The sequence below is a fragment of the Nicotiana sylvestris genome, chromosome 12 (genome assembly GCF_000393655.2).
Source record: "Nicotiana sylvestris chromosome 12, ASM39365v2, whole genome shotgun sequence".
Lineage (NCBI taxonomy): Eukaryota > Viridiplantae > Streptophyta > Magnoliopsida > Solanales > Solanaceae > Nicotiana > Nicotiana sylvestris.
The window spans coordinates 69,951,718-70,023,806 of record NC_091068.1 but is presented as its reverse complement, the minus strand read 5'-3'; the positions used below and the strand labels follow the sequence as shown (position 1 = coordinate 70,023,806).

Sequence of the window (72,089 nt, the reverse complement as noted above, 5' to 3'; positions counted from 1 at the left end):
GAGTCCCCCTCGCACTACTCTGGTGCAGTGGGACACAGTACGGAGGACTATTGGACCCTTAAAATGGCAGTTGAAGATTTGATTGAAGCTGAAAGAATCATTTTTCTGGATGAAGAAGCTCCTAATATGATGAACAATTTGTTGCCTGCCCATAACAACGGGCCAATAGTCGGAATGATTTGTGAAGGTGAGGAATTTTACCCAGCACTGAAAGCCATTGCAGCCATTGTCGAGACAGAAGAAAAGCCAAAAAATGGTCGCCAAGCATGAAAGTTCCCCATCTGATGGGAGTCTCGGTAGCTAGTCTTTCTATCCTTTCTGTGTTTGGATTATCTCAAGGTGTGATCCGGATGTTTTACCTTATTGTCTTACTTTCCGATGTAAACCCTTCTATCTTAAAAAATTGAAAAAAAAAATCAATCAAAAATCAAACGAAATTAATATTTCATTTTCTAGGAATGTCTCTTTTCTTAATCTTGTCATTTTTCTCATTCTCTTCTGGTTCTGTTAAATGCAGATTTCAATAGCATGACATGCTTGTGGACTTCATGCCCAGATCCTGAAACGCTGTCAGACCTCGAAATAATGAATCAAGAATTAGATTACAATGAAGATAAGTTAAGGAAACAAAACAAGGAGTCGGAATAGCTGAAGGGAATTGGTTCCAGATTAGAAAGGTCCATACATTGCAACAAGAGTACTGCCAAAAGAGTGCATTGTATTTGGGACACGTCGAAAGGAATGTCCTTGAAACAGTTGTCAATGCAAATGCAGCCAAAAGGTACTATGTTGGATCCTCTATATAATATTAATGTTCTCCGGTTGGGATGAAAAAGGCTTTTATTCTCTCTACCCAAACACTATCAACCCTTTGAGCCGGTTACCGTTCTTTGACTACCCTCTTTGGAACTTGAAAGTGTCATTGAAAAAAAATGAAAAAAAGAAAAAAAAAAGAATTGGAAAAATGAAAAAAATGAACTAGAAGAAAAAAAAAGAAGAAGGAAGAAAAAACAAAGAAAATGAAATTAAAAGAGAGGAAAAGGAAAGGAAAAAGAAAGAGAAAAACAAAACAGAAGAAAAAACAAAAAAAGATAAAAAAAACATTTCCCTGAACTACGTTCGACTTGATTCCGAAAGGATACGTAGGCAGCCTCTCTCTAGAGTTCAGTCACACCAAAACAAAAATTCAAATTCCCCCAAAAGTGAAACCGGGGCAGATGTTGTAATGGTTCGGCGATGATCCCGCCTGAATGGTTCCAAAGTTGTAATTTAGTGCAAAACCTTTCAAGTCCTTCTGATCAATCGGTGAGAATGTTCAAGGATCGGAGAATGCAACTACTTGGATATGATGCAATCAAAATGAGAGAAATAAAAAATGAGAGAGTCTTATTAGTGAAAACCCACGCGGGCACCGTAAGGCGATGGTAAGCAGAGAAATTGAAAATGAGAGTCTTGTTAGTGAAAACTCGCAAAGAGTACTATAAGGCGATGGTGAGAAGAGAAATGAGAGAGGTCAGCTCATGAAAACCCGCAAAGGGCGCCCCTGATCGAAAAGAGGATCCTCGCAACCATCAGCATCAATAGAGTCCTCGCGAGGTTCCTCGGTTTCAAGGCAAAGTTGTGATGAATTTATGAGAGTTGGACAGTTTACACAGATCAGGCATCCAATCCAAAAGGCATGTCATGTTCATTGAAGTCCGCATGCACTCCAAATAAGTCATTCTTTCTTCTCCCCAAAAGGGATACCTCTCGTTTAAATTCATTGTACATTCCATTGTTTGCTTTTCTTTAAATCCCTTTCGGTCTAACTCTATTCCGAAACTAAGACAAAGAAAGGATGGTAAGACTGATTTACAAGGTTCTCATTTGATACAAGCTAATATGCAAAAAGGCACCCAACCTTGTTAGGGGCATTAAGTCGACCTCGACTGGCCATGGCGGCCGATGCTTCGAATTCAAAACTCTCGGAAGGAGAAAATCAAAATGAAGTGCCTATAAAGGCAAATGAAGTTGAAAAGGTTGAGTCTCACGTGGCTAACTGTCTCGGCAAAGATTTGAGAAGCCAAGGATCCCAAATGCTCTGAAACTAAAGTTGGAAGAAAGAAGCCAGAAATGAAAGGCCTATAAAGGCGAAATAAAGTTGGAAAAAGGTTAAGTCCCACACGACTAGCCATTGCAGCAAGTTTGAGGAGCCAAAAAGTTTCCTAATGCTCCAAAGCTAAAAATTGAAAAAAAGAGAGAGCTAGAACTGAAAGGACTACAAAGGCGAAATAAAGTCGAAAAGGTTAAGTTCCACATGACCAACTGTCATGGCAAAGTATGGAAATGGTAGAGGTTCTCCAGGGTCAGAAATGAAATCGGTCCTCAGGGAACAAACAGTTTCAGTTGAAATCTTCATCAAAGAAGTCGCGCCGAGATCAAGTGACTGAAACGCTCAAGGCCACAAAACCAACCACTGTTTCAAACTAACAAATTGTTCTTTGTTTGAAAAAAAAATATGTGCAATCCAAAGCAACCTTGCAAGAAGCAGGTGCAACCAAAAAGAAATGGCGCAAGGGATAAAAACAGCTTCGCAATAACAACTCCAAAATGGAAGTTTTCTCCAAAAAAAATTCCCGCCTTTACTCATTTTCTTTAAAAAAAATGAAATGCAAATAAAGAAGAAGAAAATTTAAAATCATGGTAGCATAGGGTCCCACTCCCTAGCTGATGCCAGCATAACCTGGTAATCTCTTCCAACATAGGGTACCACTCCCCTAGTCGCTTCCAGTATAGCCTGGTAGTCTTTTCCAAGCTAGGGTTCCACTCCCTAATTGAACCCCGGCATAACCCGAGGACCTTTTTCTTTTCCGGCATAATCTGATGACTTTCCCGGCATAACCCGTGGACCTCCCCGGCATAACCCAAGAACCATTTTCTTTTTCCGGCATAACACGATGACTTTCCCGGCATAACCCGTGGACCTCCCCAGCATAACCCGAGGACCTTTTTTTTTCGGCATAACCCGACGAACTTTTTCGGCATAACCCGTGGACCTCCCCGGCATAACCCGAGGACCTTTTTCTTTTCCGGCATAACCCGATGAACTTTCCCGGGATAACCCGTGGACCGCCCCGGCATAACCCAAGGACTTTGTTTTTTCTTTTCAGGCATAACCCAATGAACTTTCCCGGCATAACCCGTGGACCTCCCCGGCATAACCCAAGAACCTTTTTTTCCAGCATAACCCGATAAACTTTCCCGGCATAACTGAGGACTTTTTTTTCTTTTCCGGCGTAACCCGATGAACTTTCCCAGCATAACCCGTGGAGCTCCCCGGCATAACCCGAGGACCTTTTTTATTCTTTTCCGGCATAACCCAATGAACTTTCCCGGCATAACCCGTGGACCTCCCCGGCACAACCCGAGGACCTTTTTCTTTTCCGGCATAACCCGTCGACCTCCCCGTCATAACTTGAGTACTTTTCTTCTTTTCTGGCATACCCCGATAAACTTTCCCTGCATAACCCGTGGACCTCCCCGGCATAACCCGGGGACTTTTTTCTTTTCCGGCATAACCCGATGAACTTTCCCGGCATAACCCGAGGACCTTTTTCTTTTCCGACATAACCCGTCGACCTCCCCGGCGTAACTTGAGTACTTTTCTTCTTTTCTGGCATACCCCAATAAACTTTCTTGGCATAACCCGTGGACCTCCCTAGCATAACCCGCGGACTTTTTTATTTTCCGGCATAACCCGATGAACTTTCCAGGCATAACCCGTGGACCTCCCCGGCATAACCCGAAGACTTTTTTCTTTTCCGGCATAACCTGATGAACTTTCCCGGCATAACCTGTGGACCTCCCCCGGCATAACCCGAGGACTTTTTTCTTTTCCGGCATAACCCAATAACCTTTCCCGGCATAACCCGTGGACCTCCCCAGCATAACCCGAGGACTTATTTATTTTCCAGCATAACCCGATGAACTTTCCCGGCATAACCCGTGGACGTCCCCAGCATAACCCGAGGACCTTTTACTTTTCTGGCATAACCCGATGAACTTTCCCGGCATAACCCGTGGACCTCCCCAGCCTAATCCGAGGACTTTTCTCTTTTCCGGCATAACCCGATGACTTTCCCCGGCATAACCTGAGGACCATTTTTCTTTTCCGGCATAACCCGATGACCTTTCCCGGCATAACCCGTGGACCTCCCCGGCATAACCCGAAGACCTTTTTCTTTTCCGGCATAACCCGATGACCTTTCTCGGCATAACCCGTGGACCTCCCCGGTATAACCCGAGGACCTTTTTTCTTTTCCGGCATAACCCGATGACCTTTTTTGGCATAACCCATGAACCTCCCCGGCATAACCAGAGGACCTTTCCCGGCATAACCCGTGGACCTCCCCCTAGCATAACCCGTGGTCCTCCCCGGCATAACCCGAGGACTTTTTCTTTTTTGGCATAACCCGATGACTTTTCCGACATAACCCGTGTACCTCCCCGGCATAACCCGAGGACCTTTTTATTTTTCGGCATAACTCGATGACCTTTCCCGGCATAACCCGTGGACCTCCCCGGCATAACCCGAGGACCTTTCTTTTTCGGCATAACTCGATGACCTCCCCGACATAACCCGTGGACCTCCCCGGCATAACCCGAGGACCTTTGCTTCTCTGGCATAACCCGATGACTTTCCCAACATAACCCATGGACCTACCCGGCATAACTCGAGGACCTTTTCTTTTCCGAAATAACTCGGTCATCTTTCCAGCATAACCTGGCAATCTTTCCAATTTTGGGCCCTAATCCCTAGTTAATTTCATTATAGATATAGGGCTCCACTCCCTAATCTCTTTTCCCAAGGATATACAATCCTGATTTTATTGCTTTCAATAAAGAAGTAGTTTTGAATTTTGTTACAATAACTCACGAAATTTTCCTAGTGAAAACTAGGGTAGAAAAAGTTCGTGCGTTTGTTTGTTTTGGTGTCTGAGTAGGTTTTACCTCGAGGCATAGGGTGTGAGACGACCAAAAGAAGTAGTCTCAATCCAAAATAGAATAAAAAGAAGAAAAGAAAAAGAAGTGAACTCAAAGTGTAGAAGCGGAGAAAAGATGTGGACTGCTCAAGACATAATTGAAGTCACAAGCTTTGCTTGTCCCGCCTTGAACTGAGAAGTTGGAAGAAGATTGAACCAACACCTGCAGCTAACAAGTATCAAGATTCAGATCAGAGTCCGCATGAAGAACCAACCAAGACTGAAGATCAAGCTTCAGAAGACTCATAGAAAGGAATCTTGTAACTCGTAGCTGATAGGGTTAGTTAGTTTTTTCTTTTTTGATTTTGATGTAATAACAGGACTGCTGACTGGAACTTCAACGAAACGGCACCTTAATCGGCTCTCCACCTCGGCATACTCCATCACCTTATTCATTTCTGAACTACATGTGGCCTGATTCCTTTATAGCCAAGGATATGTAGGCAACTCAGATACCAGGGCTTGGTCACATTGTCCTTTCTTTTAGCTTTCAGTTTTCCTAAATAAGGATCGGGTCAAAAAACATGTCTAGTCATTCTTTGTCTAGAAACTCTTCATGTTTCTAGTCAAATAGGGGCAGCTGTAGACATGTGATTTTTTACCCTCCCCAAGATTTTTCATATGTTAGCACGTAAATATTTAAACTAGGCCTAATATAGCTATTTCAACTAATTTTGACTCTTTTACTTTATTTTAATACAAGAAAAATCAAAATTACAAAAATTATTCCATTAATGTTTTGTAGTTATTTTTAATTTTGAAAAATACCAAAAAAATAGTTTATTTTAACGGTCAGTCTTATTTTAACATTTGTTTTAATTAAGTAGGACTAATTAATAAATGAGATCGTATTTTAATCTCATTCGCGAGGAAAGAATAAAACTTGGGCTCGAGCAACCCATCTTTAGGCCTAATTTTTGGACCTAGTCAATAATTACCATGCCCATAATTCCTAGGCCAATACCCCTAACCTAATCCCTACCCTCTATAAAAGCCAACCTAAAACGCCTACAACCACACACTCTATTTAACACTGATCCACCATTTCTGAAAATGGCAATACACATTGACAACTAAAAAACCTTACAGATCTGCCGTTCTTCAGAAAAATACACAACAAAATCATAATAGAAAAATGAGAGCCGAAGACCTCTAGAAAAAGATTCACAGTTTCCTAATCAAAGAAGAACCCCCTCCCCCGTCGAATTCTGGGCTTCTCTTTCACAATTCAAGAGCTAGCTTCATCTTCTAAAAGAGAAAACAAAAAAGAAAGCAGCCATCATCTCCCAACATTTAGACCTAGCGGAACGACACTAGCAGAAAATGCAGCAAAAGATCTAGCAAACCGCAGTAGCTCCGGCTTGTCCATCCCATTCTGGAAATCGGTTTTGAATCCATGTAAATTTATCTTCGCTAGGTCACTGGTTTTCCCGACGTTTCGCTGGAGTTGCGCCATCTCCGACCAGCTATTTCACTATAAAACATAGCAGCTTCAGTTTCTTTAACCGCTGTTGGTCTCTTAAGTTGAGCCCAGCCCGTCAAGGTCGTCGAGGTCTCCGACAAGTTGTTTATTTGAATTTCCGTTACCGAGCTTCGTTTTTTTAAAAGAACTTCTGAGTTCGTAGAGGTCCGTTTTCTCGTTCATTCTTTCTTGTTCTCTGTTAGCTTGTTAAAATAATATCAAATGCTTTCAACTCAGTAAATGCCTCCAAATGTGCGTTGTTTGCTTCTGTTACATGTAAAGCCATATAGAGTTCCATTTCAATTTCAATTATTTTCATATCAAATATGTCTTAGCTGTTTTCTTTAATTATTTGTGGTGCCAGTTTCCTTCCTTAGCTTTTCTTGTAGATATTTTTTGTCTTGGACATTTTTATTGTATCATATTCATTTGGCCTCAATAATTCTTTGAGATATGTATAGTTTTGGGAATAGGCAAATGGAAGTATAATAAGGAAGGCTTATTTAAACCGTATGTTTGGTCTCTAAACTTAATTAGTCTAACTTGAGGCTACAATTGTTTTGAGACAAAATAGATCTTGTTGATCATCGTATTTACTCCCTAATAAAATATTATGCATAAATCATGTCCTAACACCTTCCCTCGCAGACTTCAAAAGGAAAGTCGAAATTTCCTCAATTTGGGACTTAAAATAAATCGGTGACTTGGGACACCATAATAAATATTTCAAGTGTTGACTCTAAAATAAATTAAATAGTTCCATTTCAAATAATGTCACTTAAATTGGAAAAACTCCCTTATATTGCCCTCGGGTGTGTAAAAGGAGGTATGACACCAATGAGTATGTTACTGCTTACACTTGTGCAATGAAGGGCAACGACCTGAAGGATGACGAGATCGAGTCCGTCTTGCTAAAGAAGTTTGGGGAAACACTCTCGAAAGGGGTCATGATGTGGTATCACAACCTAGCTCCTAACTTCATAGACTAATTTTCCATGCTAGCAGATTCTTTCAAAAAGGCACATGCCGGTGCCATCAAAGTAGCAACAAGGAAGTCTGACATCTTCAAGATCAAGCAGAGGGAGAACGAGATGTTGCGAGAGTTCGTATCTTGCTTTCAAATGGAGAGAATGGAACTACCACCAGTCTCCGAAGATTGGGAAGTACAAGCCTTCACTCAAGGTCTGAATGAGTGAAGCTCGGTGGCTTCGAAGCAGCTGAAATAGAATCTGGTCGAATATCCCACCATGACCTGGTCGGACATTCACAATTGATATCAATCAAAAATCATGGTCGAGGATGACCAATTAGGAGCCCCCTCAGGCACGGTATACCCAATTAGGCTTCTAGCATAGGAGCCAAAACCAAACAAGGAAAGGTACCTACCACACACCGACGACAGGAGAAATGCCCCGAGGCATAACATACCCCATAATGATCGAAGGATGGAATGAGGCCAGAATCCTCGTGGACTCGTCAATAGAGCCGGATTCGATAGGCACACAGGGGCAATGGAGGCACCCCACTTTTCGGAATACAACTTCAATGTCGATGTATGAGACATCGTGTTTGCCATCAGTAAAATTAGAGACGCCAGGTGGGCCAGGCCTGTGCAATCAGATCCTTCACAAAGAAATCATAACTTAGTGTGTTAATTCCACAACACGCACGGCCACAGGACCGAGGATTGCGACCAACTCTGAGAAGAAGTAGCAAAACTACTCAGTAAAGGTCACCTCCGAGAGTTCCTCAACGTCCGGGCCAAAAATCAGTTCCGGGAAAGAGAGGAGGCCAAGAAGAACGAAGTGAATAAGCCACAACATGTCATCCACATGATCTTGGGAGGCATCGATGCCCCACAAGATCCCACGATGAGAAGAACAAAAATATCCATCACCAGAGAAAAGCAAATTCGGGGATATATACCCGAGGATAATCTCACATTCAGTGACGAGGACATCGATACTTTGTCTCAGCCTCACAACGATGCACTGGTAATCTCTTTTCTTGTAAATACATTTCAGATTAAACGTGTACTTGTGGATCCAGGTAGCTTAGCCAATATTATTAGGTTGGGGATGGTAGAGCAGCTCGGACCGCTTAACCAAATCATACCTGCCTCTCGAGTGCTCAATGGATTCAACATGGCGAGCGAAACAATATATGGGGAAATCACCCTCCCAGTCAACGTGGCTGGCACAACCCAAAATGCCAAATTCCATGTCATCGAGCGAGACATGAGGTACAACACCCTGTTCGAAAGTCCATGGATACACTGTATGAGAGCAGTACCATGCACCATCCATCAAATGATGAAATTCCTGACAAAGGATGGGATTAAGACCATCTAAGGGAAACAACATGCGGCGAGAGAAATGTTTACGGTGCACGATGTGGCCCCGACATCGGTACCTCCACCTTCAAAGGAGCTGAAGGATAAGAAAACAGTAAAATAACGATAACAAGCTACACTCTCGGATTTCCCCGACTAAACAAAGTAGGGGACTGTACCGCATCCTCATCACAAGCGACTGAAACATATCAGGGCTCGAAACATCGCCGGCGCATTCTGCACTAAGGTAGAACTGTCTCTTTTCTATTTCAATTACATTCTACACTGACCTGACTGTAGGTATCCGATCGAAACGGCCAAAGCACTCTCCAACTTGAAGTCCTTAGGTTTCAAAAGCTCGTGTTGCACTCTTTTCCTTCGACTGGGTTTTTACCCCAAAAAGGGTTTTACCGGCAAGGTTTTTAACGAGGCAACATCCGTATGCTACCTATGGGAGACTCAACAAGTATTCAAGGATTCTTTTGTAATCAACCTCGAATACTGGGGTGCATCCCCCGAAAGGTCACCTACTCGAAGAAGCCAAGATACGCCAAAAGGGGCTCGATAGGAACATAATGTACCAGGCCAAACGGTCGAATAAACTGTGCTCGTATAGAACAACTGGGCCCTTAACAGCAAAGACATTTATACACGTACCAAGTAATCAAAGAATACTTCCCAAAAGCATTTTGTGTTTCAAGATAACTTGGTATTTTTTGCAAAAACGGCTCCTCTATTAAAAACGTCCCGAACACTTAGGGAGTGGCGTCAGCAACTTAAAACAATGCGACCCCCGAGTCAAACTCCTAACTCGTAAGCCCTCAATAAGGCAACATCAAGATCACAAAACAGCTTCAAAGCCAAAAACGTCCCAAACACTCGGGGACTGGCGTCGATAACTCAAGGTCACATGACCTCCGGGTCAGAAACTCCAAAATCACATGCCCTTAATGAGTCAATATCAAGCTCATAAGTAATGTCTCCCGAGCTAAGAAACCCTCGATGACTCGGGGACTGCCGTTAATCGCCATCTCCATCAACTTACTTAAACCTGAGGCCGTAAGGCCACATGCGGGCAACCTCGATCTCGTAAGACCTATATAAGGCAACAACAATATCTGTAATACCTCAAGCAAGGCATGAACCATACTTGTACCAAGTATCTAAAACTGTAAGACCTGAAAGGCATATAAAACTTGTAAGACCATACTAAAAGCATAAACCTGATCTCAAAGTTTAGGCTATATATCGAACTTGTAAGACTCCTAAAGAGGCATACCCTCGATATAGATGCCGAAACTACTTCACTCGATACTTAAAGGCTCTAGCTAAACACAAATGACTATGGTCACAAGGCTGTATCAGCCAAACTAACGTGACTCAGGGACGCCCGACCGTCGATATAAATCACAGGCCTTCAATTACTTTGAATATACTTAGGAACAACCGGTTAAACAGGCTGCCCTCAACATAGGATAAAGAGCTTTGACCATGTCAGCTCCTAAACACTCGCTTAGAGATACTTAGCCTTCGAGTCAAACCTCTCGAGGTGCTTGATCATCGCCATATAATGACTCGCAATCGAGGTTTTTTATTAAACCGTCGAAGAGTAATGCAAACACTATTTGAAAAAATCCTTATCGAGGGAAAAATAAAGCCAACATAAAAGGTCGTATCAACCCAAGGCATAAGAGTCATTGCCACCAGCCCACATAAAAGGTTGCATCAACCTAAGGCATAAGAGCCACTGTCGCCAGCCCACATAAAAGGTCGCATCAACCAAATGCGTAAGAGCCTAAGGGCTAGCTCTAAATTCAAAAACTTGAGAGTCGAATGAGCTCGAGTCGAAACTCGATTCAGAGGCTAAACCCAAAATAGTTAACTAAATATGCCTAAGAGCAAAAGTGTAAGAGCCACTGTCGTCGGCCCGCATAAAAGTCGCATCGACCCAACACATAAGAGCCTAAGAGCGAAAGGAAATCTACGTACCCCTTGGGGACTATGGCCCGTCGGCCTCATCCTCGCTATCATCGGTGTTGGACAGAAGTGACTTAGTGCCACGTTGGTCCGCCCTCACCCGCTTCACCTCTTCCGAGAAGTCAAAGATCCTAGCATGGATCTCCTTGAAGGTTTCCCTTTGAGACTTGCACCGAGCGTATTCCTTGCTCCTGCCCTCATGGTCAAGAGTCCTTCTCAACTTTGCTTGAGCATCGGCAGAGTCCTTCATATAGATCGCCACTTTCTGGTCAGCCTTAGTTCAGCTCATTACAGCTTCAGCCCGGTCATCCACAACCTCGGCCTTTATCTTCAAAAGCTCAGACTCGAGCTTTGTAATCATATCTGTTCAAACCAAGATATTATCATGAGCTAAGCGAAGTTGAACCTCAAGGGCAGAAGCTTTAGCTAGAGCACCCTTCTCCGCCGAAGCCTGAGCGTGCGCCTGAGCCTTTAACTCATCATACACGTGCCTGACTTGGCCAACATCATTCCGAAGGCACTCTAGATCCTCTGTCTTTTTCTGCAACTGAAATAAATGAAACATGAGCCTCAGGATCTAGAAGAAGGAATACGCACTCTCTCGGAACAAAAATTACATGTCCCTTCATGTAGCTCTCATAATTCAAGCTCCGACTCACCTCATACCGTAAGTGTGCCAACTCGACCTCCCTTTCGTCGCAAAGGAGACTAAGGGATTTCTCCCCATCTAAAGCCTTCCACAGTATGGCCTCACGGCAAAGCAGCTCGGACTTAAGCTTGTCAAAGGCCTACAAAAGGAAACTCAATAAGAAAGGAAAGGCCCGAAACTCAAAAGGCATGTGCCAAAACTCACCATGGAGTGAAGCCGATGAGCTTCCTTGAAGGTCGAGCGCACATCTGCAAGTATGGCTCCCTCAACCACAGAAGAGACAACCCCAAATGTATACGGTCTCTCGGTGTATACAATCCCGGGTTTTGAGTATCCCTCGAAGTACCTTCAACAAAAAAAGAAGACAGCAGCGGAGGAGAAACTGCCTTTCCAAAAGCAGAAATCGCAAGTGAAGTAGGCTCAGTTAATACATCATCTCCGAGCCCCCAGTCTGGGTTCATCTTGCTTTGAGCACTGTCGCCCTTCAAAAGCATTTCTTGCTTGTTGTTATCATTCTTTAGCCCGGAAGCTGGCAATCTTTCTCCCTGTCCTAAAGTGCACGACCTCTCTTTGAGGGACTCTCCAATGCCTACGACGATAGAGTTAGTACGCAGAAAGAAAAAGCGCCCTTCCGAGAGAAAAAGGGGGGGAGCAGATCATATAGCACGTACCGTGGTGTTTTGCCTCCCACCTATCCTTAGATAAATCTCGCCACTTACACTTATTGTAAGTCGAGTGGGTCGCCAACTTCCGAACCTAATACGGCAGATTAGGAACCTCGTCCGGCATCTATGAAATTGCTGCAGAAAAAGAAAAGAAGGTGCATTCACGAAGCCAGCCTTCACCATAAACAAAACTAAGAAGGCATGAGTGTACCACTTAAGTGTAAAATTCTATTCCTCAGCAAATGGTAGAAACTCCACTGGAATAATATCGACAGTCCGTATCTGGATGAATCGGCATATCCACCCCCGATCTCCGTCTCTTTCGTCGTCAACAACGAAAGGCATAGTGAATCGGCATCACAGGGTCAGCAGGCCTCAATGATGGAAAGGCTGATACAGGCAGATAAGGTGACTAGGAGTGAATTCAAGACCTTCGTCTTCCGCAAAGAACATCATCATCAATACTATCCGCCAAAATGACGGGTGAATCTGTGCCAAGGTAACCTGGTACTTTCAACAAACGTCGAGCACAACCCCATCAATGGGACCCAGCATAAAAGGGTACATGTACACGTTCAAAAATCCCTCGGCATGGGCCATGATGCTCTCCTCCGGGTAAGGTACCCGCAATGCTACATTTTCTCCCCATCCATAGTCCTTCCTCACCAACTCAAGGTGCTCCACTCCTTTTAAAGAAATGAACTTCGAAGCATATTCCCGATAACCTCGAACATTGGGGGCCTCTTCTGATAGGAGATTCCCTCCAGAAGCAAAGTGCCTGGAGATTGAGCTCCCTTCCCCTTGCCAAGTGGATTCGGGCATAGCGGCCATGGCTATGGTAAAACGAAGAAAGGGGAAATGAAGACTTAGGCGAAAGCTTTGAGTTAAAGGAAAATTGGCACGAGAAAGGAGAACTCTATGAAATAAGATAACTAATTAGAAAAGCGGTATCTCCAAAAAGGTGAAGACAACCCTATATTTGGGATAAGTGACGACCACCTGCCTGCTTCAAAGGCCGATTAAAAATATCGGCTAAGAATTTTGTTGCTTCGGAAATATATGCCGGCGAAATCACCTCGGTCACCTCGTAACCATATCATACACTCGACGTCGTCATACGACGTTTAGGGGTTGAAGGCCCCAGATCAACTAAGTTATGAGATGGTACCCGATCTCGAGGACCTCTATCAAAAAGAAGTTTGGCTCCAGGAAGCCATTGGCATCATTGCAAGTCCCGAGATGGTATCCGATCTCGAGCACCTCCATCAATAAGAAGTTAGGATCCAGGAAGCCATTGGCATCATTGCAAGTCTTGAGATAGTACCTGATATCGAGGACCTCTATCAAAAAGAATTTAGGCTCCAGTAAGCCATTGGCATCATTGAATGTCCCGGGATGGTACCCGATCTCGAGGACCTCCATCAAAAATAAGTTAGGCTCCGGGAAGCCATTGGCATCATTGCAAGTCCCAAGATGGTACCCGATCTCGAGGACCTCCATCAAAAAGAAGTTAGGCTCCAGGAAGCCATTGGCATCATCACAAGTCCCGAAATGGTACCCGATCTCGAGGACCTCCATCAAAAAGAAGTTAGGCTCCGGGAAGCCACCAGCATCATTGCAAGCCCCGAGATGGTACCCGATCTCGAGAGCTTCTCTCAAGGAGAAAACAAGCACTAAAACTCTACTCATATGGGCTTGTCCTCTAGGTACCATCTAGACACGAGTAAACCCTCATCCGGGATCAATCTACAATGCATTCAGGCTATCCACACTAAGTTCAAAACAAGTATCCAGGGCCCGAGTTTGGGCAAACCCCCACTCGGGGACTGTTCTCGAAAGCCTAAAGGCAGTCTCTATTCTCGGGCTTCGAGAAAATCCCCCCTCAAAGATTATCGCAGGGTCTAAAGGCTAAGTCTCGGTCTGAGGGTTCGGAGCTCTACCCTCATTCAACTCGAAGTCAGGGTCTCGACGACCTAAGTTTATCAGTCCAATCCGGGCTTGGTCCAAGGAATGGCAAAGGGTTATGTTGGGAGCCATGTTAATCAATCAAAAGTCAAAAGAAATACTCACACCCGATCTTGATATTTGCACCAATCGGTAGAGTCATGCACTCAGATTATTCACAAGCATAGATAAAGGGAAATATAGCATACATTGGAGACAAATTGAAGAAACATCTTTATATTCATAAACACTTGATTACAAAATCCCACGAGGGGTCATTACATAAGATTACAAAAGCCCACTAGGGGTCCTTACACATAAAAAAAGAAATAAAAGTATACATATAGTAAAAGCCAAAAGCCTAATCTATTCTCGTGGGTGCATCCTCGATGTTAGTATCTTTGAGCACCGCCTCCTTGGGGGTCTTATCTCGGTCATCCAAAATGGTATCTCCAAGGGAGAAGATAAAGAAGAGGAAAGTAAGAAGATGGAGAAGAGGAAAGCGAAGAAGCAGAAAAGGATGAAAAAAGCCATATCCTGCCAAAGAGCAAAGGCTTTTACCAGGCCATGAAGATCACGGCCCGGTAAAAGACTTGGCGAGCGTCGGCCTTACTTGCACAGCTACTTTGAGTCCACTTCTTGGGACATTGTTCCGTGCAAGTTACCGGCCAGAGGTTCCACTTCACCCCACGAAAAGCAAAAGGGATGAAGTGCCACACCAGGCCGGGGTAGGAAGGTGAGCAGTGGTGTATAGTCCGAACACTCTCATGAGCAGTGGTGTAGAGTCCAAATATCTTCCCAAGTCAGAATAAATCGGCCCCCTGTCTCATCATCTCGAGCCAACAATGACAGCAAGAACAACAACAACAACGACGACAAGTCAGAGTAATCTCGCTCGCCAAGGGAAAGTCCAGGAAAAAAGGCCATGGCAAGGCTGAAGAGAACGCCGTCATTTAACCTTAAGGCCGCTGGCCTTAATCATAAGGGATAATGACGGATGAGGATGAGGAGAAGAGAAGGGTGAAAGGCTAATCTGAGAACACTTGAATAAAGAATTATTTCCAGAAAGCTCCCATTTATAGAGAAAGGGCAGAGTAACCGGCAGGCACAATCAATACGTTTTAAAAAATACAACCGACGGCGCCATCAATGTCCTTGAAAGACGTATCGGCATGCCCAATCAATGCATTTTTTGAACTGAATCGGCGGAGATATTATCTCTTAGAAGGACGAGAACCGGTAGTACATTGAAAGGCGCTGAAAAGATGAGTCAGCGGGATGCCTCAGCTGTCACAAAGGCTTATGTCATAAGTATGACGTCATCAGTAAAACATTATCGCGGGAAATTCAGAAAGATGGTTATCAAGGTCGTTTCTAAGAAATTCTACTCTAAGAAACGCGGGGACTATATGTATGCGGTAAAATCAGAGGGTCCAATTTTCCATCATTACGACGTCTCGAAGGCTCAAAACCACGGTTGAGTTTCATCCCTCAATGGCCATCGACGCTCGACCTTAGAGTAGTACGGACCAACGGTTACGGGGAGAAAGTGGGGAGTTCTCAAGGCGGACAACTAGAGCTGACAAAGTCTAGTGAGCTAAGTTATCATGGCATCAACTAGCTGTCTCATCCCCATATCTTTGTAATAAATGCATTTGTACTATGTTGGAATTTTTTCTCATATATAAAGGGGAACCTTATCATTTTGTAAACATCTGTTGCTTAATACTAAATACACAAGAACATTATCTCTATTATCTAACATACTCTCTTGATTTCAATACTTCATTTATTGCTTATATTTATTGTGTTCTATTTATTGTTCATTATTTATTGCTTATTATTGGCCATAAATTGCCGCCATTGATTTATCGTAACTGTTAGTTGCCCCTCGACAACTCCCAACCGAGCTTCAGACTCGACCCCGAGGCCCTTGAATAGGCAAGCTCGAGGCCCTGATTATTAATCATTCGGTTTGGTTATCACCCTGCTCTCAAGCTCTTATCTCGTTTCTAAGTCTTTCACATAGCCTCAACTGCTTAACAACTAGCATAAAAATAGATCACGTATTTTTAGAACCACTAAACCAAATTTAATTGTTATTACTATTTTCACAGTAAATAGTTTTCTTGAGATTGCTTCATTTTTGTAGGCTTCAGTTGATTGTTTTCAAATAAAAAATGGAAAAGTTGCTTGTTGATTTCCCGCTAAAAGAAGAATTCCTCAAATTGAAAAATTACAATTCACAAGACAAAGCTTGCTTTTTCTCCATATCTGAAACATGGGTATTCAAATATTTATTACGCAAGCAAAAAGATTAAATCAAGGTTGGTATGAAGCTCTGTAATCCATAAGCTTTTGACGAATAGTTCTCCTTTGTAAATGAAGGATTTTGAAGATTCAGCTATATAGAATCGAAGAAAATAGATGACTGAAGAGTTAGAGAAATTTTTTGTGTGTCTTCATTCAATTGTTTGTATATGTATATATATACAATTGAGTATTGAATAGTAAATAAAGAAAAAGAAAATACTTTTTATACTTGTCCTATTTGAATTGTCTAATTGTAATAGCAAAATTCTATCCTAACCAACAATATTCCCTCACGTGATTTTCTGGTGATGTAAAAAGCTTCTACTAATTAAATAAATCAAGGGTCCATATTTGATCCATCAGGAAAAGATATGTGGTTGTGATTAAATATCCAAAGCTCCTTTAAATAAAAGAACACCCGACATATATCCTAGGTTATATCGAAATAACCCTAGTTTGGTCAGTCTTCCTTCTCCTTTCCTCTTCTTCCTCGTTTAGACCTCATGCCTCCATTGATGTCCAAATTGAGCTGGGGTTTTAAATTTCTACCATCCCCCTCAAGTTGAAGGGGAGTGTAGTGACCCCCAACTTGCTTAGAATCCCTTTATGAGAAACCACAGAAAAGGCTTTGTGAATAAGTCGGCCAACTGATCTTTGGATGGCACAAAAAAAAGAGTAATTAGGTCAGAAAGAAATTGTTGACGCACTATGAAAAAGAGTGACAGTCCAGCTCGACGTGCTTTGTGCGTTCATGGAAGACAGGGTTATGGGCAATATGAATGGATGTTTTACTATCTGAGTGAAGGGGAATTGGAAGAGTAATAGGAGTGGAGAGGTCATCAAAAAGATGTACAAGCCAGGTTAGCTCGGCAGTGACTCTCCTCATAGAGCGATATTCGGCTTCGGCAGTCGGCATCACAAAAAGCAAGGAGAGAAAAATTTGGTATAGAGGATAACTGAATCCCCTGTCCATGATTAGCACTCAGATATTTAAGAACCTTTAAAGCCGCAAAGAAATGTGACAAGCAAGGGCGTTGCATGTATTGACTCAAAATGAGAACATCGAAGGAGAGATCTGGGCATGTGTTGGTAAGATAATTCAGCTTGCCAACCAAGTGCCGATAAAGAGTGAGATTGTCCATGAGAGGACCATCATCTGCTTGAAGCTTAGAACATGGATCCAGAGGGGAAGTTGCACAAGGCAAATGAGAGACATCAAATTCGTTGAGCATATCCAAGGTAAATTTGCGTTGACTGATAATAAAACCATTACTTTCTCGCAAAATTTCTAGTCCAAGAAAATAATGTATGTCTCCTTAGTCCTTTACCTTGAACTCAGAATTGAGGAATTCTTTGATATTTTGAATTTCTTGTATATCATCCCCTGTTAATAATATATCATCGATATAAACTACTAAAATAGATATGAGACGTCCTGTTTTCTTGGAAAACAGAGAATAATCATTCAATGATGATGAATATCCTTTGAAACTTAATGCCCCTGCAAGCCGGGCATACCACTGCCGTGAAGCTTGCTTCAATCCATATAAAGACTTTTTCAACAGACAAACATGAGTAGGACTAGAAGGGGCGAGTCCCGTTGGAAATTTCATGTACACTTCCTCTTGTAAATCTCCATTTAAAAATACATTATTCACATCTAATTGAGACACATCCCAACCCCTTTTTGATGAAACAACAAGAAGACATCTTATAGTTGTCATTTTGACTACTGGAGAAAATGTTTTACTGTAGTCTATGCCCTCTCTTTGGATATCCCCCCTTACTACAAGTCTTGCTTTTACTCTTTCAATGGTCCCATCAGACAAGTGATTTACCTTATAAACCCATTTAGAAGGCAATGGCTTCTTACATTTAAGCAACTCAACCACTTCCCAAGTTTGACTGTCTTGCAACGCTTGAATTTCTAATTCCATGGCTTTTCTCCAACCTGGATGTTGAGAAGCCTGTTCATAACTATTAGGTTCATTTAAAGTAGATAGGGACTGAACGAGATGTTGATTATTGATAGTTAGAGATGAAAAGGAGTAGGCACTAGGCCTAGTAGATAAGAAAAACATGCCCTGTCCAAATTAGCAAACATGATAATGTTACACACATAGTTCTTAAGATACACTGGATGTTGTGTGATTCTATCAGACCTCCTTAATGAAAATTCATGTCTAGGTGCAGAGATAGGAGATTTGGTTGGGTATATGTGAGGACTAGTGTAAGGAACATGAGAAACAGGCTGATGAGAAGTGGGTGTGATGTATGAATCAGAAGAGTTAGGTTGAAAAGAAGGTGATGGTGTAGAGGTTGGATTGTGAAGATCCATATCTACTGTAGATGATAATTCTGCATGTATAGGTTGAGAGGAGTTAGAATCTAAAGAAAAGGGGGAATCTAAAAAATAGGATTGTGGGTAGGTTTAGCTTTGGCAAAAGGAAAATGTGACTAGAAAAATTTAACATCTCTAGAAAAAATCCTCTTAGGCTTCCAAAATTCCTCAAATAATCATATTTAGGCTTTTGTTTGAAAAGGACTTCAAATGGAGTCTTACCATTTAGTACTCTGGAAGGCAATCTATTTATGATGTGTATTGCAGTCAGAATAGACTCTCCCCAATATGATATAGGTAGTTTAGACTAGAACATTAATCCCCTTACAACCTGTAGAAGATGCATGTGCTTCCTCTCAGCAATTCCATTTTGTTGATGAGTACCAACACAAGTTAACTGATGTATTATCCCTTTTGATGCAAGAAAATCTGCTTTTTGTGTCCATTTTCCCAATTCCAAAGCATTGTGAGATCTTATAATCTTAACCTTCACATTGAATTGTCTCTGCATCATAGATAGGAAGCTCTTAAGAATAGGAAAACCATTGCTTTTAGCACTTAACAAGAATGTCCAGGTTCCTCTACTGTAGTCATCAACAATAGTGAGGAAATATTTGAAACCATTATAAGTGCTAGATTTATTAGGTCCCCAAGTATCAATATGTATAAGATCAAAAACATGCTTGGATTTTATGTTGCTGATGGAAAAATGATTCCTAGTCTGTGTAGCTTTAGGACATATATCACAAATAACATCAGAATTTGAAGCACAATGAAAGAAATGTAAATGTTTCATTGCTGAAATTGGAACATGACCCAACCTTTCATGCCAAAGCTTTACATCAGGTATCACATTAACATGAACTAACTTGGAACATAAAACAAACCTAAAACTGGAATTTCTTCCTTTTGGAAATGAAATTACATCACTACTAAGCATACTTCTAGACTTGAAATTAGTGGGTTCTGGCAGGTAGAGACCTTCTCTAACTTCACCAAAAACTTGAGGACTCCTCATTGAAAGCCCTGCAACAGACACCCACTAGATGTACGTAGAAGATCATACTTGAATTGCACACAGAACTTATGAATAGATAACAGGTTATATTCAAAATCTAGCACATGAAGAACATTAGTCAAAACATAACCTGGCAAAATGGAAATACTCCCTATATGAGTAACACTTACCTTGAAAGAGCTAGGTAAATTAATATTCAAAGGTACATGGAGTGGAATTAGAAACAAGAAAGAATTGGGGTCAAAACATATATGTTCTGATGCTCCAGAATCAATTATCCAAGAATCTGATTTCAAACTTGTAAACACTAATCCTGAGTATTTCAGAATAGTACCAGCCACAACATTTGTATTAATTCCTGAACTTCCAGTTTGTGCTAATTTTGTCTGTTTGTATATCTCCATCATCTCTGCAATTTGTTCCTTGCTGAAATATTGTCAAAGACTGCTACTGTTGGTTTCATTGTTCCGCCCTATTGCATTATCTTCCTCATGTGTTGTTGCCACATTTGCCTTGACATGGTTTTGATAGGCCTTTGGGTTAGTGAATTCAAAATCATCTGGGAACTCAATCAGTCTGCAGCAGTCCTCTTGTGTATGTCCTATTTTCCCACAATAGGTACAAAATAGATTAGGATTATATTTCTTCTTCCCTCTGAATTTGTGTTGTGGCCTTGGAACCTTTTGAGATGAGTTGCTGAATTTTTGAGCAGTCACTGGTCCTCTAGGGGCCTGATTTCTGAACCTTTGATTATTCCTTCCTTGTCCTGCTACCATGAAAGCTGCAAATTCAGCAAAAATCTGTCCATTTGGTTGTTTTCGTTGTCCAGCCACCATGAAAGATGCAGAATCTGAACTGAAATGTGCATTTGCATATATTTCCCTTTGGTTCTCATCCTGCAAAAGTAGTGACTATGCAATGTCCATGCTAGGTAAAGGACTCATCATAAGAATGTTTCTTCTAGCTTGTGCATATACATCATTCATTCCCAACAAAAATTGAATCAACCTTTGATCTTCCAAAGACTTAGTCAGCTTAGCTTTTCCCTCACACAGACACACATATGAACAAGTTATGATTATACTTAGTGCATCTAATTCATCCCACAGTCTCTTAAGTTTGGTGAAATATCCAACAATATCACTATTACCTTGTGTTAAACTTGACAACTCTTTTTTGCAGGTGAAAAAGTTTAGCACTATTTGATTTGCCAAATCTTTCTAACTGTCCTAGAGTTCCTTAGCTGTTTTTGAGTATATGACACTGTCAGCAATCTCTTTTGACAGTGCATTTAGAATCCAAGATGTAACCATATTGTTGACACAGCTCCACTGCTCATATTCAGCTGAGTTCAGATCTGGAGCCTTGCAAGTCTCATTGATGAATCCAAGTTTCTTCTTGGCTGATATGGATAGAAGAATGGATCTCTTAGATCCTGGATAACCTCTTCCATCAAACACAGTGTTGACTAGGGTCATCCCAGGTGAATCTGAGTTGTTAAGATGATATGGGTGATTAATGCCATATCTTGCTGCCTTAGGAGTGTTCCCAATATCTGCAGCTATGGTTTCATCAGTTGTAGGCATCTTCCTTCACTTGGAGTTGTAGGATAGAATTTGGTGATTGATGATTATTGTTGGATCGAGTTTAATGCTCTGATACCATGAAGGATTTTGAAGATTCAGCTATGCAGAATCGAAGAAAATAGATGACTGAAGAGTTTGAGAAATTTTCTGTGTCTTCATTCAATTATTTGTACATATGTATATATATACAATTGAGTATTGAATAGTATATAAAGAAAAAGAAAATACTATTTACACTTGTCCTATTTGTATTTGTCTAATTGTAACAGCAAAATTCTATTCTAACCAACAATATTTCCTCACGTGATTTTCTGGTGAGGTAAGAAGCTTATACTAGTTAAATAAATTAAGGGTCCAGATTTGATCCATCAGGAAAAGATATGTGATTGTGATTAAATATCCAAAGCTCCTTTAAATAAAAGAACACCCGACATATATCCTAGGTTATATCGAAATATCCCTAGTTTTGTCGGTCTTCCTTCTCCATTCCTCTTCTTCCTCGTTCAGACATCACACCTCCATTGATGTCCAAATTGAGCTGGGGGTTTGAATTTCTAAAAGTAAAATGACAAGTTTCCGCTCTAAGATTAGATCCCCAGGAAAGGAAAATAACCAAAAAAAAAAATTATCCAGCAGCTTTTGAATAAATAAAAAAGCAAAAAAGTAACAAAAAATGGCTATAAAATTGTATTAAACAAAAGAGTACATTAGAAAGGGCAAGATAGTGAAATTGTAATTCTTTTATATTAATTATAATAGGTATAAGAATTGTTACAAAAAATTAAAATAACTAAGGTAAGCATAATATCATAAACTATATGGGAGATTAGAATAATGAAATAAAACGTGGGGTAAACTCTAAAATATCCATAAAAATTATTTAGTCAGGATTTTGTCAACACCTAAGAAGTATTGGGGAGAGGTGATCAAGCAGGACATGGCGTGACTTCAGATTTCCGAGGACATGGCCCTTGATAGGTGTGGAGGTCGATCATTAGGGTGATAGGTTAGGAGGTAGCTGAGTATTTTTCTACTTCGTTCTGGATGGGAGGCTGGTCTGATAAGGTTTTGTCCTAGCTTGCTAGCGATTATTGTAGTGTCCACACTATTCTTCCATTTTTTCATAGTACGGGGCCTTATTCATTGGTTTTTGTTATTATTTTTCATCTATTTTCTGGTTCTTATGATGTTGCTATTATTCCTATAATTCTGTTGACGGTACTGATATATTATCTTTTTTCATTGTCTTGAGCGAGGGTATTTCGAAAACAGTCTCTCTACTCTCAGGGGTAAAGGTAAGGTCTATGTACATTCTACCCTCACCAAGCTCACTCGTGAGAACTCACTAGATTGTTTTGTCAACACCCAAGCTTTTGATAAGTGTTGTTCACTTTTACCCAATAAATTTAAAAATCTCTCTTTTGAGCGAATTACATGGATTCTAAATTTACGTGAATTTGCGCCGTCTCATATGTTAATTACTTAATTCACTTTTCTCTATATTTCCAATGTAAAATTTACCTAAAATATTGTATTATTGTACGCTTATCATTCTTCGAAACTTTGCCAACCTAGAACCTGTCGGTCCTCCTCAAGGTGCATGATTGTGCCGGTTTTATTAGGTTGATGAGCATGCAAATTGAAAAAAATTCCCTTCTCCTCTCTCCACAATAACTTTAATTTATTTGGTGTTAGACAAAGATTAAGGACAAAAAATAAAGGTTTTAAAACAGGTTGAGAGAGAAAAATTCTATCTCCAAAACCAAAAGTAATCTTTAATTACGGTTAGATGCCGACCTAGCATCAGGATTCTTAATGTTTATTAATGATTTCAACTCTATCTATTGCTTGCTAAACCAATTAATTCTTAGCTTTTTCCCTTATAGAGGATTAACATGTCGCTCTTTTGGACGGCCAGCTTCGTCACCATGTTACTTTTGTTTCCCTCCCACTAATTTTTTCTTAAATAAACTAAGAAGAGACCTTATCATTAATTATTAGTACCAAAATTATGACTACAAATACATATTATGGAGAGGCATGTTCTTTTGTCATTACGTCTTAAGTTTTTTCCATGTCATTAATTAGAACAATATAGAAGCAGATAAAAAGGAGTTCTCAACAACGACATCTGACCAGTAGTTTACTAGTCAAAGAATGCATGCTTAATGTTAGTGTTTATTCTGTTGAAAGGTATACTATTAATCATATGTTTAAATATAATATTTATTATAAAATAATTATTTATTCAATTTTAATATAAATTTAAATATATTATATATTTGTCCGTTTGTTCGTTTGTCTATTTATTTATATAATAGATGATTTAGTGTATAAAATTTTTAGCTTATACACAAAAGATTAAATCATCGGTTTTATAAACATAAAGTTTTGGTTCGCAATATAATGATGGAATTGGAAAAGCAATCAGAATAATTGTAGCACATGATTAATAATTTATCTTGATTATGGGAATAATTTAATTCTGATTTTTTGTGCTACTATATTTTATATGTATTGAATTGACCAAGTAAAGATAAATATTTTATGGGCAACCCAGTATACACGGCATTTCGCATTCACGTAGGGTCCGGGGAGGCTGCACTCCAACGGTTATGTGTAGACAACTTACACTAATACAAGCATTAGTAGATGCGTGCTTTCACCGCTAGAACATGTGACCTATAGGTCAAATGTAGACTACTTAATTGTTGTTACAAGGCTCCCATTCCTAAAGATAAGTATGTTATACTGATAATAAAAAAATATTTTAGTCCATTAAATATACTTATGCTATTAATTCTTACTATAATTATTATTAGACATGTATATTATTTATTATTTTGATTTATTAAAAGGGAATATTCATTTATGGGTCAATATGTTGGACAAAAATGATATACATTGGCGAAATAATAGTTAGTTCATAGAATATCTCGATCTTAAGATTGGGAAAATTTCACATAAGAACAACTGAGCTCCATATTTTTTAATTTATAGACCATATTTCAATTTACAACCAACTATCTCAAAATAATATGCTAAGATTCAACATCCAATTCCAATAGGTTCTAGAAATTACTATTTAATTTTTAAAAAAGATTGATCAAGCTTTTACGTTAATTTTCGAATCAGTGACTGTTACTCAAATATTTATTCAACAAACCAAATCTATTTGAATGGTGAAAATTAAATTTTAATCAAGCTTAAACATGTGGATTTAAATTTCGAATTTGATTTGTGAGAAATTTGGAGTGGGTGTTATTTAGACTTGTTAGAAATAGTATAAGGAAGTTGTATATAAAATTTGAAGTCATTTAATGGAGATTTGGACTGGTTTTGAACAAGAATTGCAACTGAAAATCGTGGAAGAAGTTCGTCAACAGACGCTTATATAAAGGTATATAAAAGTGTATAAGATGTGTTTATACACTCATATACACTATTATACAAGATTATACATAATTATACAAAAAACTGACTACGTCTTCTTCCTTGCGTGTTTTCTAAAATTTAACTCAAATCTACTCCAATTCACTTCAAATTTTAATTTTGATCTCCTTTTGATATTTTCAATCAATTAGAACAACACCCAATCCAAACAACTAACAAACTCAAAAAATCCTATTTTCGAAAGCAAAGCTTTGAATGTCCTTCAATGATGGACTTCTACCCTTCAATTTTCTTACATTGCAACCAGGTGATAAAGAGTAAAAAGCAGCAATGGCAGACGGCCCGTTGAAGCATATGTAGAAGATGTGAGAAGAAGAGTGTGATGACATTTCAGGTCATCACTTGATTTAGAAATAAATTTAGTGTTCTGAGGCCTTAAAACATCCTTTTTACCTCACCTCGATTTGTGTGCATGATCTGGACCTATACACGGAAAGCCTTTTATGTAAAAATATGATAAATAGAAATTCTAGAGTTAAAAGTTGATTATAGTTGACTTTGGTAAATATTTTGAGCAAACAGACCCGGATCCGTGTTTCGATGATCCCGAGAGGTCCGCAAAAAAATATGAGACTTGGTCGGATGCCCGGAAATGAATTTCGAGGTACCAATCCTTAGAAATTAGTTTTTGAAATAAATTATTTTGCTGAATTATTTATGAAATAAAGAAAAGAATTAATATTTGAAACTATTGGTATCGGGCCCGTATTTTGGTTCCGGAGCTTATTACAATCTTGATAAAGTATTTAAATGATAATTGTGAAATTTGGTGAAAATGGGGTTTATTTGACGTGATTAGGACCTCCGGTCGAAGAGTTATGAACTTTAAAGTGTTCTTGATGAAGATGATGAGTTTTGAGGTTTAATTCATAGTTTTACATGTTATTTTCATGATTTGATTGCACGATCAAGTCCATATGATTTTTTAGGTTGGTGTGCATGTTTGGTTTGGAGCCCCGAGGGCTCGGGTGAGTTTTGGATAGGCCACCGAGTGTTTTGAACTTAGGAAGTTTTAGATTTTCAACTGCTGTGTGTTGCAGGTCTGCAGGCTTCGCAATTGCGAGCTCGCATTTGCGAGAGACCCTTCGCAATTGCGACGATGGGCTGGGGCAGAAACTCTCGCATTTGTGAGGCTTATGTCGCAAATGCGACTTCAACAGGGACCGCAAATGCGAACAATTGTTTGCAATTGTGAAGACAGCAGGATTTGGCCTACCTTCGCATTTGCGAAGCCTGGGCCACATTTGCAAGTTCACATTTGCGAACCTAACTTCACAAATGCGATATTCGCATCTGTGCAAATTATAACTTAGTCGAAAATCTCTCATTTTTCAAACCCTTTCAAATCCAAAACACTTTGGGTGATTTTTCAAAGACAAGTACTCATCCAAATCGATTGTAAGTCATTTCTAACTCATTTTCTTCAATCTTTATCATCTTTTCTTATGATTTCAACTCAAATCAAATGTTTTCATGGGGGGAAATTGGGTGTGTTGGGTAGGACCTAGGTTTATCAAACTTTGGGTATTTGGACCTTGATTTGAGGTCTTATTTCATAACAAATTATATATTTGGATTTGTGTGGGAATGGGTAATTGGGTTTTGGTTCGAACCTCGGGTTATGATCATGTGGGCCCGGAGACAATTTTTGACTTTTTGGGAAAAACTTTAGAAAATCTATTTTCATGCATTGGAATTGATTCATTTAGCATCTATTGATATAGGTAAGTAACTTGTGGCTAAATACGAGTGAATTGGTGGTGGAATCTAGACGTAAAGCGATAATTGAGACTTGAATTGTGTTTGTGGCATCGAGGTAAGTGTTTGGTCTAACCTTAGCTTGAGAAATTAGGAGTTGTGTCCTATTTTTTATGTGTTATTTGTTGAGTACAACGTATAGGCATGGTGACGAGTATCTATACATTGGTGTCAAGCATGCCCGTGAGTCTTAAACTATGATTAATGTGATTCGGTTGTATTGTTCATGCCTTACGTGATGATTTCTATTATTGAGCAAAGCTTGTGGAAGTAATATGGGTATTTGAATATTGAAGAGCGTTGGCTCAAGTTGTAAAACGAATTGTGGAAGTATAATTGGCAATTGAACATTATAGAGCATTGGCTCAAGTTGTGAAGTAAATGTGATAAAGAGAAGAGGATTGTTATATTATCTCCCTTGCCTGGATGTTGTTGCTTTCAACACTATCTCCCTTGCTGAGATGTTGATACTTTTGATATTGTTCCCTTGCCGGGATTTAATTGTTATACTATTGTTCCCTTGCCGAGATTTAATTGTTATACTATTATTCCCTTGCCGGGATTTTAATGTGATTTTATTCATTCCCTTGCCCTAATTGCTTTGTGATTGTTGCTTGGGTGAAGAAGAGCGTTAAAGCACGAAGGGTGGTGTCGTGCATTATTTTGGTAAGAGAGTATTAAAGCACGAAGAGTGATGTTGTGCCGCACGATGTACCATTCTGTTCCTTTATACGCGTGATGATGCACGAAGGATCATTCCGTGTCATAATTATGTGAGGTAAAAGCACGAAGGGTGATGCCGCACCATTTATATTGATTTTATGGTGAGGACGAGAGTAAAGCACGAAGGGTGATGTCGTGCACTTGCCCCTGATTTTCCTAATCTTGCTTATAATTGAGTTATGGTGTTTTTTATGTTTATTTACTGATTTCTGTTGTTACTTGAATTTATTGTAATGTTATTGATTCCCTTGCCCTAATTGCTTTGTGATTGTTGCTTGGGTGAGGAAGAGTGTAAAGCATGAAGGGTGATGCCGTGCATTATTTTGGTAAGAGATTGTTAAAGCACGAAGGGTGATACCGTGTATTGTTTAGGTGAGAGAGTGTTAAAGCACGAAGGGTGATGCCGTACACTTGTCTTTGATTTCCTGATTTTTATTGATAACTGAGTTATGGTTTTTCTACATAAAATTATTGGTTTTCTGTTGATACTTGTTGTACCCGCAACATGATTTGCCCTTCCTATTTTCAATTGAACTGTGATGATCCTCATATTTATTTGTTGTTATTCTGTTATTATTCGATGTCCCTGCAGCATGTTTCCCCCTCTAATCCTTAACTGTACATTTTTGCTTTTATTTTCCGATATATATGATTTAACTACACAGGTTTTTTTGGTAGTCTAGTCCTAGCCTCGTCACTACTTTGCCGAGGTTAGGCTAGGCACTTACCAGCACATGGAGTCGGTTGTGCTGATACTACACTCTGTACTGCGTGCAGATACCGATACTGGAGTATTCGGACCATAATTTTGGCTTGTTGCCTTCAGTCCATTCGGAGATCCGAGATGGTTCTGCAGGCGTCCGCAGGCCCTGGCGTCTCCCTCTATCCTTTCATCCTGTTTCATTTACATATTTCAGAAACAAAGTCGTATTTATTTTTCGGACCTTGTTTGTAGTATTCCTAGACCGTATGTGAAGTTATGACACCAGTTCTGGGTAGTATTTGTTTAAGAAATTGTATTGGAAATATTTAAATGGTTTTAGTTGTTTCTTCCGCTTGTTTAAATTCCGATGTTATAAACTGTTGGTTCCTAATTGATTAAGGATTAAAAATGGAAAAAAAGTAAATTGTTCAAACGGTTGGCTTGCCTAGCTTTCACTAGTAAGCTCCATCACGACTCCCGAGGGTGAAAAATGCGGGTCGTGACAAGTTGGTATCAGAGCTCTAGGTTATATAGGTCTCACAATTCACAGACAAGCTTAGTAGAGTCTGAGGGATCGGTACGGAGACGTCTGTATTTATCCCTAGAGGCTACAGAGTTAGGAAGAGTTTCACTTCTTTTCTTCTTTGTAGTGTGATTTTGTTCTCTCACTACTAAATTGAAACCTCTACTCTTGTCCTTTCACGAATGGCGAAGTCACGCACCACTTCTTCAGCCGAGCAGCAACACAGACCAGTGATAGATCAGCTACGTCTTCGGAGGCTTTGTGGAGGTTGGATAGGTTTCACCAAGCTTTTCACTACCACTTACAGTGGTGCATCTTCTGAGAATCCCCGTGATTATTAATATGGCTGTCATGAGGTTCTCAGTAACATGGGGATAGTGGAGACCAATGGGGTCGAGTTTGCTACTTTTTGCTTGTCTATATCCGCCAAGACTTGGTGGAGGGATTATTGTTTGGCTAGACCAGTTGGGTCACCAGCTTTGACTTAGGATTAGTTTTCTCAACTATTTGTGGATAGGTTTCTTCCTTTCACTCAGAGAGAGATCTATCGGAGGCAGTTCGAGCATCTCCAACAGGGTTCTATGACTGTTACTTAGTACGAGACCAGGTTTATTGATTTGGCCCGCCATGCTCTTCTTATACTTCCCACTGTGAGAAGGAGTGAGGAGGTTCATTTAGGGACTCGTTCAGCCCGCTCAGCCAGCTAGAGGTAGAGGTGTTAGAGGTGGAGGTAGAGGTATTAGAGGTGGAGGTCAGGCTGCTAGAGGTGGAGGCCAGCCAGCAGTAGGCCGTCCCAGAGATGTAGTTTAGTGTGGTAGGGCCCAGCCCCGATGTTATGCTCTTCCAGATAGGCCTGAGGTTGAGACTTCCGATGCAGTTATCACAGGTACTGTTCTGGTTTGTAATAGAGATGCTTCAATTCTATTTGATCCAGGGTTTACATACTCTTATGTATCACAGGTACTGTTTGGATATGTCTACACCGGTGGGTGATTCTATTGTGGTAGATCGTGTTCATCGTTCATGTATAGTTGTGATTGGGGGTCTTGAGACTCATTTAGATTTGTTACTTCTGGACATGGTTGATTATGATGTCATATTGGGATGGACTGGTTATCACCTTACCACGCTATCTTGGACTGTCATGCCAAGGCTGTAACCTTAGCCTTGTTGAGTTAGCCTTGTTTAGAGTGGAGAGGGACCCCTGGTCATTCTACCCGTAGTGTTATCTCATATATGAAGGCTCGTCATGTGGTCGAGAAGAGGTGTTTGGCTTATTTGGCATATGTTCGTGATTCCAGTGTCGAGGTTCCTTCTATTGATTATGTGCCTGTTGTTTGTGAGTTTCTTGAGGTATCCTCTTCAGACCTGTCGGGTATGCCACCCGAAAAGGATATTGACTTATGCATTAATTTGGATCCAGTCACTCAACCCATTTCTATTCTACCGTATCGCATGGCCCCACTTGAGTTAAAGAGTTGAAGGAGCAGTTGTAAGACTTGCTTGAAAAAGGTTTCATTAGACCTAGTGTCTCGCCTTGGGGTGCGCCAGTGTTGTTTTTTAAGAAGGAGGACGGATCGATGAGAATGTGTATAGATTATCGGCAGTTGAACAAAGTTACAATCAAGAATAAGTATCCATTACCGAGGATTGACGATTTGTTTGATCAGCTTCAGGGTGGCAAGGTATTTTCGAAGATTGACTTGAGATCTGGCTACCATCAGTTGAGGATTAGAGTATCCAATGTCCCTAAGACAGTTTTTCGCACTCGGTACGGGCATTATGAGTTCTTGGTGATGTCATTTGGGTTGACCAATAACCCAACAACTTTTATGGATTTGATGAACCGAGTGTTCAGGCCTTACTTGGATTCATTCGTGATAGTCTTCATTGATGATATTTTGATCTATTCCCGCAGCCGGGAGGAGCATGAGCAGCATCTAAGAGTGGTCCTCCAGACTTTAAGAGATAGTCAGTTGTATGCAAAGTTTTCGAAGTGTGAGTTCTGGTTGATTTCAGTTGCATTCTTCGGTTATGTTGTATCAGTAGAGGGTATTCAAGTAGATCCGAAGAAGATTGAGGCAGTCAAGAACTGGCCTAGACCAGCATCAGCTACAAAGATTCAGAGTTTCTTGGGTTTGGTAGGCTATTATCGTCGATTTGTGGAGGGGTTTTCGTCTATTGCATCCCCGATGACAAGGTTGACGCAGAAGGGTGCCCGGTTCATGTGGTCGGACGAGTGTGAGGCGAGATTTCAGAAGCTCAAGACAGCTTTGACTACGGCGTCGGTGTTGGTTTGCCCACATGTTTAGGGACTTATACAGTTTATCGTGATGCATCTTGTATTGGACTTGGTGCGGTGTTGATGCATGATGGCAAGGTCATTGCCTATGCTTCGCGGCACTTGAAGATTCATAAGAAGAACTATCCATTCCATGATTTGGAGTTAGCATCCATTGTTCACGCGTTGAAGATTTGAAGGCATTATCTATATGGCGTGTCATGTGAGGTGTTCACGGATCACAAGAGTTTGCAATACTTGTTCAAGCAGAAGGAGCTAAATTTGAGGTAGAGAAGGTTGTTACAGCTATTGAATGACTATGATATCACCATCTTATATCATCTGGAAAAGGCTAATGTGGTGGCCGATGCTTTGAGTAGGAAGTCAGCCAGTATGAGCAGTCTTGCTTATATTCCAGTCGGTGCGAGACCGCTTGCTTTGGATGTTCAGACTTTGGCCAATCAGCTCGTAAGGTTGGATGTTTCTGAGCCCAGCCATATGTTAGCTTTCATAGTCGCTCGTTCTTCACTATTGGAGTGTATCCGAGATCGGTAGTATGATGATCCATATTTGTGTGTCCTTAGGGACACGGTGCCGCACGGAGGTGCCAAGCATGTTACCTTAGGAGATGATGAACTTTTGAGGCTGCAGGGTCGAGTTTGTTTTCCTAATGTGGATGGGCTCTAGGAGTTGATTTCAGAGGAGGCCCATAGTTCCCGGTACTCTATTTATCCGGGCGCCGCTAAGATGTATCAGGATTTGCGATAGCATTATTGGTGGAAAAGAATAAAGAAGGACATTGTTGCATATGTGGCTCGGTGTTTGAATTGTCAGCAGGTTACGTACGAGCATCAGAGGCCTAGTGGTTTGTTCCAGAAGATTGAGATTCCCGAGTGGAAGTGGGAGCGTATCACTATAGACTTTGTTTTTGGATTCCCACAGACTCAGAGGAAGTTCGATGCAGTGTGGGTTATTGTTGATAGGCTGACCAAGTCAGCACATTTCATTCCGGTGGTAGTCTCTTATTCTTCCGAGAGGTAACCTGAGATCTACATTCGGGAGATTATTTGTCTTCATGGTGTGCTCGTGTCTATCATTTCGGATCGAGGTACTCAGTTTACCTCGCATTTCTGGAGAGCAGTTCAGCGGGAGTTGGGCACACGAGTTGAGTTGAGCACAGCATTTCATCCTCAGACGGACGGGCAGTCCGAGTGCACTATTCTGATTTTGGGAGGATATGCTCCGAGTTTGTGTCATTGACTTTGGAGGCTCGTGGGATCAGTTCTTGCCTTTAGCAGAGTTTGACTACAACAACAGCTACCAGTCGAGTATCTAGATGGCTCCTTATGAGGCTTTATATGGTAGGCGGTGTCGGTCACCGGTTGGATGGTTAGAGCCAAGACATTCTTGGTTGTTGGGTACAGATCTAGTACAGGATGCCTTGGACAAGGTCAGGATCATTCAGGAAAGGCTTCGTACATCTCAATCTAGAGAAAAGAGTTATGCCAACCGTAAGGTTTGTGATTTGTCATTCATGGTCGGTGAGAGGGTGTTGCTTCGGGTGTCGCTATGAAGGGCATGATGAGATTTGGGAAGAGGGGCAAGCTTAGCCCAAGATTTGTTAGCCCGTTTGAGATTCTTGATCATGTGGGAGAGGTTGCTTACAGACTTGCATTGCCACCGAGCTTATCAACTGTACATCTAGTGTTTCATATGTCCATGCTTCGGAAGTATCACAGCGATCCATCCCACGTGCTAAATTTCAGCACTGTCCAGTTGGACAAGGACTTGTCCTATTAGGAGGAGCCGGTAGCTATTCTAGATCGGCAGGTTCGTAAATTGAGATTGAAGAGTTTCCCTTATGTTCGTGTTCAATGGAGAGGTCAGCCTGCTGAGGCATCGACATGGGAGTCCGAGTTCGATATGCGGAGCCGTTATCCCCATCTTTTTCTAGACTCAGATACTTCCTTCTTATGTCCATTCGAGGGCGAACGGTTTTTTTAGAGGTGGAGGATGTGATGACCTTTTAGAAACAAATTCAGTGTTCCGAGGCCTTAAAACCTCCTTTTTACCTCACCTCAATTTGCATGCGTGGTTCGGACCTATACCCGGAAAGCCTTTTATGTGAAAATATGAGAAATAGAAATTCTAGAGTTAAAATTTGATTATGGTTGACTTTGGTTAACATTTTGAGCAAAGAGACCCGGATCCGTGTTCCGACGATCCCAGGAGGGCTCGGGTGAGTTTTGGATAGGCCACAGAGTGTTTTAGACTTAGGAAGTTTCACATTTTCAGCTGATGTGTGTTACAGGTCTGCAGGCTTCGCAATTGCGAGAGACCCATCGCAATTGCGATGATGGGCTGGGGCAGGAACCCTCGCATTTGGAGGCTTATGTCACAAATGCGACCTTAACAGGGACTGCAAATGCGAAAAATTGTTCGCAATTGTGAAGACAGCAGGATTTGGCCTACTTTCTTATTTGCGAAGCCTGGGCCGCATTTGCGAGTTCGCATTTGCGAACCTGACTTCGCAAATGTGATATCTGCACCCTGCGTCTCCCTCTATCCTTTCATCCTATTTCATTTAGGTATTTCAGAAGCAGTATCGTATTTATTTTTCAGACATTGTTTGTAGTCTTCCTAGACCATCTTGAAGTTGTGACACCAGTTCTGCATAATATTTGTTGAAGAAATTGTATTTGAAATATTTAAATGGTCTTAGTTGTTTCTTCCGCTTTTTAAAATTTCGCTGTTATAAACTGTTGGTTCCTAATTGATTAAGGATTAAAAATGGAAAACAAGAAAGTAAATTGTTCAAACTGTTGGCTTGCCTAGATTTTACTAGTAGGCGCGATCACGACTCCCGAGGGTGGGAAATCCGGGTCGTGACAGAGAGAGTGAAAGCAATGGTCATGAGAATACATAGTTAACTTCATAGCTTTTAAAAGCAATGATTGTAAGAACACAAGTTTTGAATTTGCTTGTGCTTTCGAAATATGTACATTATAGGCTATGTTGGGTTAAACTTAAAAACATTGGCCATTTTATATTATGGTATGAAGTCATGTGTATTTTCTTGTAATTCTTTCCTTAAGATTGATGATACAAATTTATAAAAGCTTATAAGTTTTCATTTGTAAATCCGGCCAATGAATTCTATCTTCGACATAGGAAATAAGTTAAGCAAAACTCTAAAAGAACTAATCAATAAATTAAATTGATCGATTAGGATATGTATCTTAACATGAAAAGTTAAATAAGATTTAATGAAGGAATTTCAAGATTGAACTGAGCAATACAATTACCAATTTTGTTGTTTTCAGGTATTACTTGGGTAGCACAACATGAGACCGTGAAACTGTTGGGATCGTTATTTCGCTGGTAAAAAGAAAACTTGGTGGTATTTTCGCTGAACTGGGGGACCACTTGATCGACGAGTTGTGCTCACGCTTCAAGAGGCAGCCTGTATAACTTTGTACACGCTAGTTGCCCAGATTACATACAATTTTAATACTGGAATTGCTTTCGGCATATAATAATTCATCGATTAGTATTAGAAACCATTCATGTGTTACTAGATAACTAGGTTCTTTCATGAAACGAAATTCCATATTTATGTATATTTTGATTGCCATGACCTTGCATTAGTAATTAGCTTAACTTCTCACCAGTTCATGTGGTACTAACATATTGGAAATCATCCGTCTAATGCATGCTTGTCCTTGTAATAGTCGTATCATCTTGCTCAAGCTATACAAACTATCGTCATAGTGCTTCTATTCCACAACCTTGAAAGAAAACTCTTCATAAGAACTTCATAATATGACATTTAACCTCAAACAATCTCATAGGAGATAACCCACTCGTTTAGTCTCAGTGTACCTTACCTTGGCTACTAGCTTCTATGTGATCATTTGAACTTTCTAAATCTACACTCCTCCATAATATGTAAGAATTTGTTCCATCCCATTAAAGAACTAATAATATCCCGTCGATATGTCTATGTCATAAGAGTATAGTAGTCAACCACCTTAATGCTGAAGCACTCCTAATTTCTAGGAGTATCTTAAACAAGCCCTTTTTCTTATATTCAAACTTTTCAAGTGTGGTTCTTATACATATAACACTTACTACATAGCCATCTCGCTAATCAATCCGAATCCACAAACCTAAACTAAAGCATCAAATAAATAAAAGAAATAAGAACGCAAACTTTAATACAAACGACCCCTAAAACTGATGTCTCAAGTCATGAGCAACTAAGAATAAGAATACAATGTTGATATGAGAAAATACTTCATCTATTTGAATATGCATAAATAGAATACAAGATCTTCAACTACCATGAACAAATGTCAGCTAATAACTGGAACACTGAAATATTTCGTCATTCTCGTTCCAAAATTCCACATTAGCTTAGCTTCAAAATCTGGGTGCAAGGTGCACACGTGTAGTACGAGTATAACCGACCTTATGTACTCAATAAGTATCAAGATTAACCTCAAAAAAATAGTGCCGAAGTTTAGTTAAGAATTACTCACTTTATATAATTGGTGCCGTTCATAAGCATATACAATAAAAGAAAAACAACCAAGAAACAACGAATATCTATTATAAGATGCACCGTCAATGAAGAAGATAATAACATGCTTTTTTGGATAATAAGGTTACAAGCATATAAAAATGCACCAAATTCGCATGTAAAGGAGACATGAAACAAGTAGTAAAGACTCAAATTTTGTATTAATCTCACACCCTCCAAGTGTTTTATAACTTGCTATACATCAAATCCCATGTCTGTATCAAATGCATGAATACACACACACACATATATATATATATATATATATATGATATGCATGCATCTTTCTATATGAGTCTAGAATTTAAATACATGATAAAGACTCAAAATTTTATGTTAACCAACACCCTCTAAGTGTCTAACAACCTACTAAATATATCCAATGCATATGTAAAATGCATTGAATAGCATATGAGGATGATATGCATAAATGTTTTATGTAAAAGTATCATGAATATGTGTATCTCATGTCAAACCAGAAACTCGTCAGTTTCTCACAACATGTGCGTGCATGACCCAAGGTAACATAGATAATAACATGACTTCAAAGACATGTATCCAATCCATGCGCCATGTCCGATTATAATATCTCTATAATCAATTATTAGTTTGCACAAAAATACCCATCGTGCCAATATTTCTCTTATCCTCACAACAACAGTAACAGTAACAACAATAACATACATAGTATATTTCTACTTGTGGGGTCTAGGAAAGCTAGTGTATATGAAGACCTTACCCCTACTCAGTGAAGGATCGAGAGGTTATTTCCAATAAACCCCCAGCTTAGAAAGGTAGGGATGGGGACAATAAGAAGAAGCAGAGGGAGAAAAGAAGAGGAAAAACAAAGAAGGAGAGGGGAGAGGGGAGGGGGGAATAAGTAGTACCAAAATAGTAACAACGGGAAAATATGATAACCGAAACAAACTAAACAACACGATGTAATATAGATCTGAGAAAGAAGAAAGTACAAACAAGCTACTAGTGCTACTAGTAAGAAATGAGGAAAATCACAACTACCTGCTAACCATCTACCCTAATCCTCGACCTCCACACCCTCCTATCAAGGGTCATTTCCTTAATGAGTTGAAGCCGCGTCATGTCCTGCCTAATCACCTCTCCCAGTACTTCTTAGGTCTGCCTTGACTTCTTCTCAAACTCGTCGTGGTCAACCTCTCCCACCTCCGACAGAGCGTCAATGTTTCTCCTCTTAACATGCCCAAACCATCTCTGCCTCGACTCCCACATCTTGTCCTCACCATGCATATATATCAATCTACATGAAAATACTCAACGCGCCAATATAAATCTCATTCTCACCATACATGTAAATAAGAGACTGTCATGCATGATGCAATGTATATGTACAAGAGGGATAATTATGTATGGTGTATGCATATGTACAAGAAATACTAGATATGCATGGTGTATGCATATGCATATTCTATGACCTCAACTATAGCATACAAACCAACATACATTTAGCCCATCTGTCAAGATCTAAAATCCTGCCATAAGGGTCTTGATGGCATATACTTGTTAAGACTAGGTAAGCCTATCATATAGCAATATTAATCCGAATATAACAACTTAAAACTTAAATAGAAACTGAGAAATATCATAACACAACTAAACGGAGATACAACGGTCATCATCCCAAAACCTGGTAATATAGAGTTATAAGTTGTACATGGAATACATAAGAAATATGAAAGATATATAACAATTTGAGATACATAAACAATAGAAAATAAAGTAAGAGGGTGACTCTGAGACCTACGAACTGAATAATAAGGATACCTTGAAATCTCCAACAGCTCTGTCTCAACTCTCTATTGATCAACTCGATCTGAAGTACCTGAATCTGCACATAGAATGTGCAAAGGCGTAGTATGAGTACACCACAGTCGGTATCCAATAAGTATCAATGCTAACCTCAATGGAGTAGTGACGAAATTCAAGTCCTGACACTCACTGGTCAATAACATGTGCTAAATATCAACAGAACACTGATAACGGAAAGCATAACGGAACAAATATCAACAACCACAAAGAATGTGTAACAATAACTCAAAGTTGAATAATTTATTTTTACCATCAAAAATCATTCGGAACGGGGCATGTGATAACGTATCAAATTCAACCAATAACTCATAAAGCACAAGACAGAAATATTAAAGAAACACGTTTGTGATCAAAATATCAACCGCCGATTCCAACATATGAATAATAACAAAGGCACATCATGATATATCTCATAACATCCCCAAAAAAGGCACCCTTACATCGCCACATGCACATAATCAATGGAATGCCTCCCTTATATCGCCACATGCTCATAAATTGACACCCTTGTCTTACTGCATCCACATCACAGTGAAATACCTCCCTTATACTCCACACAACTAGAATCATGTTTAACAAGTGCCACACTATAACAAAAAAACAATACCTAAAATCATATCAATATATTGCCCACAGCTAAACCACAATGTCGTTACACCCCATATTTTCATACGTAAGAGTACGTCGTAAGTCAATTGATGTAAGCTCAGAAATGAAATCATCTTTGAAAATTTTACAAAGTTATTTAATCATGTTAACATAGAGGTTAAAAATATTTAAGAACATAAATACCAAGTACCAAGAGGGTTTGAATGCTTAGAAGCTAAAAGAATTGAAGAAAATAAGTTTCGTCGAATGTCAACAAGTTGCAATGTTATAACATATACTTTTGGGGTGAGACTAGGATGCTTAACATTATAAGGAGATTATGTTATGAGTTATTTTAGTCATATGATAGTAATGTGTTATGTTTTGAAGTCAAGCGAGTTGTGGAACAAAAGTTGGAAAAGGTCATCATAAGTTAAATTCATAAATGTGTTGAAACTTTGGTCAAATGTAAGTGCGATTTTCTGTCAATATACTTAGAGTTACGGGGTGTTACGCCTATAAAATTAAAGATCTATGAGTTATTTTCTAAATCATTAAACGATTTGTCAATATGATATTGGAGTAGAGAGACATTTGCCTTTTTCTAAGACTGCACAGACTGCTAGATGACAAGTAGGAGTGTCACCTACTTGCTTAAATGAGAGGATTATATATGTTCGAAAATGGGCTAGTTTGGGTCGTCAAAAGACAACTTTTAAATTCCTATTTCATTTAAATTCAACTTTTTCTGAGACTGCACAGACTGCTAGATGACAAGTAGGAGTGTCACCTACTTGCTTAAATGAGAGGATTATATATGTTCGAAAATGGGCTAGTTCGGGTCGTCAAAAGACAACTTTTAAATTCCTATTTCATTTAAAGAACCAAGGTAGGTGTAGAGTTATTCAACGAATAAGGTAAGTTTACTACTCTCTTTCATCCATTTTTTTTGCTGGAGATGTATGGAAAGTCGTTCTATAATTGTAAGAACGCACGAGACGGTGCTCAGAAGTCGTGAGTTCGAGTTATTCACTTGTAGCGGACTGTTTTATGGACTGTTTTGTTTTTCTTTTGGATTGCGTGTTTTACTACTCTTTTATGGAGTTTCGGAGGAGGAATGGTATGGAGAAACACCACATAAATTCTGGGTGGTGGGCTGTCGTTCTTTGTATCATTTTTGAGCTGTTTGACACTAGTACGGTGATCGTTTTGTGTATGAAGAGATTGGGGTATGTTGGGCTATTTTGTAGTATTTTGTGGTGGATATGATGTTGTAAAATGATGTATATATGGTGTTATTGTTTTGTTCTTGTGATGTTGGTGTTATTCTAAATTTGGAGGAAGTAAGGATTATAGAGAAGATGCTGCCCGTTTTAATACAAAATAAGATTGTCGTTCGTTGTGCGATAGTTGTACCTTTCATAATTTAATGATAGTATCATTATCGTTGTTGTAGATTCAGGTGCGAAGAAGCAAGTTCTACTTGGTGATTGGAAAGACTGTGATAAGGAATGTTAAGGCTAAACCTTTTTTCATTTTGGCATGATACAGTAACTCCATGTGTTTGCTAACGAGACATAAAGAGAAGTTCATATTCTTGAATTTATGTACATTGTCCTAGTCGCATAAGTTACAGCATTTTCCCTTATTGGGACTTTACATTTAGTTAAGTATTGTCTTCTTCCAGTCGAGAGAGCAGAGAGTTTATATATATATATATATGTATATGTATATATATATATATATACAGTATTATAGCATTTTAACCACCATCGAGCTATAATCAATGGGCAAGCCCCTATTGGGAAACTACTGATCATATGGTAAGTTATATACCGAGTCTATTGTGGTCGAGCGCCTATGAGCAAGCCCAAAATGTCCAAGATACAGCGCCTAGTATGGTAGATCGCCTATGAGCGAACCTACTACGATAGAGTAGTTATATACCGAGCCTTATAGGGCCGGAAAGCTATTTATTTACTATATTAAGAGAGTTGAGTCAGTATCAGTAGGTAAGCATATCTTCAGATCATCTTTGACTCGCAGTTTCTTTTAGTTATTATATTATTAGTTCAGTTTAAGAGTTCATTTATTCAGTTGCCTTACATACTCGGTACGTTATTTCTTCCTGATGTCCATTTTGTCGGGGACGCTGCATTTAATGCCTGCTGGTCCTGATAGACAACTGGATAGACCTTCCCAACATAGTCAAACATCAGCTTGGTTGTTAAGCTCCACTTCCTCGGAGTTACCAGGTCTAGACCCTGTAGTCCATTATATATATATATAGGTTCGATGGGTAGGCCGAGGCCCTATCAGGACCATGATACAGTTCAGTTATCTCTAAAGTCTTGGAGACGAGTCCTGTGTATTTTGTATATAAGTATTGTTGCCATTCCAACCCTATGTATATGTTCAGTTTGGTATTGTTGGTTGGCAACGTTCATGGCAGCCTCCTCGGCTTAAGTTGAAGGTTACCCCTCTAGAGTTCACAGTTACAGAGTGGTACGCTCGGGCCGAGTGTTGCACCGAGTGCGGGTATGCCTCTTCAGGTTTGGGGCATGAAAAACTTGGTATCAGAGCAGTTCTATCCTAGAGATTCTACAAGTCGTGTCTAGTAGAGTCTTGTTTATGGGTGTGTTGTGCACTACACTTGTAAGCAGAAGGCTATAAGGCATTTAGGAATGTCACTTTTTTTTCTTACTTAGATCATGTGGTAGAGCTCAGTTGTAAGATTCAAACTCCTAACTTTTATTTTATTCGTAATACAACGATTACTACATCTAGAAAGACAGTTGGTAAGAGATTGAATGTGGTTGTGCAACGGTTGAGTCAGAAGAACTCAATTTCGCATCATGCTTACGATGAGTAAATCTGAGGTCTTCAGCAGATCATGTGTATACTAAGAAGTGTAAGCTTCTTGGTAAGGATCCCTAAGGCATAAATATTTATCCACCCATATGGTAAAAGGAAACAATGGAATCATAAGTTATTCAAGTTTCAATAAGTAAAAGAAGCAAGATGGAGAAGGGTACGAGGTACCTAGTTAATGAAGATTATCAGTATTTAAAATTCAGGCAGAGAAATATAAGTATTTGAGTTACCGTCTATAGTAACAAGTATGTACAAGTAGTCACACCCATCTTAATTATGCCATGTGGGAGCTAACAGATATTGTTTAAAAGAAGGATGTGATATAATGATCCAGCTGGGCTTAAAGTAACCCAAAATTATGGATGGATTGTTAGCATTAGCTGACATTTCTGAAGGATATTGTGTCACGACCCCGGTTCGCCCTCCGTGAACCATCGTGACGGCACCTAATTCCCTACAACTATGTAAGCTTAATAATGCGGAAAAACAAACAAATTTGCGGTAGAAAATAATTTAAACCAGAAATAGAGTAATAAAACAACGTTTAAAGGTGTCGCTCGGCATACACAATATTTAACTCACAAAAACCAATACATATTCCCAAAACTCGGAGACCTATGAAACCACAAGCCTTTGAATATCTAACAGTGTCTAACTCTAGAATATCTACCAAGGAAAAGAAATACAGAAGGGCTAATACTTAAAAGCGAGAATAGAAAGGGACTCCTCGATCTGCGAACGCGGCAGATATACCTCGAAGTCTCTGGGGCAGTCGCCTAGCCTCAAGGGTGATAGGACTGGATCGAAGTACATGGATCTGCACATGAAAAACATGCGTAGAAAGGGCATGAGTACACCACAACGGTACTCAGTAAGTTTCAAGCCTAACCTCGGTCGGGTAGTGACGAGGAAGGTCAGGGCCCTACTGAGGATAAATAAAATATAAATTTCGACAGTGTAGAACAGAACAGTATAAATAAGAACAGTAGTAAAAGTAACGCAGGATATAAAGGACAGCAACAACTATTACAGAGGCAAAGTACACAGAAAGAAATACGACTCAGTACCAAAAATAACAATCGGGGACCTCCCAAGATACTGTCCTGTAGTCCCAAATATACGTATCCAATAGGTCTCCTGAGATACCATCCCGCAGTCCAAATCATAGTGCGTGGGGATTTACCGGAATCTTGTTCCGTAGTCCAAAATATAAATATCCAGTACTGGGGGAATCTACCGGGTGTAGTCCCATTGTTCCATATAACTATGCAGAGGTATCTACCGGAATCCTACATCCGTAGTCCCAAATATAAACAGATAAGGGGGAGCTACCGGAATCTCGCATCCGTAGTCTCAATGTAAATACATAGCAGCAACAGGGAAATACTCAGAAATGTCAAATTCCATATTAAGGCAAACAAGTAAGTCTAGCCTAGCATGCTGCACAGAATTCAGGTAAGCAGTTTGACCAAATAAAGCAAATAAATCACTTAGACATGCTTTCCTAAGCTAACAACAGGCTTAATAGTGCAAGTAATAAAAACAGGAAAGAAAACATACTAGTAATTACTTTATGAAAAATTGGATTTTCAACAATTAGCACAAGTACGCACTCATCACCTCATGTACAAGGCATTTCAATTAACAATAATACCAAATCCTAAGGGGAAGGTCCCCCACACAAGGTTAGGCAACCCACTTACCTCGAACCAGCTCAAATCAATCCAAAACCACGCTCTTGCCACAAGTACTCGACTCCAAATGGCCCAAATCTATTCAATTCAATTTGATAATGTAAATAATACTTCAACTAATTGATTATACAATTAAATTCTAAGCTAATACGTGAAATTAGGTAAAATGACCAAAACGCCCCCGGGCCCTTCATCTCGGAATCAGGTAACATTTACATTTCCAGAATCCTCACACTCTCACGAGTTCAGTCATACCAAAAGTACCAAAATCCGACCTCAATTGGTCCCTCAAATCATCACTCAAAGGCCTCTAACTAGTCAAGCCCTAACCCACAAATTACCACTAATTTTCCATATTTCTTCATGCTTAAATTAATAAAAATCGTTCCAATAACGAGTTTAGGGACCAAAGACCTTACCCCAATGAACTCCTCTAAAAATCCCTCTTGAAAAGTGCTTCCCAAGCTTCTTCCCATTTGAAATATGGTAAAAAATATCTAAATTTCGCGAAGGTAAGTATTTATATGCTTCTGCCCAGCGATTTCTGCATCTGCGGTCCCGCTTCTACGACTTCTTATTAAATCCCCTTTTCTTCTTCTGCGATAGATCCTTCGCACCTACAGTCTCGCAGGTGCGATACCCTTCTCGCACCTGTGGCTCCTGCTGGACCTCCCCAATACCACTTCTACGGCTCAGCACCTGCTGTCCCACACTCGCATGTGCGGTTATGACAAAAAACCAGTTGAAGCTGCAACTTCATACTCCAAAAATTCTTCCGTCAACCATCAGAAATCATCCCGAGGCCCCCGGGACCTCTACCAAAGGCACCAACTAGTCTAATACCACTGTCCAAACTTATACCAATCCTTAAAACACCTAAAACAACATTGAAACGATGAATCAACCATGGATTAAAGCCTAAAAATTCCAAAATTCTAAAAATACGCTTTCGATCAAAAGGTCTATCAAAACTCGTCCAAATGACCTCAAATTTTGCACACACATCACATTTAACGCTACGGAGCTACTCCAACTTCCGGAATTCCATTTTGACCCTTGAATCAAAATCTCACTATCGAACCGGAAACTTCAAAATTCAACCTTTCGGCATTTCAAGCCTAAATTAGCTACTGACCTCCAAAACACAATTCAAACACACTCCTAACCCCGAAATCACCCCACAGAGCTAACGGAACGATTGGAATTCCATTCTGAGGCCGTCTTCATACTGTTCCGACTACGATCAACTTTCCAACACTTAAGCTTTCATTTAGGGACTAAGTGCCCCAAAACTCTCCGAAACTCAAAATCGAACATCCCGGCGAATCAAAATAGCAGAAATAAACATGGGGAAAGCAGTTAATAAGGGATCCGGGCGTAAATTCGTAAAACAACCGGTCGGGTCGTCACATCCTACTACACTTAAACATTCGTTCTTCCTCGAACGAGTATAGAGACATACCTGAAGTAGTGAAAAGATGAGGGTAACGGCTACGCATATCCTGCTCGGTCTCCCAAGTCGCCTCCTCGACCGGTTGACCCCGCCACTAAACCTTCATGAATGCAATGTTCTTTGACATCAGCTTTCTAACCTGCCTATCCAATATTGCCACTGGCTCCTCAACATAGGACTGAACTGAAATCTAACATGTGCGACGGATCACCGTGATACCTCCAGAGCATCGAAACATAAAATACCGGATGAACTCCTGCCAAGATGGGAGGTAAGGCAAGCTCATAAGCAACCTCCCCAACACGCCTCAATATCTCAAAAGGGCCAATAAACCTCGAACTCAACTTCCCTTTCTTCCCAAATCTCATAATGCCCTTCATAGGCGAAACCCGAAGCAGAACCCGCTCTCCAACCATATAGGAAATGTCATGAACCTTCTAGTCAGTGTAACTCTTCTGTTGGGACTGGGCTATACAGAGTCTATCCTAAATCACCTTAACCTTCTCCAAAGCATCCTGTACTAAGTTTGTGCCCAACAATCTAGCCTCACTCGGTACAAACCAAACCACCGGGGATCTACACCGCCTACCATATAAAGCCTCATACGGTGCATCTAAATGCTGGACTGATAGTTGTTGTTGTAGGCAAACTCTGCCAATGGCATGAATTGATCCCAAGACCCTCCAAATTCAATCACACATGCACGGAGCATATCCTCAAGATTTTGAATAGTGCGCTCGGACTGCCCGTTCGTCTGAGGGTGAAATGTTATACTCAACTCCACCCGAGTACCCAACTCATGTTGAACGGCTCTCCAAAATCGTGATGTGAACTGAGTACCTCTGTTTGAAATGATGGAAACTGGAATACCATGCAGACGAATAATCTCCCAGATATAGATCTCTGCCAACCGCTCTGAAGAATAAGTAGTACACATAGGAATAAAGTGAGCGGACTTGGCCAGCCAATCAACAATCACCTAAATAGCATCAAACTTCCTCAAAGTCTGTAGGAGTCCAACTATAAAGTCCTTGGTGATCCACTCCCACTTCCACTCCGGAATCTCTATCTACTGAAGCAATCCACCTGGTCTCTAGTGCTCGTACTTCACCTGCTGATAGTTGAGGCACCGAGCTACAAACCCAACTATATCTTTCTTCATTCTCCTCCACCAATAGTGCTATCTCAAATTATGATACATCTTCACGACACCTGGATGGATTGAATACTGCAAACTATAGGCCTCCTCTAGAATCAACTCCTGAAGCCCATCAATATTGGGTACACAAATCCGACCCTACATCCTCAATACCCCATCCTCACCAATAGGTATATCTCTGGCATCTCTGGCATCACCGTGCTGAACCTTGTCCTTGAGGACAAGCAAATGAAGGTCATCATACTGACAGTCTCTGATACGATCAAATAAGGAAGACCGAGAAACCATACAAGCTAGAACCCGACGGGGCTCCGAAAGATCCAATCTCACAAACTGGCGGGCTAAGGCCTGAATATCCATCGCCATAGGCCTCTCCGATGCTAGTAAATAAGCCAAACTCCCCAAACTCTTTGCCCAGCAGCTCAAAGCATCAGCCACCACATTGGCCTTGCCCAGGTGATACAAAATAGTGATATCATAGTCCTTCAACAACTCTAACCATCTCCTCTGGCGCAAATTTAGATCCTTTTGCTTGAACAGGTGTTGTAAGCTCCGATGATCAGTATAAATCTGACAAGGCACACCGTATAAATAATGGTGCCAGATATTCAGGGCGTGGACAATGGCAGCTAACTCAAGGTCATGGACAGGGTAATTCCTCTCATGTACCTTCAACTGTTTGGACGCATAGGCAATCACCCTACCATCCTGTATCAACACCGCTCTGAGGCCGATCCTCAAGGCATCACAATAGACCGTATAAGACCCCGAACCTGTAGGCAGTATCAAAATTGGGGTTGTAGTCAAAGCTGTCTTGAGCTCCTGGAAGCTCGCCTCACACTCTTCCGTCCACTGGAACGGAGCACCCTTCTGGATCAGTCTGTTCATAGGGGCTGCAATCGATGAAAACTCTTTAACAAAACGATGGTAGTAACCCGCCAAGCCAAAGAAATTGCAGATCTCTGTATCTGAGGATGGCCTGGGCCAATTCTGCACGGCCTCTACTTTCTTCGTATCCACCTGAATACCCTCACTCGATACCACGTGGCCTAAGAATGCCACGGAATCCAACCAAAACTCACATTTCGTGAACTTAGCATATAATTTCTCCTCTCTCAGAGTCTGAAGCACAGTTCTTAAGTGCTGCTCATGATCTTCCCGACTCCAGGAATAGACCAGAATATCATCAATAAAGACAATGACGAACGAGTCAAGATACGGCCGGAACACACTGTGCACCAAATGCATAAAGGATGCTGGGACATTGGTCAGCCCAAATGACATAACAAGGAACTCGTAATGACCATACCGAGTCCTGAAAGCAGTCTTCGAGATATTTAGCTCCCGAATCTTCAACTAATGGTAACCTAAGCGCAACTCAATCTTAGAAAACACTCGTGCGCCCTGAAGTTGGTCAAATAGATCATCAATATGAGGCAAAGGATAACGGTTCTTCACTGTAACCTTGTTCAATTGGCGATAATCAATACACATACGCATAGAACCATACTTTTTCTTCACAAACAAGACAGGAGCACCCCAAGGTGATACACTGGGCCGAATAAAACCCTTATCAAGCAATTCCTGCAACTGATCCTTCAATTCCTTCAACACAGGAGGAGCCATACGATACAGAGGAATAGAAATGGGCTGAGTTCCCGGGAATAGATCAATGCCAAAATCAATATCTCTATCAGGAGGCAACCCTAGAAGATCCGCTGGAAACAAATCGGGAAAATCTCGTACTACTGGGACTGAATCAACTGAAAGGGTATCAATACTAACATCTCTCACATAAGTTAAATACCTGTCACACCCTTTCTCAACTATACGTTGAGCCTTAAAGAAAGAAATAACTCTACTGGGAATGTGATCTAAAGTACCCCTCCACTCAACACGCGGTACACCTGGCATAGCTAGCGTCATATTTTTGGCGCGACAATCAAGAATAGCATAATGGGGCGACAACCAGTCCATGCCCAAGATAATATCAAAATCTACCATGATAAGCAATAATAAATCGGCTCTAGTCTCAAAACCACTAAGAGCAACCAAACACGACTGATAAATGCGATCCACAACAAGAGAATCTCCCACAGGAGTAGAAACATAAATAGGGAACTCAAAGAATCTCGAGGTACACCCAAATGTGGAGCAAAATACTAAGACACATAAGAGTAAGTGGAGCCTGGATTTAATAGAACTGATGCATCTCTTTGACAAACCAGTATAATACATGTGATGACAGAATCGGAGGCAACAACCTTGGTACAGGCAGGAAGGGCATAGTATCTGTCCTGGCCTCCCCCTCTAGGGTGACCTCTACCTCCCTGACCTCTACCTCTAGCTGGCTGAGCAGGTGGGGGTAGCAACTGGAGCTGTAACCATAGCCTGAGAACTCTGCGGGGCACGCGGTAGCTGAGAAGCCTGTGGAGGTGTACTCCTCCCAAGTCTGGGGCAATCCCTCACCATATGGCATATGTCACCACACTCAAAAAAGCTCTGGGAGGATGTGGTGGTTGTGACTAGCTTGGTCTAGGTCTGCTAGACTGACCTCAAAAAGCACCCCGCGCTAGAGGCGTGCTAGATATTGGAGGTGCATAATAAGGCTCCTGAGGCCTAGGAGGAGCTGGAATACCACTGGCTGCTGGAAGAGGTGAATGAACAAGGTGACTCATATAACCCCTACCATGACGACCTGCAGCTGGGGCACACGTACCAGAATAATGACCCGACACTCGAAACCTCTTGGCCTCCATCTACTCACTCTCCCTAGCATGCATACCTTCAATCCTCCTAGCAATGCTCACCACCTACTGATAAGAAATATCCATCTCCATCTCACGAGCCATTCTAGACCTCATGTTGGGAATAAGGCCCTCAATAAACCGGCGAACCCTCTCGTAAACAGTAGAAACCAGGGCCGGTGCATGCTTAGCCAAACTAGTGTAACGGACTGCATACTCTGAGATAGTCATAGCACCCTGGCGCAAATGCTCAAACTTGCGCGCCATACGTCCCTGAGGCTCTGAGGAACATACTCTCTCAGGAACAGATCTAAAAACTGAGTCCAAGTCAGTGAAGCAGCTTCATCCGGACTGTCTAACTCATAGGTGTGCCACCACATATAGGCAGCTCCTCGAAACTGGAACGTAGTGAAAGAAACCCCGCTCGATCCTGATATACCCATGGTATGGAGAATACGGTAACACTCATCTAGAAATCCCAGAGCATCATCTGATGCTAGACCACTGAATATAAGAGGCTTGTACTTCTTGAAACTTTCAAGCCTCAGCCGCTCATCCTCGGAAGCCGCTGCCCTGTCCTCGGGCTGATCTCGAACTGCAGGCTGTACAGGAATAATCTCAAGGAACTATTCAACATACACTCACTGCTCAGGAGTGCGGGCGGTGGGAGTCTGTGCTCCTCCCCCAGCCTAAGACATAGTTGCAGCAAGGGGAAGCAACCCTGCCTGAGCCAAAGTTGTGTACATGCTCATGAACTGTGCCAGAGTCTCCTGAAGAGCTGGAGTCGTAGTAGCAGTAGGCGTATCAAGTGCCTGGACTCTGGCTGGAACTGCTGGTGGTACCTCGGTGGAAGCTCGCGCAAGTGCTATAGCTGCACTACGTGCGCGTCCTCAGCCTATACTCCAGCCCCAGCCTCTGACGGCTGCAGTAGGGGGCACAGGTGCCTGATCATCTCGGGTAGCACTTGTCCTCACCATCTGTGAGAGAATAGAAGATTGAAGTTTAGAATTGTGATATCAAAATCTCGCACGACAAGGAAATCAAATGAAGTGGAATTTTCCTAACAGTTACATAGCTTCTCGTAGATAAGTACATACGTCTTCGTACCGATCAGCGAGACTCTAATAAATCGGCTTGTGATCCATGACTCCTATGAACCTAGAGCTTTGATACAACCTTGTCACGATCCCGGTTTGTCCTCCGTTAACCATCATGAAGGAACCTAGTTCCCTACAACTAGGTAAGCCTAATAATGCGGAAAAACAAACCAATTTGCAGAAGAAAATAATTTAAACCAGAAATAGAGTAATAAACAGCGTTTAAAGGTGTCGCTCGGCATACACAATATTTAACTCACAAAAACTAGTACATATTCCCAAAACCCGAAAACCAATGAAACCACAAACCTTTGAATATTTAACAATGTCTAGCTCCAGAATATCTACCAAGGAAAAGAAATACAGAAGGGATAATACTTAAAAGCGAGAATAGAAAGGGACTCCTCGGTCTGTGGATGTGGCAGATATACCTCGAAGTCTTTGGGGCAGTCTCCTAGCCTCAAAAGTGATAGGACTGGGTCGAAGTACCTGGATCTGCACATGAAAAACATGCACAGAAATGGCATGAGTACACCACAGCGGTACTCAGTAAGTGTCAAGCCTAACCTCGATTGGGTAGTGACGAGGAAGGTTAGGACCCTACTGAGGTTAAATAAAATATAAAGTTCGACAGTATAGAACAAAATAGTATAAATAAGTACAGTAGTAAAAGTAACACATGATATAATGGACAGCAACAACTATTACAGAGGCAAAGTACATATAAAGAAATATGGCTTAGTACAAAAAATAACAATCGGGGACCTCCCAGGATACAGTCTTGTAGTCCCAAATATACATATCCAATAGGTCTCCCGAGATACTGTCCCGTAGTCCAAATCATAGTGCGTAGGGATCTACCAGAACCCCGTTCTGTAGTCCCAAATGTAAATACCCAATACTGGGAGAATCTACCGGGTGCAGTCCCGTAGTTTCATATAATTGTGCAGGGGGATCTACCGGAATCCCACATCCGTAGTCCCACATGTAAACAGACAAGGGGGAGCTACCGGAATCCCACATACGTAGTCCCATTGTAAATACATAGCAGCAACAGGGAAATACTCAGAAAAGTCAAATTCCATATTAAGAAAAACAAGTAAGTCTAGCCTAGCATACTGCACAGAATTCAGGTAAGCAGTTTGAGAAAATAAAGCAAATAAAGCAAATAAATCACTTAGACATGCTTTTCTAAGCTAACAGCAGGCTTAATAGTGCAAGTAATAAAAACAGGAAAGAAAACATACTAGTAATTACTTCATGTACAAGGCACTCATCACCAATTAGCACAAGTACGCACTCATCACCTCATGTACAAGGCATTTCAATTAACAATAATACCAAATCCTAAGGGAAAGGTCCCCCACACAAGGTTAGGCAAGCCACTTACCTCAAACTAGCTCAAATCAATCCAAGACCACGCTCTTGCCATGAGTACTCGAGTACAAATGGCCCAAATCTATTCAATTCAATTTTATAATGTAAATAACACTTCAAGTAACTAATTCTACAATTAAATTCTAAGCTAATACGCGAAATTAGGTAAAATGACCAAAACACCCCTCGGGCCCACGTCTCGGAATCAGGTAAAATTTATATTTCCAGAATCCTCACATTCTCACGAGTTAAGTCATATAAAAAGTATCAAAATCGGACCACAATTGGTCCTTCAAATCTTCACTCAAAGGCCCCTAACTAGTCAAGCCTTAACCCACAAATTACCACTGATTTTCCTTAATTTTTCATGCTTAAATTGATATAAATTGTTCCAATAACGAGTTTAGGGACCAAAGACCTTACCCCAATGAACTCCTCTGAAAATCTCTCTTGAAAAGTGCTTCCCAAGCTTCTTCTCGTTTGAAATATGGTGAAAAATAGCTAAATTTCGCAAAGGCAAGTATTTATATGTTTCTGCCCAGCGATTTCCGCATCTGCGGCACTGGAACTGCTTCTGCAGTCCCGCTTCTATGGTCCCACTTTTGCGGACCAATGGTCGCATCTGAGACTTCTCATTAAATCCCCTTTTCTGCTTCTGCGATAAATCCTCTGCACCTGCGGTCTCGCTGGTGCAATACCCTTCTCGCAGTTGCGGCTCCTGCTGTACCTCCCCAAATCCTGCTTCTGTGATTGCTCCACCACTTCTGCAGCTCCGCACCTACGGTCCCACACTCGCAGGTGCGGTTATGATAGAAAACTAGCTGAAGCTGCAAGTCTAAACTCCAAAAATCCTTCCGTCAACCACCCGAAATCATCCGGAGGCCCCCGGGACCTTGACCAAAGGCACCAACAAGTCTAATAGCTCTTTTCCAACTTATATCAATCCTTAAAACACCTAAAACAACATCAAAACTACGAATCAACAATGAATTCAAGCCTAAAAATTCCAAAACTCTAAAAATACGCTTTCCATCAAAAAGTCTATCGAACCTCGTCCGAATGACCTAAAATTTTGCGCACACGTCACATTCAACGCTACAGATCTACTCCAACTTCTAGAATTCCATTCCTACCCTCAGATCAAAATCTCACTATCGAACCGGAAACTTCAAAATTCAACCTTTTGGCATTTCAAGCCTAAATTAGTTACGGACCTCCAAAACACAATCCGAACACGCTCCTAACCCCAAAATCACCCCACAGAGCTAACAGAACCATTGGAATTCCATTCCGAGGCTGTCTTCACACTGTTCTGACTACGGTTAACTTTCCAACACTTAAGCTCTCATTTAGGGACTAAGTGTCCCAAAACTCTCTAAAACTCAAAATTGAACATCCCAGCAAATCAAAATAGCAGAAATAAACACGGGGAAAGCGGTTAATAGGGGATAAGGGAGTAAATTCTTAAGATGACCAGCCGGGTCATCACATATTGCAAACGTGGTAATAGTTCTCCGTGTGAGACACTTGGTTAGTGCACTCTAGAATAGTACATTTAGATATGAATACTAGAATGTCAAGAAAAATTTTAGAAAACAGGTAGTGGAATCCTAGAAGTGAGAAATATTTACCTTTGTAAGGATCTCGTCCCTAGTAAAGACAGAATGCAAGGCAACCCGAAGAGCTAGTGGATAGAGCAAGGGGAGCTAAAAGCGAAAGAATGTTTTGTTGAAGTTTTAAGAATAAGTTAAAAGATGAAAATATTAGTAGGAGAATAAGAAGCGAGTAAATAAAGTATTATAAGTAAGTTGTGATAAATGGGTGATAATGGTAAATCAAAATATGATATGACGACAGAGTATATATTCAAGTGAAGGAAAAGACATAGGTGAAAGGCCTTGAGAAAATAAAAAAGTATAGGCCAAAATTCATATCCTCATTTCGAGAAATGAGTAGGTTGGACTAATTTCGAGAAATGAGTTGGTGAGTCCAACGTGATTACGAGAACAAAAATTTAGCCCCCGAAGTAATAGAAATCAGCATGGGCTAGTGAACAAGATAAACTGAACATCAATTAGGGATCGACTAATGTGATAATAGTCGTTATCAAGAGAATTTCAAAGATCGCATTCCAGCAATAATAAAATGGACAATAGAAGAATAACCTTTAAAGGTCATTCAGGAAGACACTCTTGCCAAAGCAAAAACATTGAGCAAAGTTAAGCTTAAACGACTAAGTGTGCCAGTTACACTAGGTGTCACCCTCGCGTGTAAAAAATTCAGTTATCCGTAGTAGAAAAGGGTTACCACAAGGCGAGTAAGAGTCAGTAAAAATGTAAAAAGACGCCAAAGATGAAAAGGTAAAACATACATAGGTAAATATTTATAACATTAAATGCTAGTACTCCCCTAAAGGGGGGAAGGCTATGTGATATGGTATTAAGTCATAGTTATATAGTTCAAGTGACTATGGAATAGTAAAGAAAGAATGCGGTAAGAAGGAAAAAGGAATGAGATTGCCTTTATTCTGATCCTACAAAACATTATTCAGGCACGATGCTGGGGAGAGGCAGTAATGGTTCCTGACCAGGATGTTATTGATAGTAAGTACGAATGAACACTTGATACATAAGAAGCCAGTGCGAGAGGTAAGTTAAGACAAAGGAAATAACCCAAGAGAGGTTACGTAGGATATAGATATGAGCATGGACAAATGAGTGGTTATCGATTCAGGAAGAGCCTAGTTATCGCTAGACAAAAGGTCTAAGATAAATTAGTAGATCATGCAAGGCAAACGCAGTAAAATCCAGCATAGAAAATTTAGTCTCATATATACGAGATGGAAATCCTGGAGAAATATTCAGATAGGAGTCGGGGTAGTTAAAGGTACCATATAAGTGTTATGAAAATAAAGTGAGTTCCAATAGGGAGACAGTCAAAATTTCAGTTTAGAAGTAACCTTACGAGCACAAGTGCACGTACGTAAGTAACTAAGGATAATTATAGGTGAGTAAGAACATCAAAAAATTTGTCAGGTATACGGTGTAAAAAACTCTCGGCTTTACATGAGTCAGAGGGTCTTCTTTAAGTTCTACAACAAAAGAGCTGAGGAAATAAGGAAGAAGGCTTTAACATAAGCATAGTGACCTCAAAAAGAAGTGATCTTGTAACAACAATCTCACTACAACATTGTATGCACTACATAACAGAGTGGCACATGTCATAACTAAGGAATGGGAAGTAAAAATCAAAAGTAATATTGGAAATCATATGAGTTGCAATAAATTCCAATAGGTATGGGCACTAAAATAAGCCAAGTACTCATGCAACAAGTGGCAGAACGACGAGGAAAAGTAATTGCTTAGATTTTAATGAAAGCTGAGAAGGAGCGACAACAATTATTTGACTAGTGACCCCGAGTTAGTTACATTATGAACGCACTTAATATTTTGAAGTATTATCCATGCAACATATGTGTTGACATTCCTATAGCTATAGGAGACTCCGGTATAAGTTAAAAAAAAAAGAATTCAGTCCACCTCACAGACAAAGGCTTGAATTGTTGTTCCATAGTGTGCACCAAAGGCGAAAGTAATAACTAATACCCTGAGTCGCAGATCACAAGATAGCTCCAGTCTACTTAAAGGTTGAGTGAAAAGAGGGAAGAGGAATCTAAAGAGTTATATTAGCTAAGGTAATCAAGAGTCTGATTATTACCTAGATAATTATAAAAATCATGATTGAGAACATTGCAAAATCACTCTTAATATCAAAGTACAAGAGAGATAGTACAATAGCCATATTCTACATCGGTTTTACGATAAAGCCAGTTAAAAGATTACCAACCTCATAAGAAGTCAGTGTGAAGCTCCCACCAGATTGTGTATGCACCAGAGGTGCAAGTATTATAGTAGAGCTTCAAGTTGTGAATATGAATTCCACCTATGTGGAAGGGTAGTTATAAAAGAGATAGAAAATACGATGCTAGATTTAAAGGTAAGTAAGGTAAAGGTGAAGAAGGTATGAGATACTCAAGTGGAGAAGGTTGTGAATAGTCCATACTTGAAATAGAGGGTTAGAAGCATCGTGAATCAGAATCAACAAATGATAGTTGTGTCGGAAGTGCCATATCTTCTAGCCTATGGTTTCTAGGTACCAAGAGGTCTAGTTAAGAGAGTAAAGAAGACTTAAAGATGATGTGATATCTCGCTTGAGGTTCCAGAATAACATAAGGAAATTTGTGGTGCTATCAAATTAAAGAAAGCTTGCGAGTGATATAAATAGATATGTGTAGGTCGCAAGCTAAAGTATGGTAGAGCGACAAGGTTTTAAGTAGACATGAGTAAGGATAAGAAAAGGTAAGTGAGAAGGTAACGAGAATAGGTAAGCCCTCGGGATTAAACATATCAAAACAATAGAGCTGATGGTTTCCATAAGTTATAAAAAGCTCAGTACAGCTTGAATGGACTCGAGGAGTCTAAGACTAAAAGCATTTAGAAAAGATGGAATGCTCCCCTGGTAGTAGAATAAGGCTGTAATTCTGATATATGATAATAGGATGACATTTAGGCATTCGATTGAGTAATGATTCAAAGAGAAGTCATTTCATGAATTGCATGAGATTAGAATACCCCCATATGATAAATCACGTTGGGATGCAATGAAATATGGTTATGGAAGTATATTATCGTCCCTTGGTGGATCAAGCAAATAACTTCAGATGTTCCCCTATAAGATGTGAGCCCTAGTGATAATGTATTACGTAAGAGGTTTCAAGTTATCAGTTGTAGATTATAGATCAACATTCAGGTAAATCAACAATAGGCGGAAAAAAGTTCCAAAGTATGTGATTAGATTAGGCCGTCATTCTTAAGATGAATAGTAATAAGGAAGAACTAAAGGACTTGTATTATACATATAGGATAAGCAGCGAGAGAGTAACATAGGGCTGGGTAGCAAACCTCGGTAATAAAAAACCAAAGTAAGTGTTATGGTATAGTATAACCGATATTGATATAGTAAAGCCAAAAGGATAGATATACAAGGCTACAAAAAAAGATTTAGCAACAGTTGTAAGTTTGACAATGTACCGAGCGAAGAACTTCAGTACACCTATATATACCGGGAGGAACACATTATCATAGTTCTGTATATGTTCCCAAAGTGAGCCCTAGAGATTGGCTAAAAGTTGGCGGACAAAAAAGAGAAGAGTCACATAGGCGCACATATAAGGATAGAGTCGTACAGGCTGCATGACATAAGGTAGCAACAGTTACGAGATTGGAAGAATTCTAACCACAAGTCATGGTGTGAGAAAGAGGCCTAAAGGGGGGAATGCTCTGGCCTATGGATTTATTCATAGAACAATTGCCTAGATGTAAAAGACAAAATTAAAGTGTTTGTAAGAGCTATAAGTTATGAGACTGAAAAGCGCATTAGTCAACATTCGAGGATGAATGTTCCATAAGGGGGAATAATGTTATAAACCAAGTTTTCGTACGTAAGAGTACGTCGTAAGTTAATTGATATAAGCTCAGAAATTAAATCATCTTTGAAAAGTTTACAAAGTTATTTAATCATGTTAACGTGGAGGTTACAAATATTTAAGATCATTAATACAAAGTACCAATAAGGTTTGAAGGCTTAGAAGTTAAAATAATTGAAGAAAATAAGTTTCGTCGAAAGTCTCAAGTTGTGAATGTTATGACATGTACTTTTGGGGTGAGACTAGGGTGATAAACATTATAAGGATATTATTTTATGATTTATTTAAGTCATATAATAGTCTTGAAGTCAAGCGAATTGTGGAACAAAAGATGGAAAAGTTCATCATAAGTTACATTCATAAATATGTTGAAGCTTAGGTCAGATGTAACTACGATTTTCTCTCAATATACTTAGAGTTACGGGGTGATCCACCTACCAACTTGAAGATCTATGAGTTTATCTTATAACTCAATAAACATTTTTCAATATGATATCAGCGTAGAGAGATATTTGCGTTTTCGCAAGACTGCGCAAACTGCTAGGTGACAAGTAGGTGTGTCACCTACTTGCTTAAATGAGATGATTATATATATCTGAAAATGGGCCAGTTCGGGTCGTCAAAAGAAAACTTTTAAAGGTCTATTTCCTTCATATAATACACTGATAATAGGTCACAATAACCAAACCTAAAGCCTTACAAACATCCTCCCAAAAATTGCCCACAAACCCTAATTGATTTTCCTTCCTTTTCAAGTTCTAGTTGGAGGTAAAACCTAGAGTTTGAAGAACCAAGATACGAGCTGAGTTATTCAAAAAATAAGGTAAGTTTACTTCTCTCTTTCATCCGTTTTTTCTGCTGGATATGTATGGAAATTCCTTTCTATAATTGTAAGAACTTATGGGACGATGATCGGAAGCCCTGAGTTTAAGTTATTTACTTATAGCGGACTATTTTGTGGAATGTTTTGTGTTGCTGTTAGATTGCATGTTTTACTAATATTTTATGGATTATTTGAGGAGGAAGGGTGTGGATAAACACCACATAAATGCAGGGTGGTGGGCTAGTTTTTCGTCGTAACATTTTCGGGCTATTTGAAACTACTGTGGTGGCCGTTTTGTGTATGAAGAGATTGGGGTGTGTTGGGTTGTGTTATAGTATTTTGTGGTGTATATAAGGTTGGAAAAAAATGTATATATGTTGTTATTGCTTTGTTCTTGTGTTGTTGGTGTTATCTTAAATTTGGAGGAAGTATGGATTATCAGAGGCGGATGTAGTATATTACCAACGGGTTCAACTGAACCCATAACTTTCGACGCGGAGTATAAATTTGTAAGTAAAAATTTATTAAAATTGCAAAACTAATAGATTTGAACCCATAACTTTGAAAATATAATGGGTTCAATGCTAAAAACTTTAAAATTGAACCCAAAAAATTTAAATCCTGGATCCGCCTCTGTGGATTATAGGGGAGATGTTGCCCATTTTAATACAAAATAAGTTTGTCATTCATTGTGCGATAGTTGTGCCTTTCGTAACTTAATGATAGTCTTATTATCGTTATTGCAGATTAAGGTGCAAAGAGGAGAGTTTAACTGGTTATTAGAAAGATTATAATAAGGTATGTTAAGGCTAAACCTTTCCTTCATTTTGGAATGATCCAGTAACTATATGTGTTTGATAATGAGACATAAACAGAAGTTCATATTCCTGAACTTATGTTCATTGTCCTAGTCTCATAAGTTACAACATTTTCTCTTATTGGGACTTTATATTCAGTTAATATTACCTTCTTCCAGTCAAGAGAGTAGAGGATATCTATATATATATATATATATATATATATAGTATTACAGTATTTTCACCACCATCGAGTTATAATCGGTGGGCAGTGGGCAACCTCAGATCAGATTGTAAGTTATAAACTGAGCCTAGTGCGGCTGAGCACCTATGAGAGAGCCCAGAATGGTCGAGATATAGAGCCTAGTATGGTCGAGCACCTATGAGTGAGCCTAGTACGGAAGAGCAGTTATACACCGAGCCTTATACGGCCAAACAACTATTTTACTTACTATATTAGGAGAGTTGAGTCAATATTAACAAGTAAGCATATCTTCAGATCATCTTTGACTCTCAGTTTCTTTCAGTTATTATATTATCAGTTCATTTTCAAATTGCAGTTATTCAGTTACCTTACATACTCAGTACATTATTTCGTACTGACGTCCCTTTTGCTGGGGACGCTACCTTTAGTGCATATAGGTCTTGATAGATAGCTGGATAGACCTTCCCAGTAGACAAAGTCAAACTTCAGGTTGGTTAGTAAGCTCCACTTCCTCGGAATTACCAGGTCTAGACCCTAGAGTCCATTTTATATATACAAGTTTGATTGGTAGGCCGAGGCCCTTTCCTGGCCATGATACAGTTCAGATATCTGTAGAGGCTTGTAGACGAGTCCTGTATATTGGGTATATCAGTATTGTTGCCATTCCAGCCCTGTGTATATGTTCAGTTTGGTATTGTTGGTTGGCGACATTCATGGCAGCCTCGTCGGCCTGCATATATATATATATATATATATATATATATATATCAGCTTCTGGGTAAGTTTACCCCTCAAATGAGAGAGACATTATTTTCAGATGATTCAGAATATGGTCTCATCGACCTAAGTTGAGGGTTACTCCTCTAGAGTTCACATTTACAGAGTGGTACGCTGGGGACGAGTATGGCACCGGGATTCGGCCATGCCTCTTCAGGTTTGGGGCGTGACAAATGTGCATAATAAGCATAACAACAAAATAAGAGAGCAGGGAGTATTTTAACAATAAAGCATGTTTCATATAACAAACAACCTTAATTCAAGGCATATTAATAGAATAGGGTCTAATGGGTGTATACACACTTGTCACCTTGAGTACACATCGTTCCACATAACACAAATATGTAAATTAGACCAAATACTACAGGGTAATTCCCCCACTTAAGTTTAGGGAAGATACTTATCTCAAATAGTACCACTCAATACTCTAAAAATTCTTTTCCTTTTAAAATTCACCTCTGCTCGGTTAAAATCAGGCAAAAAATGACTTAATAATATCAAATAATGCAAGGCAAATAAGTTTCGAGCAATAAAGTTGAGATCTATACCAGTCATCAAAGTCAACAAAAGTCAACCCTGGCTCGTCTGATGAAAACCCGAGTCGAGGGATAGATTTTTTCTACACATAACCCTCGAGTCCAAATATGTGATTGGTTTTCAAAATCGAGTCCAGTTCGACTTTCAATTGTAAATTTTATATTTAGAAAGGTTTTGTCAAAATACTTAAATTCCATTCATGGATTCATCAATTAAATGCTAATTCAAACTCGATATTAATGAAAAATAATCAAATCCGAGTCAAAATACTTACCCAATCCAAGTGGGTGAAAATTACCTCAATACTTGCCTCAAACTGAGCTACCAATCTCAAAATATGAAATAATTAGTCAAAGTCCCAAAATCCCACTTATTAACCCAACTGCATATGGTCAAATTAGTCTATGGTTGAATTAGGTTTGCGAATTTGACACAAGGATCGCAAATGCAAAATCTGCCCAGCTCCTAAGAATGTCTTAAATGTGAATCCAGTAGGCATCGTAAATGCGGCCTTCTTATGCCAACTCCCAATCTCAATTGCAAGGCCACCTTCTCAAATGTGAAGCCTGCCACTCCCAGCCCACCTTTGCAATTATGACATATTCATCGTAAATGTAGCTACAGCAAATGCGAACTGGTGCTTGCATTTGTGGGATCTGTAGCACCAGCCAAAAACCAGCAAATTTGGAACAAGTCCAAACACTCTAAAACTCATTTTAAACTCACTCGAGCCCCCCGAGGCTCCACACCAAATATTCACACAATGCAAGAAACATCACACGAACTTGTTCGCGAGCTAAAAATATCAAACTAACATTTGTAACCACGAATCGAACACCAAAATGCATAGGAATCATAATGAAACTCAAAAACTTCTAAAACCACAACCAAGCGTCTGATTCCGATCAAACCAACTTAGAATGACACCAAACTTTGCACATAAATTCCAAGTAACAAAAAGACCTATTCCAAGTCCCAAAACAAAAATCCAAACACGATAGCCACAAAGTCAACCAATGCTCCAACTTAAGAAATTTCTAAACCTTTAAAGTGCCAACTTCCGGCAAAAAGAGCCAATTCATTCTAAGAACCTCTGAATTCAATTCTAGCCATATTACTAAGTCCAAAATAATCATACAAACATATAGGGACCATCAAAATACTATAAAAGGGTCGTTTTGACCAAAGTCAATCCTAAGTACACTCTTCCAACCTAAGCTACCATGGTAAGAACTATATGTTTCAAATCAATCCAAAATCTTCACGAAATAAAACCAGACATCCTCGCAAGTCACAAAACCACAAATACACAAATGGGGAGATTCAAAAGGGGAAACGGGGCTCTGATACACAAAAGACTAGACGGGCCATTACATTATCCCCATCTTAAGCAAACATTTTGCTCGAACGAGTATAGACACATACCTTAAGTATCAAAAAGTGAGGATATCATTCTTAATATCCCAAGTCGCCTCTTCAACTGGTTTACCTCTCCATTGAATATTTACCAATGCAATGTTCTTCGACATCAACTTTGGACCTGCTTTTCCAAAATAGCCACTGGCTCCTCAACATAAGCTAAATCCTTGTCCAATTGCACCAAGCTAAAATCTAACACATGTGACGGATCCCTATGGTACTTTCGGAGAATGAAAATAGGTAAAACTGGATGAACTCCCGATAAGCTAGGTGGCAAAGCAAGTCTGTAGGCCACATCACCAACTCTCTCTAGAACCTCAATAGGGCCAATATACCAAGGGATGAACTTTCCCTTCTTCTCGAACATCATTACACCCTTCTTGGGAAAAACTTGGAGTAGAACCCTCTCACCCACCATGAATGCCACATCACGAGCCTTCTTATCCGTATAACTCTTCTGTCGGCACTGCATTGTATGAAGCGCTCCTTAATCAATTTCACCAAATACGAAGATTTATGAGGTTTAGGTACAACTAACCAGATGAAGGCATGTTATCAGGCAATAAAGGCAACTACATGCAACCATATTTTGCCAGTTGTCCCATCGAGCAAAATACTAGATATGGGGCAACCCATTTTGCACAACGAGCGGCAGAATTTCCTTTGCTTTGTATAGAATAAAAAAAGAGTAGTGTGTCCTTTTCTCTTTCATTCTAGGAGTATCACCCACCATAACTCACCCAAAAATACTCTCAAATCTCCTTCTGAAGCATCTTAGTTGATTAAACTGAATTAGCAGGTGATTCTAGTAGGATTTAGCGTGAAGAAGCTTTGAACATCACTGTAACATCTATTATCTAGTTGTATTTTATTCTAGAGACTTGTTAGAGGTGGGGGTTAACCATCATAGAAGTATAGCCAATTCTTCAACAAGGTATGTAGGGTAACTTTCTTTCTTGGCATGAGTTAGTGTAAGTATCTCCTTCTTTCTAAATGATTCCTGCACAGTAAGGTTTGGTAGTTTTAAGTGTCATGAACCAAAATCCAACTAGTCATGATGGCACCTAACCTAGCCCAATCCGGTAGGTAAGCCAAATAACATTCAACACAACTAAATTGAGAATAATAGAAATTAATGAGTATAAATAACTTAATTTTGATACAAAACCCAAGGATTTGAGGTACAAAATTTGAGCTTTTAAGACTTAGAATTTGCAAAGTTGGTACATAATAAATACATCATATGTTCGAAATATACATAAACAGATTTGAAATTCTAAAGCTATCAAGGACAAGTGACAGATATGTCCGAAAAATGGGTGCATATTCAATGCCAGCTCCCGCCATACACATCAGCATCAGCACTGAGATCTGCGGGCAAGGTGCACAACCGACACTATGTACTCAATAAATAACAAACCTAACCTTAAGTTGAAAGTAGTGACGAGCTCGGAAGATAGACAAAGTCCAACATCAAAAGCCAGTGGCAACTCATAATAATATACCATCTGTTGTGTCTTCAACTCGAAGATATCAACATCGAAACGACGAACCGCGCCTTAAATCAAACTTGATGAACTTTCAACTTCCAAAACTCATGCCGAACCTCCTCAAATCAGCTCGGAATAACTTCAAATTTTTCACACAATTTCCAAATGACATAAAACCTATTCTAATTCCTGAAACAACAACTGAACCCGATATCATCAAATCAACTCCCGGTAAAACCTATGAACTTTCAAAACCTTCAAAATTCCAACTTTCGCCATTTAGCGCCAAAACCTTTTAAATTATCCAAATGCAAATCTGGGCACACACTCAAGTCCAAAATTATCATACGGACCTAATGAAAGCATCAAACCTCAATTCTGAGGTCAATTACACAAAAGTCTATCTTGGTCAACTCTTCCAACTTAAAGTTTTTAAATGAGAATCATTCTTCCAGATCAATTTTGAATTACCTAAAACAAAAACCGACAATACACATAAGGCATAATACACCATATGAAGCTATTCATGATCTCTAACCATCGAACTGAGTGCAAATGCTAAAACGATCGATCGGGTTGTTACATTCTCTCTCACTTAAACTTACATTCGTCATCAAACGTGCCAAGAGTCATTCCAAAGCCATCATACCACTGCACAAACTCACCATGAACATACCCATGGGTGATCCCATGTCACCCCAATCTATGTATGTTTGACAGCACAACATAACTGAAGACCATTGCTTCAAATTTAGCCCATAAACCTTAGAATCAAATCTCCAACATCCAGAATCCATTTCAAGACCTGATTATCGCATCTGAACACTATGCAAGCCTGAACAAGTTGTATCTAGCCATAACCATAATGCATGATAAAACCATATGATATACTGCATAACTTAAATACCTATAGTAATAACTTCCAACCACAATTACTGTCCATTAACAAATTTAGTACGGGTAATAGACCTTATGTCAAATGGAGCCTTGCTCTAAACCTTCATACACTACCAATGATGAAGGAAACATACAAAATGTCATAACCACCCATCAGACCAACAAGTCATGGAGCTTTCTCACCCGACAAGAACCATAACCAAATTCTAAGCTGACTAGTGACAATATTCTTCCAAACATACAATAATAAAATCTGATAGCACTCATTCCATGTCCAATGACCTCATCTCATTGGACAGGCCACACCAATACTACCAAAAGCCACAAACCGTGCAATCCATGCACCAAACAAGTAACAACTCAAATGTACCTAATATTTGAAAGAGAGATAAATAAGAGAATCGTTCCGCAAAATCAATAGATACAAAAAAAGTAAAATGATATGAACCCATCACACAAGGAGAAACATAACACATGAGATAAGCACAATGGTCATATCCCAACATAACTCCGACACGATGCGTGACCCAATCCAAACACCGGTCCACTTGAAATACCTCGAGATATAATGCTTAAAATCAATAACCATACGCAAATCAATAGTAACTACACGAATTGCATGACCATAACATGCAGAAACAAATATTAGAATATATCATAGCCCGAAAAGACCATAACCAATGCGCAATTAACCATTCAACACCTCAAAAACTATCTCGCTCAAATTTTACCGCAAGACCCAAAATGAAACGCATCATGTATGCAAATACCAAACAGATCACAACCTATTATAGCATAGGATAGTAGCACATAGAACATATCAGGACACGAGTAATCTCAACCCTAACCAAATGACACATCCCTCTACAATAGCAGTGATAAGTCAACAAATCGAACCTAGTGTAAAATACACGTCCTCATTAGGCCTACCAATGGCCCCTAAATCAACCCCGAGCATACGCAAATAGATAAATAACCCTCCAAAAGTCCATAGTAACTTAACCATAACACATAGCATAAGTTGTCTAACTCTGGTCGTACATTCATAGTCAGCAACCAAGGAACAATCTGCCTCTGTGAACTCTCCCAACCTCTAAATCCCTAGAAAACATGATTCACCATATCTGATCCTAACTTCACAACTTGAATGACTAACATATCCCTCATACACAATCATCTCATGAGAAATACTTCTATAATTCTTCCGTGCCACATCGAAAAAATCATAACATCAGCAGTCGATCAACCAGGCGAGTATCGCAATATCAATGAAGCATCTGTAAGTCAAAACACAATGCGCCTTCTGAAACATGCACTCTTCTCAGGTAACATTCAAATAGTGTCAGCATTTTTCTAAACATCAAAAACTATCCATACTTCCTAGAACTCATGACATTCCCTTCGAAACTGAAACGCAACCTTTTACATAAAATTCTCGATTCCACACATCGCACTATATCTATCATGCCATCATATCAAAACACCATAATCAAATTATCAACTCTAAGTCACAAGTAGAATATAGACCCCATCAGCGAGAAAAACCTTCCACTTGATCTCATCCATGAGATAATCACAACACGCAACATACTCCTCATGCTGGTAGGAAATATCCATCTCAAGTCGTGGTAGAAATCATGCAGATATGAAGGCAGTGCTTAGCCTTATGCTAGAATGGAGGTAAAGCTTAACCTCAAGCAAATGGCGAAGGCGATGCTTAGCTTTATGCAAGAAGGGAGGAAGGGCTTTAGCCTCATGCAAAAGGTTGAAGGCACTGCTTAGCCTTGTGTGAGCATAAGGTCCGTGCTTGACCGGATGTAAAAGTCAAGGCAATGCTTAGCCCGATGAAAATGTGGAGGCAAAGCTTAGCCTTTTGAAAGTAGAAAGGTCGTGCTTGACCCGATGCAGATATTGAGGGGAGTTCTTAGCCCTATGCAAGTGTGGAGACAAATCTTGTCCTCAGGGCAAATATAAGGGTCGTGCTTTGATATGCTTAAATCACACTTTAAATAAATAGTGTAAGGCGGTCGGTGTCAAATATAATAACCCAACAAGGTTAGAGTCAAATCCCACAGGGAATAGGTGTGAAAAGGATATAGTGTGAAACTCGACTTAAGTCGTAATTCTATTCCTTTAGCTTAACAAGAGAAGCATAAAATCGTGAATTAACAAGATAACTTTTTTGTTATGAGAATGTGATTAATTTAATTAAGGAAACCAAGATTGTGTCCCCATCAATGAAATGTAATACTATCGGTGTTAATGTGATATATTTCTAATGGAAGGTCCTTTGATATGCAAATGGTTTCTAAATGACCGCCCAATATTTTCCAATGGTTGGGTAGTATTTTCTCTTTATGATTTTTTCAAATATAAAAGAGTTGCAATTAAGAAAAACCAATTTATACCAAATAGAACCCACTTATTCCTAAGCGATTCTATTAAATAGGGTTTAAAGCCTTGAGTTCTTGATATTCACTTCTACCAAACCCTAGCCCACTTTTCCAAGTAAAGAAAGTGTAAAATGGAATAAGTTAATGTTTGCAACCACCAACAATAAATAAAGCACAAGAAATGAATAAATATCAACCAACCATTATATATATATTCAATGTTAAACACCCATTAACATTACACCCATTTAGGGTCCACAACCTTAGTATTTAAAACTAGCTACTCATACTAAAATACAAAAGCCAAGCAATAAATAAAGATATAAAGCTTATAAAAGTGCAAGATTGTCTCTTCACAAGCTTCTAAATTAATGGAGTATTCAATGTCTTCAATGTTGTCCCTTTTTAAGACTTAATGACCCATAAAAACCCTAGTAAAGCTATTTATAATGGACTAAAAGTCATGGTCAAGATTGGATAAAAATACCCCTGCAGACACCTTCTGCGATCGCATAATGGTCGCAGACCATGTAATCGGTCTGCATATCAGTTATGCGGCTGCATTTTCCCATCGCAGAAGTGCAGCATAGATTCTTCAATTGTAATTGTGCGGTCATTATGCGGCTCACAGAAGTGTTATACGACCGCATAATGAATTGCGCAATCTTCTCTTCATTTGACAAAAGGGTTGCTTCAGTTTGCTGTGGTTATACGGTCCGCATAGTACTTCTGCGATCGCATGCTTGCAGCATTTCTTCTCTTTTGTGGCTTTTTGACTTATTTTCCATGTGTTTGGGTCTCCAAGTCTTATGCACTACAAATAATCAAAATATTATAATATTTAAATACAGATGCATTGAAAGACAAACCAAAAGTCTATGTAATTGGTATCAAAAGTGTTGAAATTCTACGGCATATCAACACCCCCAGCTTAAACTCTTGCTTCTCCTCAAGCAACTAAAACAAAATTATCCTATCATATACTACTTCTATTTCTGACATGTCACAAAACGGTAGTGACTGTAAATGGTTTTTGACTGACAGCTAACAATCATGTAACTTCTTTTGATTTACCCTTCCTGGAGGAAAACTATCATTTAACAATTCGACTAATCAACTTGTGAACTTCGAGTCTCAACCAAAATGACAAAATGTTATTCACAACTAAGTGTGCACTTGTGTTCTACTTCAAGAACCTAACTTCTGCTAAATCTTTCAATTCATGCACGCTCACAACAAAGAAAATCCCCAACTCACACATATGTATAGGGGATTCAATCAAAACACTCTTGCACTCGGAAAGAAAGCTACATGCTACAAGTTTCAGTCCATATGCTTGCCCTTATTTTAACTTGTTGCTATCTCGGGAATGATTGACTGTAGATCACTAAGAACTTTTCATGGACTATAATGTAGGCTTCGGGATGGTTTGGAAGAATATTTGTGAATGTAGTAGCAATACCATCCTTGAACTCTACATACATTTTGCTTTTTTACTACATAACACTTATTGACCTCGAGTTACCGACATAGAACACCTCAAAGTATTTCTTCAGTTTCTATAAGACGCCACTCTTTTTCTCTTTTTTTTTTACAATTGCTTTTCTTTTTGGAGCTTGCATTTCGTTATATACACAACTTTGAGGTTGTTATTTTTTTATCTTCACACAGTCATAAATCTTACCAATTTCCACTTTGTACCGACACCCCCAACTTAGGCTTTTAGCCTTATTCTTACCCGTTCAAGGAGGGATGGGTTCAAAAGAAGGAATTATTTCACAAAAGGGGTAATGATTTGTAATATGGAAGGCAATAAAAAGGTTAAAGGCTCAACAGAGGCAACTAGGGTAATTGATGTACCATGGAGGTCAATTTGGGCAAAGCTAGCTAGTAGTCACAAAGAAAGCCTAAGATCATTTCAGCATCTAATCATTAACCTGAGACTTGCACTAAGAAACCAACCGGGAAAGTTCTAGACATCACAAGTTAAGCATATGCATTATTTATACAAATCATCACTCACAACGCATGAACTATTAAACTCAACATAGTTTCAGCCCTCAAGTGAATGCAAGGCAACTCAAAACTTTTATCTCAAGATACTTAAGATTCTGAATAAGCATAAAGTCAAAGAGCGAGCCTCAAGTTCACAAGAATGACTAACTAAATATTTTATTTTATATATATATATAAGCAAAGGAAGGGTACCATTTATTTACACAATTCATCACATGCTTGAAGCTAGAATAATAAACACCAAATAAGTCAAAACATTTCATGCTACTGCCGTGGTTCTACTATTACACCCTTGGAAAAGAACCCAGCAAAGAAAAACTAAGGGAAGTTCATTTCTAACTGTGAAACTATACTACTAGAGTAAAGAGTTTATGTATAATGTTTACACAAAATATGACTACCCCCACCGCTAACCAAATGTGAAAGTGAAGCTGGGGGACTTCCTGGGGCGCACTAGGCACCCGGCGGAGCTGAAGCATCTGGGGCAGTTGTGGGGTCATCTGCTGGCACTGCGGCAGCAACCGGTGGAACCTCGGACTGTATGGTGGTCTCCAAGGTTGGAGAATTAAGCTCCACCTGCTATGATGTTAGGTCTGGGGCCTGGGAGCTACTAGCCTTTCCTAGTGAAGGCTGAGTGGTCGATAGATGTGCCTTGGCGACCATGTCTGCGATAGAATGTGCAATAGTTGTCTGCATAGCTGCTTCCTCTTTATCATGTACATCTGTAGAAGTAGCCACTTGCTTACCCTTGTTGCCCCGATAACCCTTAGTGTCCTCTACCAGTGCATCGTCATCTGTTTCCTCATCTTCTGAATCTCCATCATCAGACTCTCCTTCCACCTCTCTGGATCACTCATTTGAAGGAATGTCAATATGTACAGTGGGAAGTGGAGCCTTAGATGTCTCAACACCTTGTGCCTCTGGAGCTTTCATCATGTTTGTGAAATCAAATTCCAAGATCAGAATAGAGGTGCCAGCTCCCTGCTCACCTTCCTTCGGGAGAAAGGGTCCAGGTCAAACTCCAAGTTATGCATCTTCTATAGCTCTGATTTTAGTTCATCAACATCTTTCTTGAGCCGAGGCATATCTCCAACTTCACCCCGCTCGAACTTCTCAAGACACACTTCAAAGTGCTTTAGGCGATCCTAATAAGATTTATGTTGCTGTTGAAGAACGCTCACTGAGGCTTGGACAGGGATCAATGATTGCCGGATGAGATTTAGGATTTCTTTTGTCAGTCGGTCTACCTTAGCATTTGCGTGCTGAGCTAGTAGACTCAGCTTGGAGAAAGCTGGTAAGGGAACCTGTGATAGTGTATTGGTTGGCTTTAGAGTGGTTGTGGAGGTAGCTAGGGCAGGACAGGTGTCAAGCAGTACAGGGGCAGCAGGTGTTGCTGAGTCTGAAGGATGAGGGAGTGAAATCTCTGGTTGATTTTTCTATTTCCTTGGTTACTGCATCATTGATCCGAGTGATGTCAATATCTTTGAGAGCTCTCTCAAGTCGATCATGTTTTGGGATAGGAGGCACACTCACAGCTTTACATAAAGCAGTGATCAAGCATGGTAAGGGAAGTGATGTTTGCTTTTGGTTTACTCTGATCCCCAGCTCCCTGAATATAATATGTCCCACATCAATCTTTATGCCTTTCATGATGCACACAATGAGGAGTGCCTTGTCAATGTTGATGTCAGCTTCATTCCTAGACGGCATTAGACGAGAGTAGACAAAACTGAGCCAATATCGACCCTCCTGTGTGATTTCCTGCTTGTAAATATTGTGGCCTGGGTCAATCCAGGAGGGTGTCCCTTTTGCTATGACAGATACAATCCAGGCACGCTCGTTGTCCTTGTTGGCAACTTTGGCCTCATACTCAACTGTGCCTGACCGTCAATCCTCAAAGTATAGGTCATTAATAGTGGTGTCATCACAAAGTACTTGGACCTCTCGAACTTGGAGAGATTGTGAAAATATCTTGTTCCTCTTTTGCTCAGCATTCCTTGAGGCACCATAAGAAGCATAGAACTCCCATACAAGTGTCTCATAATAATCATCCAGGACTTCAGTGAAGAACTCCCATTTCCTCTGCTTAATGTTCTCGATCACGTGAGGGTAATGCTCTTTCAGACCATTTAGATTCAACTGCTTCTCCACAAGAATCTTTCTCTTTGTTAGTCCTTCTTTGTACAGGTTCATGGAGCCTTTGACTCCAAATTTGAGATTTAGATCCTCCCCCATCTTCCGTCATGACTCAACCTATAGGTCAACAGATGGCCTGAGGTTACTCTGTGCCTCCTCCTCTTCAGACTGGGAGGTTGCTCAGAAATGCTACGATTTGTTTGAGGCCGTGGACTGTTGTGCTTGTTGGCTCAGAGTAACAGCCTGTTTTCTTCCATGAGCAGGCGTTGATCGTGTTGAAAGAGACTTCTTTGGTGCTATTCCTATGAATGAAACAATATGTGAGTGGGTGAAATAGCATAGGAATCACATTGAGAAAAAATGAATGAAGTAAGTAGCTTTTGCGATGGGTTATGCGATCGTATAACAACTATGCGCACCGCAAACCCATCGCAGATTTACAATACCCAAAAGGCAAAAAATAATTTTACAACCGCAAAAGAGGACACGTAATATGTTATGCGACCGCAAAGTGGTCGCATTTCAACTCACAAGATGAGCAATTTACTGACCCTATTTGCGGCAAGTATGCGGTCCGCGAAGATGGTTTGTGATCGCAAACTGTATCGCATAATCATTTTGCATTATGCCACCTAGGGTTCTTTTTGCGACGACTGTGCGAACCGCAAACCAATTATGCGGGCTTCAAAGATCGTCTTCTTCAGTTTGACCATGCTCTTTTCACTCAAAATGCACACCTCGCTCAAAAACATTCACCTCAAATTACCCACCCAAATCCCCATATCAAAGTTTTGAGGGGAAGAGGGGAAAGATTTCAAACAATTTGAGGATTTCAAACAATTCCTAATCCCCCTATGAAAAGGGGGGTACTCAGAATTCCCCCACTTTGTTTCATAAACAATAGCACACACAATCACTCAACCAAATCCTCACCACAATATAAACACTAATCAGAGGGAAATGGGGAATCAGGCGAATCGACTATGGGAACTCAGAATTGAGGAAGACACATGCAATATAGCCACAATAATGAGGGAAAAGAATCACATACCAGATGCATGAGCAAGATAATGTGGACGAAGTGAGTATTCTATGCGAGTCTGATTCTCTTCGTGTGATTGTGTCTGTTTTTGATATTTTCTCTTTTCTTCTTTTTTTGATTTTTTTTGTTGTTTGATCGTGCTTCAGTGTTTGTGTGTGATGAGAGTGAAGGTGTGAGTAATATGCAAAAGGATAGGATTTTTGTACCTATACATTTTACGACATGTAAGTCCATCACATAACATATTATGCGGTCGCATCTGTGTTGTGCGATGGACTAATGATTGCGCTACCCAAACTTACTTTGCGATGCAATCTGCAATCACAAAGTTGTTATGCGGGCCGCAGAAGTGGAAATCTTACCGCAATTTTGAAGATCCAATTTGCCAATTTTTCTACCTGTGTCTGCAATGACTATGCAGTTCGCAATGTCATTATGCGACCGCATAGTTGCCGCAAACCATGGACCTATCTTTCCTTCATTTTCCTCAGCACTATCACCATATTCATGATATTTTGGACTACCTGCACTCTAACACACACGTCAACCTGCTCAATCACTATCAACTAATCCTACATAAATGAAAAAATAACAAAAGAGTGTTACCACACATGGGTTTCCTTCCAAGAAGCGCTTGATTTAATGTCAAGGCACAATGATGTTGACACCATTTGGGCTATTTAGTGGTGGGGGTTTTTGTTGGACTATCCTTTAGAGCAAATTGTTCTATCAAATGCCTTTCACCTATGGTATAAAGGTAATGCTTGACTCATTGACCATTCACTTTGAAAGTTCGAGTCCCATCTTCCGACTCCAATTCAATTGCACCATAGGGGGACACACTCACAACTTTGAATGGGCCAGACCATTTGGATTTGATTTTGCCCGGAAATAACTTGAGTCTTGAGTTGAAGAGTAAGATCAAGTCACCGGAATTGAATTCCCGCTTCAAGATCTTCTTGTCATGGACAAACTTCATTCTCTCCTTATACATGGATGCATTCTCATAGGCAAGGAGATGGAATTCTTCCATCTCATTGAGTTGTGTCATTCTCACGTTGGAAGCTTCGGCCCAGTCAAGATTTAACTTCTTCAATTCCCATATGGCTTTGTGTTCAAGCTCCACTGGCAAGTGACATGCCTTACCAAAAACTAATCGGTATGGTGAGGTGCGAATGGGTGTCTAAAATGTCGTGCGATATGCCCACAACGCATCATCTAGCTTCCTTGACTAGTCAGTCTTATTTGCATTGACAGTTTTTGCTAGGATGTTTTCGATTTCCATGTTAGAGACTTCAACCTAACCACTCGACTGAGGATGATAAGGTGTGGCCACCTTGTTATTTACGCCATACTTTTCAAGCAGCCCGGTGAAATCCTTGTTGCAAAAGTGAGAGCCACCATCACTAAGGATGGACCTAGGGGTACCAAACCGCATGAATATTTTCTTCTTTAAGAATACGGTCACACTCCTTGATTCATTGTTGGGCAAGGCGATGCCTCTACCCATTTGGAGACGTAGTCCACAGCTACCAAGATGTATGTCATGCCATAAGAACTCACGAAAGGGCCCATGAAGTCTATCCCCCACACATCAAAGATCTTGACCTCCATCACAAAATTCATAGGCATATCATGTCTCTTAGATATTGACCCTTGTCTTTGACATTGATGGCATTCCTTGACCATTTTATTTGCATCTTGGTAGATCAATGGCCAATAGTAACCACATTGAAGCACTTCACCGCCGTCCGATTTTCTCCATGATGACCTCCAACCGAAGAGTCATGGCATGCCTTGAGAATTGGAATTACCTCATCTTCCGGAACACACCGCTGAAAGATATTGTCGGCACAAATATGGAACGAAAAGGGTTACCTCCCAATAGTATTGCCTATACTCCCGCA

General features: G+C 40.0%; 1 protein-coding gene across 1 annotated transcript; it reads right to left on the bottom strand.

The window, feature by feature from the left end:
* Positions 1–41,991: 41,991 nt before the first annotated feature.
* Positions 41,992–46,948, bottom strand: LOC138883192 (uncharacterized). The gene is made up of 3 exons (XM_070163857.1): positions 46,578–46,948; positions 45,098–45,197; positions 41,992–42,078 (listed from the first exon to the last, which is right to left on the bottom strand). Exons 1-3 carry the CDS (start codon positions 46,946–46,948, stop codon positions 41,992–41,994), a joined length of 558 nt encoding a protein of 185 aa, XP_070019958.1.
* Between the last annotated feature and the right edge of the window lie 25,141 nt (positions 46,949–72,089).

Bases quoted from the DNA above. Each gene is read 5' to 3' on its own strand.
- LOC138883192 (XM_070163857.1), bottom strand. From the start codon at position 46,948: ATGGTAGATTTTGATATTATCTTGGGCATGGACTGGTTGTCGCCCCAT. The intron at 45,198-46,577 runs GTATCGTATGGC...TGATCGTATCAG, and splicing joins CAGCCCATTTCTATTCCTCT to AGACTGTCAGTATGATGACC. The intron at 42,079-45,097 runs GTATTGAGGATG...AATTCTGTGCAG, and splicing joins TACCTATTGGTGAGGATGGG to CATGCTAGGCTAGACTTACT.